The sequence below is a fragment of the Myxocyprinus asiaticus genome, chromosome 20 (assembly GCF_019703515.2).
Source record: "Myxocyprinus asiaticus isolate MX2 ecotype Aquarium Trade chromosome 20, UBuf_Myxa_2, whole genome shotgun sequence".
NCBI lineage: Eukaryota > Metazoa > Chordata > Actinopteri > Cypriniformes > Catostomidae > Myxocyprinus > Myxocyprinus asiaticus.
This window is the reverse complement of record NC_059363.1, coordinates 17674214-17746302: the sequence shown is the minus strand read 5'-3', so window position 1 is coordinate 17746302 and position 72089 is coordinate 17674214. Positions and strand designations below refer to the sequence as shown.

The 72089-nt window shown below is 38.2% G+C and overlaps 1 protein-coding gene across 4 annotated transcripts; it reads right to left on the bottom strand.

Annotated features, from left to right (window-relative positions):
* Positions 1-13115: 13115 nt before the first annotated feature.
* On the bottom strand, positions 13116-58962 carry LOC127411540 (SH3 and cysteine-rich domain-containing protein-like). Of its 4 annotated transcripts, XM_051647200.1 has the most exons (12): positions 58633-58962; positions 54150-54504; positions 46092-46121; positions 38234-38334; positions 32415-32496; positions 32189-32295; positions 26581-26662; positions 24978-25045; positions 21167-21261; positions 17779-17830; positions 14674-14811; positions 13116-14532 (listed from the first exon to the last, which is right to left on the bottom strand). In XM_051647200.1, exons 1-12 carry the CDS (start codon positions 58738-58740, stop codon positions 14404-14406), a joined length of 1347 nt encoding a protein of 448 aa, XP_051503160.1. In that variant the 5' UTR covers positions 58741-58962; the 3' UTR covers positions 13116-14403. The 4 variants fall into 4 exon arrangements, with proteins under 4 accessions (XP_051503160.1, XP_051503162.1, XP_051503163.1 ...); XM_051647202.1 differs by lacking the exon at positions 46092-46121; XM_051647203.1 differs by lacking the exons at positions 32189-32295; positions 32415-32496.
* Between the last annotated feature and the right edge of the window lie 13127 nt (positions 58963-72089).

Genomic DNA, 72089 nt, shown 5'->3' with positions numbered 1-72089 from the left:
AGTCCGCCTATTGAGTACCCATAATATACAGTATGGCAGATACTGTTTACAGATGCTTGTTTCTAATCATGGAGTAATGGACAAAATTGAGGTGCATTTAAGAAATCGCACGCACTATCTTTGCATTTAAAACATAAATTGTCTCATGCTTCCACTAAAACAAAAAACTAATGAATAAAACAAACAAACCCTCTTTAACAGCTCTGATAAAGAGCTGCTATTTTTGATTGACCTGTGGTTTTACTTACAATACTACAGTATTTTGTTAGTTAGGTTTAATCAAGCCTTTTTCGTGCACATTTTGAACTTGATGCAGGAAAGTACAGGACCTCCTTGGAAATATTTGATGATAATCTTATTGCATACAGCCATTATTATTTGAGGGAGGAAGCAAAGAATAAGATGGTTTTAATAAAGTGAACTTAAATTGTTGTAACAGGCAGATTGAAGATGCAGATTTTAATGGCACAAATCTTAAAATACACAAATATTATGCTGTATTTAGCAAAGACCAAAAATAAAAGACAGAATCAGTACCAAATTGAGTAAAAATGTACCTTGTCAAGTCAAGCATTTACCATGGTATAATATTTGTTTATCATTTTCAAACATACACAACACTTTATGGTGATCCTCTAGGAAGAGAGATTAAAATTAGATAATAATTTCAAAACAGTAATAATGGCAATATTGCAATATATTATTCATATATCAGTAGATCTCAGGCTCTGTGTATAAATACAGATACTGTATATCCCAAGTTTACACTAAAATTACACTTTAAAAAAAAAATTATATGATCAAATGTTATCCGATAAACCCCATCTTACCAAAAAGGATCATCAAGAATCCGAAGAGACAGAGCAGATACATTGTTCTACAATTTCCTTGAGAATATGTTTTTAATTTTTTGTTTTTTTTGTTTGGTCAAATTTTATTAAAGTGACAGTGCCCTAACTCTGCATTCTCTGTCTCTATAGTTTGCTGATGTGGATAAAGACAAAGCTGTTAAACCTAAGTGTGAAGCAAAGTCAGCTGAATCGTCCTCTAACCCTGGACCAGCACTTAATTTGTTCTAACACTGTGATATATTCAACTGCTTATCCCTTTGCTGGCCATAATTATTATATAAGCCTGTTTATTATAAATTGTTTTAATGGTGTTGATTTGTTATTGGTTGCACTTCTTTTTGTCCTTGATCAATCTTTAGATCCCTGTGCTACACTGAGTCCATATATGGTAGATATGCAGATGTTTGTTTCTAGTTTCCATTCTTTAGCCCTTCATCTATCTTTATTATCCTGTGAACAATTAGAGAGCTCATCAACTCAATCAGTTTTGCATGGCTTCACTAATTGTGCTTTAGGTCCCATTACTCTCACCACATAGCATTTCTGAAATTTGTTACACACATTTGGTTCTTCAGTGTTCAAAATGTGCATTGGATTTACTTAAACATTTAATGATCTGCATTATTCTGCTTTTTTTTTATTTTTATTTTTTTTTTTATACCCCTTAATCATTATTGTCCAGAGAATAATTAGACCATTTTGCATGTCTTTGCTCATTGTGCTGGGTCAAAACACACTTTTATGAAAGAACAAAACTGTATTGTATGACTACTAACAAGAAATATCAAGAATGAGAAAACTGCATTAGAATAATTGTATTTTTAAAGTGTAGTTCATGTAAAACATAACACAATAATAGGCATTATATGGGACTCCCAAAATCACAGTATGATTCTCAGTACAAAAAAGCATGCATTTATTTGAAAATTTAATAACATGTAATCTCTTTAACTGCATTTTTTGCTCTTGATATTTTTGCGGCCACATAACCCCAGCACTCTGCAGGTGTCTAAAGGGGTATGGCCTGGAAAAAGTTCATGCATTATGGCATTTTTGTATCTGTTTGCCACTGAAAAGCACAAACTTTGGAAGATGAGATAGCTTCTGCATTTTTTGTTGATTGCCTGAAAAGCATGAAAACCATAGACTTTATTGCTGATAAAGAATCAAACATGCTAAGTGTTCGTTCATTTTAGCAAGCTTTTAGTCAATCAAAACAGTATCTTAATAAACAAAATTAAAAAGCAAACAAAAATGGCAGTGTATTGGTAGCAACCAGCAATTTAAATAGACTGCCAATTACTAAAAACAGGTTTAAAATGTATCAGCTGAAATACATTTACATTTTATTTATTATTTATTTAAAAATGTATTGAAAATTATTCATTTAAAAGGCGAGTAAATCAATGTAAACTTATCCATTTAACATCCAGTGTCACAGTTTTAATAATGTTACGAGCATAACTTTATCTTCAAACAAGTGCCCCTTGGACTTCCACCAGGGAAGAGTTTGTGCAGTAGCAAGTCCCGATATTTCATTGCACGCTGAAGGCAGATCTTTCGAAAAGCATCTATGAATTTGTAACAGACACGGTTTATCTTCTGCAAAAGGAAAATGAAAATATGATAGCATTATAAAACATGTGAGAAGTTCAAAACACAGTTCTAAATAACCAACTGACCAGTCTTAACCTACAGTAAAAAGCTGTTCTCATTTCATCATTTTTACTTCTTTTATCAATTTCTTTCTGTTTCTTCTTCTTCTTCTTCTTTTTGTAATCAATAAAATTGCATGCCCTATTGTGACACTAGTTGTCCGATGAATAAACTCACATTGATGTTATGTTTTGCACTATTTTTGTATGTTAATTATGTTGCTTTGCTAGCTGGCTTCGGTTAATAGTAACGTACCCTAGCACAAATCCATCTCATACACAGCCTATTCACCCTGTTGTAGATGTTAAATTATGTTGGGAAAAAAGGATTTTTGATTAGCTTTTTCATAACGAATGTAAAACAAGATTGTCCTGGCTGCAAAATGGCAATTCGTGATCTGAGCTCATAAAGTTGTAATTGTGTAAATGTCATTATGATGCTGCTGACAAATGTTATACCTTCTGGATCTCTTGATAGACTTTATCCTTCGCCCTTCTTATAACCTCTTGGCATACACAGCAGAAGATAATGTTCGGCTGGACATTCTGAATGTAAGGGATGAAAAGGGAGGTAAAGAATAAAGTTTACTGATTAACTGTACTATTGCAGAAATGAGAATTATGGTATTCCATTATATCACAGATGCTAGACTGTGAAAATGAATTCGTACATGGAGTACCATGCCTAATGGTTGTCTCACTGAAGGTCTAGAGTAATGTGCAAGTATAAATTAAATAATTTTGTACATACCAGTAAGTCATCTCCATACCACTCCATCAGACTGTTCAACATTTCAGAATGTGAAAGCATCTCGGACTCCCGCCAAATAGAAATGGCATTGCTTTCACAATTTGCTAGGGCTTTAAAAGAACAAAATTATAAAATCAATATTTAATTGACATGATATAAATTTTGATACAGTACTGTGATCCTCATAATATACCAAATATAAATCTAAGATTTTGGGTTGATAAGCAAATATTGAAATTAACACTTTTTTAAAATGTTGAAATTAACAGTTTTTTAACACTTCATTAAATGTTTTCGGGAATGTTGCTATATTCTTGATTTATCTCACCTGAGCAAAAGATCAGAAGAGAAAAATAAATTATTTGTATCATGGTATCAAATTATTCTAAAACCCTTGTTAATTTAATGTGTAGCATTAGGTGCTGATTGCCTCTTTCATTTGCTCTATTTTCTCTTTCTTAACTTCATCCTCTCCCTCTCTCTCTCTCTCTCTCTCTCTCTCTCTCTCGTTTTGTGCAAGAATCACCCAGAATATGTGTTAGCTGGAGAGTAAAACTGCATGTCCTATAAAGGAGCTGACATGAAGTTTAGAAATACCACAACACAACACAGTGCTAAACGGCCAGTGTGGGACCTTTCACTGCTTTGTCAGAGAGGTCTTGTCAGTGCCTTGCTTCTTAACTTTAAGCAGATCTAATATTCTGCTCACATTCTGCTAATAATATGCTCACATTAACAGTAAATTAACCCAATTTTATTTTAAAACTTCACAAAAGTTTGGGAGGAGTCAAAGGACCAGTGTTGGGTGTAATTTAATACAAAATAAAAAAATAAAAAAATAAATAAATGTAATCTAATTACTAATGTAGAAATAGAATTAAATGAATTGATTAATTCATTCTATTAAATTTATTACAATTAATATAATTACTTTTTAGTACAAAAAGTAGTGTAGCATGTTACATTTCAGATTACAGTTAGTTTATACTGTCTTTCAAAGTTATTGACTTATAATTACTTTACTTGGGTTACACATATTTCTAAAATAATATTATATATGTAGAATTTAAAGCATGAATTACGTTAATATGTTGGTATGTTATAATCTGTTTGCCTTTCTGTGATAGCTGAAGGGTGTGCACCCCCTAACGAGTCAATGAACAAGGAGACATTATTTTGAATGCGTTTAGTGTAAACACAAAAGCTTTTCTATAAACAGTGTTTTAGAAAGTAACCAAAAAGTAATTAGTAATGTGATTACTTTTCCAATTAAGTATTCTGTAAAATTCATAATCTGATTACCATTTTAGAGTAGTAATTTGTAATGTTTCTTTTTTTAGTAACAACCACACTGCACGGGACCATGTTCATAATCATGTCAGTTACAATGCAAGACTATATTAATTCATCCAGCATGAATATTATCCCACTAATGGATTCACAAGCTCATAGGTGAAAACTTTGGGACCATCCTATACATGTGTAACGGGGTTCTTACGATGGGCAAGGAGGAGGGGGGAACCGGCAGAACAGTCAACATAACTTTAATGACATAAAGAAACTGAAACATAACATAAAACACACACACAGACAGACACGCACGCAAGCACACACACAGTGGCCACGTGTGTCTCTCTCTCTCTCAAAGTGGTGCCTCCGGCTCCTCTTTATCCCCCTCCTGGCTGATTAGGAAAATTCACAACATGCTTACCAGAAGTGTCTGTGATGGTTTTGACATTGAAAATTACAATGATAGTGTTAATGAGCTTAAAGCCTTGGGTGAGAGGTAGAATTTTCCAGGGGTGAGCAGCTGATTGAGATGGAAATGATCAACTACTTGTAGTTCATAAACGTTTGGACACTGACACAATGTCTACTGTTTAGGTTTGTTACAGGTCCTTTTGGGGTCATTGTCCAATATGGTAAAAAAAACATTTAATGAGACCTTATTACCATATTTGGACACTGTTGAGATTATATGAATATGAATAAATCAAAACTGTTGGTTGTCCATTCAGGATTTTGAGTAGATATACCCTACTTTGTGTCTACTTTTAGTAATCTGATATCCACTCTATTGTTTTACCACCTGCCTTGTATTGGTTAATATTTGTCAGATCATATTATAAGACTTTGTTTTGGAAATATGTTGTTCTATGTGTATTTTTTTAACAGACTGTCATACTGTTCTTGAAGCTTGAAGCTGGGGGTTTTCTTGATTGTTTTAACTCATAACCCAACTGGCTTGATATTTGCTATCAAAATCACCCGTAGCTTTTCCCAAGAAAATTTAAAACACTCAGAATGATCAACAACTTAGTTAAGTGGTCATTTTATGATCACTCTAAACAAGTGTAACAAATGGCAATGCACATATAAATGACATGGTAATGCTTTACAATAAGGTTCCATTTGTTAATGCACTATGAATGAACATAAACTAAAAATGAACAATTGTTTTTTTATTAACAAACATGAACAAAGATTAATAAATGCTGTAAAACATATACTGTTAATTGTTTGTTTATGATACCTAATGCATTAACTAATGTTAGGGAATGGAACCTTATTGTAAAGTGTTACCAATGACATCACAAATCTAAGCCCCCAAAAGGACACACATCTGAAATCCGATCACTGTATTTTTTTTTACATGTACAATTTTTTGCAAAAGTTTAATTTAACACAGATGGTCTGTTCATTGCCTCCATAGACCAGAGCATTGATGAGTTTGGTTTTATATTTCTGCACAAATGTTTTACAACCAGGTATTTTTATTTTTGTACAGATTGTTTTAAGCTGTTGATCAAGATCAAGTGAAAATGTTTAAGGTTTGCTTAACAGGTGCATATATTTTTTTTTACAAACCTTCAAAAATGCTATTCCAAACGCAACACTTTCCTGATAACAGCCTTGCAAATAGCACAAATTCCAAACTGAGAGAGAGATACAGTGAAGTCAGAGAGGGAGACAGAAAGGAATATTGCTCATGGAGAGAAATCAGAAATCAGTGTTGTGCATTTTGCCTTAGACGAAGCGGATATACTTTACCTGTTTGTCGTCCATTGCTTTGTAGTCATGTTGACTGAACTCTTTCTCCTTCACAGGATTCAGCATGAGATATTCCAGTCTGAACATTTGAAATGCCTGAACATCACCAAGTATGTTAAAATGTACTTAACAATTGACTTAAAGTAATAATTCACCCAAAAATGAAATTTCTCTTATCATTTACTCACACTCATGCCATCCCAGATGCATATTACTTTCTTTCATCTGTTTTTTAGAAGACTATTTCAGCTCTTTTGGTCCTCACAATGCAAGTGAATGGGTGACCTAACTGTAATAATTATATTTTGTTATCTGGTCATTATTGTTGTTGTTGAAGTTATTATTAAAGATAATTAAATCAAGCCAATAATTGCAAGGGAAAAATAAAGGGTAAATATAAATGTTCACTGGATGTGAATAAGCCTCGCAGGACATCGTCATGGTTTTGAGGAGTATAAAGGACACAAAAGGACCATAAGTTCCCTATCTGTCACTCCCTCAACGTTGTGTTGATGTAGTGACACTAGGGGTCACTCTTGGGAGCCCGAGACACCTCTGGTCTTTGATAAAAGGCCAATGAAAATTGGCGAGTGGTATTTGCATGCCACTCCCCCGGACATACGGGTATAAAAGGAGCTGGTATGCAACCACTCATTCAGATTTTCTCTTTGGAGCCGAACGATCATGTTTTCTGAGCTGAATTCCCACGACTGTTCTTTCACCTCTGCTGGATCTAATGGCGCATTTCAGCGGCTTCTCCCTCCTCTGCACTGGTGCACTGCAGAGAATGCCCCTGGGCGCTTCGGCAGAAATAAGAGTATATTTCTCTAAAAGAGTATATTTCTCTAAAAGAGCGGCACACACGGAACGTCTTTTTAAAAACGTCTTTTTAAAGATGTCTTTCCTTGTGTGTTATTCCTGGTTGCGCTCATTATCTCTCGCCTTCTGACGGTCACGATCACTGTCTTTCATGTCTGGGCACTGCTCACACGGAGACAGCGTTCGTGGATGGGTCATGTACTCATTGCGAAGACATGTCCATGGCAACGGTGAGGTCACGGCTTGCCTTCGTAAGAAAGCAAGCCACCCCAGAGGCTCACCGCCTCAGTCCTTTTACCCACGGGTATGAGGCCAGCGCGGCTAGCGCTGGGGGCGATTTGGGGACCCCAATGGGACCGCCTCCGCCAGGTATCCCCCCGCGGACCTCCCATTCCCCAGCACGCTCATCTGCCCCGATCGGGCTTCCGGATGAGTCCGCCGGCTCGTCTCACGGCGAGTTCGACCTCTTATTCGGAGCCCACGAATGTGATGAGCTCTCGAGCGCAGCATCGGAGAGCGGGCTCGTCCAGTCGGACGCGGAAGCCTCAGCTGGGCTCCTCCTGGGAAGTGGGCATTCGCATTCTCAACTATCTCGATGACTGGCTAATCCAAGCTCACTCTTGGGACATGTTGTGCGCACACAGGGACTTGGTGCTCTCACACCTCAGCCGACTAGGGCTTCGGGTCAACGGGAAAAGAGAAAGCTCCTCCCGGTTCAGAGCATCTATTTCCTCGGTTTGGTGTTGGACTCAGTCTCATTGACAGCGTGCCTCACGAATGAGCGCACCCAGTCGGTGCTGGCCTGTTTGAAGGCGTTCAAACAGAAAACAGCGGTTCCACTGAAACTTTTTCAGAGGCTCCTGGGGCATATGGCATCCTCAGCGGTAGCCACCCCGCTCAGGTTGATGAATATGAAACCGCTTCAGCACTGGCTTCAGACTCGAGTCCCGAGATGGGCTTGGTGCCGCGGGACACATCGCGTGGTCATCACGCCGGTCTGTCACCGTCTTTTCAGCCCTTGGACCGACCTCTCATTTCTACGGGCAGGTGTTCACCTAGAACTGGTCTCCAGGTGCATCGTGGTCATGACAGACGCCTCCAAAAAGGGCTGAGGTGCTGTTTGCAACGGGCACGCAGCCGCCGGCTTGTAGACGGGCCCGCCACTGCATTGGCACATCAACTGCCTCGAGTTGTTGGCAATTCTGCTCGCCCTGCGGAGGTTTCGGCCGTTGATCCAGGGCAAGCATGTGTTAGTTTGGACAGACAACGGTAGCACATGTCAACCGCCAAGGCGGTCTGCGCTCCCGTTGTATGTCACAACTCGCCCGCCGTCTCCTCCTCTTCAAGTCGCTGCGAGCCACTCACATCCCGGGCAACCTCAACACTACAGTGGACGTGCTGTCACGGCAGGTTACCCTCAGGGGAGAGTGGAGACTCCACCCTCAGGTGGTCCAGCTGATTTGGAGTCGATTCGGACAGGCACAGGTGGACCTGTTCGCCTCCCAAGAATCCTCCCACTGCCAGCTCTGGTACGCCCTGACCGAGGCCCCCTCGGCATAGACGCGCTGGCACGCAAATATGCGTTTCCACCAGTGAGCCTACTTGCACAGACTCTGTGCAAGGACAGGGAGGACAAGGAGCAGGTTGTCCTGGTAGCACCCTACTGGTCCACCCAGACGTGGTTCTCGGACCTCACGCTCCTCGCGACAGCCCCCCCACCCGGCGAATTCCCCTGAGGAAGGACCTTCTTTCTCAGGGACAGGGCACTATCTGGCACCTGCGACCAGACCTCTGGAATCTCCATGTCTGGTCCCTGGACGGGACGGGAAAGACCTAAGCGGTCTACCTTCCGCGGTGGTAGACATGATCACTCAGGCTAGGGCCCCCTCTATGAGGCACCTGTATGCCTTTAAGTGGCGTCTGTTCGCTAAGTGGTGTTCTTCCTGATGGGAAGACCCCCAGAGATGTGCAGTTGGATCGATGCTTTCCTTCCTGTAGGAAAGGTTGGAATGGGGCGGCTGTCCCCTTCCACCTTGAAGGTGTACGCTGCTACTATAGCAGCACACAACGACACAGTGGACGGTAAGTCCTTAGGTAAGCATGACCTGATCATCAGGTTCCTCATGGGACCTCTCTATAGTTCTTCAGGGTCTACAGAGAGCCCCCTTTGAGCCTTTGCAGTCAGCTGAGCTTAAGGCACTCTCTTTGAAGACTGCCCTCCTGACTGCGCTCAATTCCATCAAGAGGGTAGGAGACCTGCAAGCGTTCTCTGTCAGCGAAACGTGCCTGGAGTTCGGTCCGGGTTACTCTCACGTGATCCTGAGACCCTGACCGGGCTATGTGCCCAAGGTTCCCACCACCCCTTTGAGGGATAAGGTGGTGAACCTGTGAACGCTGCCCCAGGAGGAGGCAGACCCAGCCCTATCATTGCTGTGTCCGGTGCGTGCTTTACGCATCTATTTGGATCGCACGCGGAGCTTTAGGATCTCTGAGCAGCTCTTTGTCTGCTTTGGTCCACAGCAGAAAGGAAGCGCTGTCTCCAAGCAGAGGATCGCCCACTGGCTCATTGACGCCACAGCTATGGCATATCACGCCCAGGACATGCCGCCCCCGGTAGGGCTACGAGCCCATTCTACCAGGGGTGTAGCGGCCTCCTGGGCCCTGGCCAGAGGTGCCTCTCTAACAGACATTTGCAGAGCAGCGGGCTGGGCAACACCCAACACCTTTGCAAGGTTCTACAACCTCCGGGTGGAACCGGTTTCATCCCAGGTAGTGGCACGCAATACAAGCGGATAAGCCCGGGATAGCCGGCCAGGTGTATCGTTTGCACATAGCACCTTACACCTCCTCTGAGCTGAAGACGTGCGCCATTAATTCCCAGTAGTGTTCACAAACTATGTTCCCTGGTTGACTTCCTCCGAGCCCTGTGGCAGTCGAGTTTACGGAGAGACTCGCTGCCGGCCCAGTACACGTGCTAACTAAGAGCCCTGTTCTGGGGTAGGTGCTCCGCATGTGGTGGTTCCCTGTAAGGTAACCCCATGCGATGTATATCTTCTGCTAATTAGTTTCCCTGTTGGCAAACTGCGTCTTCCTTGGGCAGAGCCCCTCTGCCCCAGTCTCCATGTTTGTAGTAACTCCTCTCCCGTTGGGTAGGATCTACCATGAGACTTCTCCACATGGTCGGCAAGATGGAGGGACACCCCCCGACTAGACCTGGCGGCCCAGTCGGATAATCCCCCTTCTTTTTTAGGGAGTGGAAAAAAAGAAGGGGAAAAGAGGCCACGAATGGGTTAGCCTGTCTCTATCTTTTGGGTAGTTGACTTGTCCCCAAAGGGCCGTTTGACACTCATAACATAACTAGGGCTCACCCTTATTGTTCATGTATTATTATTTATATTATTCTCTCTTTCAAATTATTTTTCATTCGTAGTTACACCTTTTGCTTTCCAGTCTTTATTCGAAAAGTGTCAAGTTCATTGTCGGGGCGCAAGTCACGTGAAGTTCTTCACTTAGCCCCTATCCGAGGCCCGCTTGTCATTCCATTGAATTCATGAAATAAAATGCAACCAAACGCACCCTGTTCCTGATTTATTTTCGCTGACATTCAGTTGCATTTTGCTTGGTTTGTGACTGGAGTGACTCCAGTCAGGCTTCCTAAGCAACCAATTGGCCCCATTGCTAGGGTGGGTTGAGTAACATTGGGTTAACCTCCTCGTGGTCGCTATAATGTGGTTCTCACTCTCAGTTGGGCACATGGTGAGTTGTGCGTGGATGCTGCTGAGAATAGCGTGGGCCTCCACACGCGCTACATCTCTGCGATAACACGCTCAACAAGCCACGTGATAAGATGCACAGATTGACAGTCTCAGACGTGGAGGAAACTGAGATTCGTCCCCACCACCCAGATTGAGGCAAGTCACTACGCCACCACGAGGACTTAGAGCACATTGGGAATTCCAAATTGGGGAGAAAAGGGGAGAAAAATCATTAGACCTACCTATCTGAACCTAAAAACGCCCCCCTCACACTCAAAGCTTGAATCCCTAGTGTAATTCATTTATTGATCATCTGAGTAATTGATCATCTGTTTTATTAAACCAGTGTATCAGAAGTGTTGCCCATTAATCCAAGCTGTTCTTAGAGAATCGCGTTGCTTGTAGGCTACATCAAGCCAAAGATCCAAGGCACTCACATGGGCTATAGGCCTAATATTAAATAAGTCCTGCTATTATAATGGGGAAATACTATTAATCAAATTGTGTCTAGAAGGGTCTTACTTACAACAATTATTTTACTTAATTCCCAATAAGTTTTAAACACATTCGCAATCCATAAATAATATTTTATTGCAATGGTCAGGGGCGGAGCTAGGGGGTTGCCAGGGCTGGCACTGGCTACCATGGACCGAAGCCACCCCACTCGCAATTGCCATTTTGATAATTTTTTGTCTTGGGCACAATTTAGTTTTTAAGAGGTGTAACCATCTTTGTACAACCACAACACTCCATCCCGGGTGTCACTGTATCCACTCCCCTCCGTTTTTTGTGTCCATGCGCCTCCGCTTGCTTCCTACACCAATGAGGAAGGACATATGACACTGCAGGTTTAACCAATCAGTAGAAATGGCCGTCACGTCCATCCACTTGTTCAAATCAAATAATATGATTGTAGGCCTACACTTATTTTAAGAGCTTGAATGAAAAATGAAAAGAGAGAAAAAAAAAGTGTTTTCTAAAAATATTTTTCTTTCTAGACAAAAAAGAAGTAAAATGTTGGTTTATTAGTTATTGTTTTGAAGACAAAAACAGAAAAACTAATTATCCGAAGGTACACGGATATAAGTGAATTGCTTTCTTTTCTTTCTTTTTTAGCTGTTTATTTACATCAACCTTCGGGAAGAACCGATTCAATTAAATGATTCGGATTTTCTAGCACTATACATTGAAAGAAAGAGGATGGTTTGATTGAGCATATTTTTATACTCCCTCAGCCAATACAGTGCAACAAATGTAGCGTTTTGTGACGCAACATAGCTAGTCATTGGAAAATGTAGCTTGTTACTGGAAAAGCTACACTACTGTGAAAATAGCTGAACTTCTGTCACGTTACTGAATATTGTAGTAAGTTAGTACCAACAGCCCGACTGCAAGTGTGATATTGATTTTGTACAAGTTAGCTTAAATATATTGAATAACATATTTTTCAGACAAAAACTGGGTAGTTAGTTCCTGCATTTCTTCGGCAGTAAAGATAGTTCCAAAAGCAGCAGAAACGTCAAGCACAAATTGCTCACTGAACTGCTTTCATGGTTTTTAACTAGTGTTTTGTTTAGTAAATTAATCTGTATTTGAATGAGTCTTTTAAGTGAACGAATCATTCTTGTCCACTTCCATTGTTTTGATCATGAATGACTCACTGTTGGTTAATGAATGACTTCAGAATGACTCACCCATAACATGAAATACAAAATCTAAATGAACAAGGAATCAAAATCCCCACCACCATTTGGAAAGCTGTTTACACATATCCATTAACACTGATACTAGGAACTATACACAGTATACATAACAGGACTTGGAGATGATTTTGAAAAGCACCGGAGACTCCAGGGAACTGTATCTAAACATCAGGACAAAAGAGTTGGTAGTGGATTTCCAGCAGAGTAGAAAGGATGCAGAACAAGTTTCACTGGGTGAACAACACCAGCTCAGACATTTCCACTCATCTGATCAAAGTAATTAAGGCCAACTGCAGTACAGATTCACTGGCACCAGAAGCAGGGAAAAAAGAGATGGCAAAACTGGAGTCTGCATTCAAACTGCTCATTTAACTCCACATGCATCCATCAGACATGAGAAGAGGGCATGATGGCAGGTGCATTATGCCATCTTCTCGTCTGCTTATGCACTCATACTGTATGTAAAGATGAACAATGTGTCTATTAAAATGTACTGTAGACTCATTTAACAAACAAAAAGCACAGCACAATCAGATGAATAAATAAACTTTAATTTTGTACAGAAAGTATATACATAATATCATCATATTGTCAATCAGCCAACCTTATTTTGCTCAAATTAAAATATTACCAAAAGACTAGACATGATGAGTTAAATTACGTAGAAATGGCTCAACATGTCATTTTACCAAGAGAGAGATTATGTATCATTTAGAATGGACAATACGTGATGCCTGATACTTCCATGACTAGTCCCAAAAATAAAAAAGAATTAAAATTAAAATCTTTACTGTAATGACTTTCATTATGTTCTTCATTCATATCTGCCTTACCAGTGCAGCAAATATCTATATCTGCTTCATTTAGTTTTTAACATTCAAAATGGTCTTGTTTCATCCCTAAAATAAAACAATAAAATGTTTTGTGTTTACTTAATCATAACAGATAATCAGTAAAGATGATATGTAGCACATATATCATAGATTTGAGAAATAACAGTACATTTAAAACATGAAGAGATCTTTCTTACGGATCCGGCATGTTCTTTTATTCTCCTTAAATCAACATTGTTATAATACCCAAGGATGAGTTTGTTCATAATGTGTTTCCCTGACATTTTTTTTTTTAATTAGAAAGCTTTTGTTCCCTTAAGTACCATGTGAAAAAACTCTTAACTCTTAAAGAATCTTAACACAGCTGAGATGCATTCAGTACTCTGTGAACGAGTTGTTTTCATCACAGTCAGCTCTACTTTCATAAAGCACAGGTGGATCACAGCGTTTTGGAAGTGCAGATTAAACAACACAACTCTCAAATTTTAATAATATCTCTTACTGACAGCATCAAAAAATAATTACAAATTATTTTGCCATTGAAAAACAAAATGGCTAAACTAAACATATAACATGAAAAGCATTAAACGTAATGAATTTTGTGGAAATACTTGTAGCATAAAACATGTTACTTTAAAGGTGAAGTGTGTAATTGTTTTCGATGTTTAAATACTTTTTTCTATCCCTGTTTGAAAGGAGAGATAATTATAAACAATTCACTCAAACGAGGAAAAATATAACGAGACATACATTCAGCAGTTAATGAGACACACATCTGTCTTACTTTTGTCACTGATGAAGACAGCTGAGTTCTGATCCCTCCTGAAACCCCTTTAGTGTCTACTTACCACACACAGATGATCTCTGTACTTTCAGGTGGCCTTGTAGTTCATTCAAATAGTCACAGAAGCAGTGCTTGAGCCATCACCCTGGAAAGTCCTCATATTTGTGTTTATTACCTAACCATCTCATCCACTTTTACGACTCACTTTTCTTCTTTTTGATCTTTTACGTCATATATATTCTCCAGGATGTCACAGGGCACAAATCCTCTCTTTTTCCCACTGGCTACTCTGATGAAGCCACTGTGCTCATCCTCACTGCTGACACAAATCTGCAAATGTGTGATGCAACTCAGGGTTATCAGACTGTTAAGTTTAATTGTGTGAATCAGAGTTGATTCACGTTATAACATTTAGTCACTACAGACATGTACTGTACCTCTAACAACAGAAAAGGGCGTAATTTTACTCACCTGGCCCTCTTTCAGGGTCATCTGCCCTTGCTCCTTACAGCCAATAAAAGTTCGATTACATCTGAACACCCTGTCGCCCACCTTTACCTGATGCGCAAAGGAAGCTGGGAAAAAACCTATTCTATCTTCGATCACACCCTGGAAATGTTAATAAGAAACAAAGGAACAAAAAATAACTCACAAAACAGATATTAAATTATACTAATTATATGGAACAATGGATTTCTCTCTAACCTCTGGATTTCACTTTTGTGCTTTAAAGGAACAGTTCACCCAAAAATGAACATTCACTCATCATTTACCCACCATTATGCAGTTTCAAACTCGTATTACATTCTTTCTTCTGCAGAACACAAACGAAGATTTTTTAAGGACATATGATGTGTGTGTTTGTCCATACAATGCAAGTCAGTGGGGACCAAAACTGTGCTTTGTGCATGCATCAAGTGCTAAGAAGTGTCAAGTTCTCTCATGATCACACCAAGGAGATTGCAGATGTCAAGATTTATAGTGAAAACAGTTATATGTAGTTTTTTCTCTCACACAAAACTGATAGTGTCACTTCAAAAGACATGGATTAAACCACTCAAGTCTCCCTCGCGGAGAGAGCTCTCGCGGCTGAAGCTACAGAGGTTAGTTCACTCTCCGTCTCTGTAGCGGATGTAACCCGATCCTTCCAACGGGTGAATATCCGCAAAGCCGCGGGCCCAGACGGCATTCCGGGCCGCGTCACCAGAGCATGCGCGAACCAGCTGGCTGGTGTTTTTACGGACATTTTCAACCTTTCCCTCTCTTTGTCTGTAGTCCCCACATGCTTTAAAACATCCACCATTGTGCCTGTACCAAAGCAATCAAAAATAACTTGTTTAAATGACTGGCGTCCTGTTGCTCTGACCCCCATCATCAGCAAATGTTTTGAGAGACTAATCAGAGATTACATCTGCTCTGTATTGCCACTCAATCTTGACCCGCTGCAGTTTGCTTACCGCAACAACCGCTCCACTGATGATGCCATTGCATCTACAATACACACTGCTCTCTCCCACCTGGAAAAAAGAACACTTATGTGAGAATGCTGTTTGTAGACTACAGCTCAGCATTCAACACCATAGTGCCCTCCAAGCTAGATGAGAAAGTCCGGGCTCTGGGCTTAAACAGCTCGCTGTGCAGCTGGATCCTGGACTTCCTGTCAAGCAGACGCCAGGTGGTTAGAATAGGCAGCAACATCTCCTCATCACTAACCCTCAACACTGGAGCCCCACAGGGCTGTGTTCTCAGACCACTACTGTATTCCTTGTACACACATGACTGTGTGGCAACACATAGCTCCAATGCCATCATTAAGTTTGCTGATGACACGACGGTGGTAGGTCTGATCACTGACAATGATGAAACAGCCTACAGAGAGGAGGTGCACACCCTGACACACTGGTGTCAGGAGCACAACCTCTCCCTCAACGTCAGTAAGACAAAGGAGCTTGTGGTGGACTTCAGAAGAAAAGACAGAGAACACAGTCCCATCACCATCAATGGAGCAACCGCAAAGCACTGCAAAGGGTGGTGCGAACTGCCAGACACATCATCGGAGGTGAGCTTCCCTCCCTCCAGGAAATATATACAAGGTGGTGTGTGAAAAAAGCTCGGAGGATCATCAGAGACTCCAGCCACCCGAGCCATGGGCTGTTCTCACTGCTACCATCAGGTAGGCGGTATCACAGCATCAGGACCCGCACCAGCCGACTCCATGATAGCTTCTTCCCCCAAGCAATCAGACTTCTGAACTCTTGATCTCCCACGATCAAAATACATCAGCACTGCACTTTATTACCCTTACTCTTATATCTCACACTGGACCATTATAAATTATATTATTATTATTATATTATGTTCTCTCTTAACAAACTATCAACCGACAGCCTGAATGTCAATACAGTACAATACTGTACATTCTATATATATATACTTTTTTATATATTTTTATTTTTAATTTTTATTGAATAATGTGTATCTATATAGTGCGTATTGTATACTGTACAGTGTATGTTATTATTTGTATATTGTTGAGTGTAATTATGTGTATATCAGATGTTTAAATTGTGCTGTGTTTATTTGATGTTTTTGTAAATTGGTATACGTCTCATCACTGTCACGACTGCTATGTTGATCGGAACTGCACCCAAGAATTTCACACACCATTGCACTTGTGTATATGGCTGTGTGACAATAAAGTGATTTGATTTTTGATTTGATCGAGTCATATTGATTACCTTTATTATAGGTTTATGTCCTTTTTTTGGAGCTTCACACTATTCTCCGTGGCATCCACGCACAACTCACCACGCGCCCCACCGAGAGCGAGAGCCACATTACAGCGACCACGAGGAGGTTACCCCAAGTGACTCCTCCCTCCCTAGCAAACGGGGCCAATATGGTTGCTTAGGAGACCTGGCTGGAGTCACTCAGCAGGCCCTGGATTCGAACTCACGACTCCAGGGGTGCTAGTCAGCATCAATACTCGCTGAGATACCCAGGCCCCCCTACATCATACATCCTTAAAAAAAAAAAAAAAAAAAAAAAAAAAATCTCTATTTGTGTTTTGGGTGAATTATCATATTTGGGTGAGCTATTTCTTTAAATGTGTTTTTTATAAGAGTGCACAAAATTCGATTTTTACAACAGTAATGTTCAGTAAATTTTTTCATAAATTTTTCAACATCCTGAATGTGTGGAATGTTAAATGTGGCACATATAATTTACACTGGAAATTGATTGATTTCTATGTCTATTTAAATTTTAAGGTTTCATCATCAATTACTTCCATATAAAATTTTGGAATATTCCAGAACAACCAACCAAATATCAGTACAAAATCATGGTGAACTAAATTCCAAACAACAAAGCACTATACAAATTCCAAACAATATCATGTAGACCTATAATTTATGTATTTGTAATGTACTATTTGTGAGCATTGTTGTTCTGAATTGTCAAGTTATGACAATTATGATGCAGAATTAACCATAAATTCAAAGCAACCAGTCCAGTCTCTTTGGTTCCTGTTTGGGGTCTTTTATCGAACAGTCAATAAATCTGAAATGATTTTACCTTCCACCAATCATCACTGGAATCATCTGCCAGGATTATTCGATCTCCGGGTCTGCAAGAATAAAGGAATACTGTACGAACATGATTAGGACATCACATTTCTTTTCAATAGAAGGAAATTAATTCTAGAATTTGTTTAGGATTGAATGCTTTGATGATTGGCTGTTCTGGAATACTGTGATAGCTTCATTCCATTACATGAGGCCAGAATAAATCTGCACATGCAAAGGAATTCAAAGGCAGCAGCTACACTCAGCTTCCTAGTGAAGTTCAGAGAATCAGAATTGAACTGAAGGAAATTAAAGCACTACTGTGAGAATCATTTTAAAGAGAAACCTGTGTGCAATTAATGAGTAGAAGAATTTAATCTATTACCAGTGTCTGATCTGGGACAATAACAGAGCGGTCAGAATGAGGATACCAGTCCACGCTGAACAAACTGGCAAATTATCTTGTTTATTTGTTCATGTCTGTTTATAGAACTGAAAAAGAGCAAGTGTGTTACAGGATCCAAAGTGTTAAGAGAAGTCCAAACCTAAGCAGACTTAAAGGGTTAGTTCACGAAAAAATTACAACTCTATCATCTTTTACTCACTCACATATCTTTCCAAACCCATATGACTTTATTTCTTCTGTTGAACACAAGGAGAATGTTGAATGATTTTTCACATACAATGAAAGTGAATGGGGACTGAGGCCTAACATCTCCTTTTGTGTTCCATAGAAGTCACACTGGTTTGGAACAACATGAAGGTAAGTAAATGCTGACAGAATTTACATTATTGAGTGATCTATCCCTTTAAGTTAATGCAGGGAAGAGGAACAGTGACATTGGAGGAACAGACAGCATAAAGTAAGCATCTATTTTAAATTGTTTATTTAATTGAAGCAATATAAATGAAGCAGCTCTTAGGCAGTCAAGTAGTCAAGCATAATTGACAAGCTGAAACTCTTTTTTTAAAATCGAAATTCATGTTTATTCAAAGGTGTGTTTGTGCGCGTCATTGTAGGTAAAGACAATGTGTGTTCTGCATACTAAGAAACTCTGAGCTAATCAATAATACCAGGAAGTTTTCCAGCACACAGCCAACAGTATCTTCATGACAACTAATTGCATATCATGTTGAGGGTTGTGCAGGTGGGTGGGGACAGGGAGAAAAGTTTCAGAATCCCAAATGAAAATGTGATACAGGTGTGAACACATATCAGCTATAACACTGAATAATTCAGCACTATTTTGTGTGTATGGTGATTCGGGATTGGAGTGGGGGGGGGATACAGGAGTCTATAGTGGTCACGGAGTAGCATACTAGCATCTGCTGTTGATACAAAACAAATATATATTTATTAATCAATTCTCTGGAATTCTTGATTCTGATTGGTCAAACACAGCATTCAGTGTGCAAATATTTCTGAATAATGACTTTATAACTGCACAACTGTATTATTGAGCGTTCTTCCTACATAGCTGTGCTCATATTCTGTCTCTCTGCAGTCTTTACAAGCTAATACAATTATTTAAAACTCAACTAAATATTTCATGTCCATTTATTTATTTATTGGTTAAGTGGCCATGTAATAAGTGAGATTAGTGTATAGTCAGCCACTCATCGACCACGTTTACATGCACTTAAAGGAATATTCCAGGTTCAATACAGGTTAAGCTCAATCGACAGCATTTGTGGCATAATGTTGATTACCATAAAAATTATTTTGACTCATCCCTCCTTTTCTTAAAAAAAAAAAAAAAAAAAGCAAAAATCGAGGTTACAGTGAGGCACTTACAGTAGAAGTGAATGGGGCCAATTTTTGGAGGGTTGAACGACAGTAATGTGAAGCTTATAATTTTAAAATAGCACTAACCGGTACATTAATCCTTTTGTTAAAACTTTTGTATGATTTGAGCTGTAAAGTTTTTTAAATCATAATTTTTACAGTCGTTTTAGGGTTTGTTGACATTACTTCGTCGTGGCAACAAAGTTGTAAAATTGGCTATAACTTTACACAGAAAAGGTTAGTAAGACATTTTATGACATTAAATTAATGTTTATATGCATATTGTTTATGTCTTGTGGCTATACTTTTGAAACATTGAGTATTTTAACATTAGCCAGGGTTCGAATTACACACTGACTTTCGGGGTTCAGGGGGGTGTTTTTGGGTTCCTTATGGGACACGGGCAAAAACACAGGCATCAATTCATTTATAAATATATATTATTATGCTTTTATTAAATTCATTATAAATTGAATGTCAATACAGTACAATACAACCTACTGTATATTTTATATATACTATATATACACTATTTTTATTGTATAATGTGTATTCTATACTGTGTGTATTGTATACTGTACATTGTATATTATTACTTGTATATTGTGATGTGTGTAATTATGTGTATATAAGATTTGTAAATTGTTATGTGTAAATCTGTTTATTGTAATTGTTATATGTCTCATCACTGTCATGATTGCTATATTGCTCTGAACTGCACCCAAGACTTTCACCCACTATTGCACTTGTGTATATGGTTGTGTGACAATAAAAGTGATTTGATTTGATTTTTGAGAGCGCATGTTAATGAACAGACAGGATAACAAACGTCATCGGATGGAACTCAACAACAAGTCAATACAGCGGAAAGAATTCAACATCTCAGGGAGTAGAGTGGGAAAAGCACATACACTATAAACTATACCCATTTATATACACCAGTGTCAAATTACGACTGTTCCTCACGTTAGCATATATGCGTACATGAGTTATACGTAAGAGGGAAACTCCACTATTGCAGCCCAATTCCGCTGCAGGTTGCAATAAAAAGTTAAGGAAACAAACACAGCAACAACGCTGTAATATCTGGAAATAAAGCAGAGCAACGGAGAATTAAATACTGAAGTCTTCCTCAGATCCCATGTTTGTTATTTACACAAGTGTTGAAGGGAAATTACTTTGCTGTGGAGAAAGATGCTTAGTGACCGATCCACATGTATATGGGAGTAAAGAGTACACCGCTTACACAGTGCATGTAAACGGACACGGCACTCTTTCGTAATAAGCCGATTACTCGCAATAAGCCATTTTCTGGTGTCCATGTAAATGAAGTAATTATCTTTAATGAACATCTGACTGCACATTGTCCCTTACATAATAAATCAAACAGATTTCAAAGAGAGAATTAGTGGTAAATCCAGTTAAACTGTCTTTAAATAAACTTTAATAACAGCAACAATAAAGTCTCATCGATGTTTAAATCTGCAGGTTGTGTATCTGCCATTGGGATCCCAAACAATGACATTTAAAGACTTCATAATTTTAGTGCTCCAGATCTGTTTTTCAAAGATCTGAGTGTGCATATTATATTTGTAGGTCCAGAGGCACTCACCTCATTTCCAGGTCTTGGCTGTCTTGGGGGGAAAATCTGAACAAAGCTACATATGTTTTGAGAAGCAGGGGATCCTTCTTCAACTCTCTGTTTGACTACAGTGCAAACATACAGGAAAGAAACAGGAATTTACAACTCCACCTCAGTTTCACAATCACATCTTAGACGAAACAATAAACCAGACCCCAGACCAGAAATATGGCTGAAAATGGTGTATAGATACAAGCAAAAGCCTTTATGAAAATACAAATGGATTTAAACACACATTTCCAAACACACAAGGTTTATTCAAACAAGTTTATATTGAGAACTTACACCGATCAGCCACAACATTAAAACCACCTGCCTAATGTTGTGTAGGTCCCCCTCATGCTGCCAAAACAGCACCAACCCACATCTCAGAATAGCATTCTGAGATGATATTCTTCTCACCACATTTGTACAGAGTGGTTATCTGAGTTACCGTAGACTTTGGCAGTTCGAACCTGTCTGGAGATTCTCTGTTGACCTCTCTCATCAACAAGGCGTTTCCATTCGCAGAACTGTCGCTCACTGGATGTTTTTTGTTTTTGGCACCATTCTGAGTAAATTCTAGAGACTGTTGTGCGTGAAAATCCCAGGAGATCAGCAGTTACAGAAATACTCAAACCAGTCCGTCTGACACCAACAATCATGCCACGGTCCAAATCACTGAGATTACATTTTTTCCCCATTCTGATGGTTGATATGAACATTATCTGAAGCTCCTGACTAGTACCTGAATGATTTTATGCAATGCACTGCTGCCACACGATTGGCTGATTAGATAATCGGCAGATGTTGGTTTGAGTATTTGTGTAACTGCTGATCTCCTGGGATTTTCACACACAACAGTCTCTAGAATTTACTCAGAATGGTGCCAAAAACAAAAAACATCCAGTGAGTGGCAGTTCTGTGACCAGAAATGCCTTGCTGATGAGAGAGGTCAACACAGAATGGCCAGACCAGTTCAAACTGACAAAGTCTACGGTAACTCAGATAACCGCTCTGTACAATTGTGGTGAGAAGAATATAATCTCAGAATGCTATTCTGAGATGCGGGTTGGCACTGTTTAGGCGGCATGAGGGGGACCTACACAATATTAGGCAGGTGGTTTTAATGTTGTGGCTGTTAATGGTGTACTGTATATGTTGCATTCACAGTCAAACTGTACAACCTACTGTTCTTCATTCAATGTGCTCAGTTCAAGTAAGATGCTCTGCTTTACAGTAATACTACACTTTGTGGTAGAAGGCAATGTGACACCTTTGTAGGTATCTGGTAACTCAGGTCATGTTTCTATGTCGCCAAATGCACATGAAGCTGTTGTGACTGTTGAGATGGAAAATCTTCCAACCCACAATCATCTCCTGATCTACATTCACATGCTATGGGATGGCTGGGCCAAGAGGGATGGCCTTGAGCTTATATATATATATATATATATATATATACACACACACTACAGTTCAAAAGTTTGGGGTCACTTGCCTGAAATGTTTCTTATGATCTTAAAAATCTTTTGATCTGAAGCATATGCTTAAATGTTTGAAATTAGTTTTGTAGACAAAAATATAATTGTGCCACCATATTAATTTATTTAATTACAAAACTAAAATTGTATAAAAAATTAAAAAAAACGTTTTTGAAATGGATGACTTGGACTGAATAATTAAGAAAAGCAGCCAATAAGTGCCCAACATAGATGGGAACTCCTTCAATACTGTTTAAAAAGAATCCCAGGGTGATTCCTCAAGAAGTTGGTTGAGAAAATGCCAAGAGTACATTTCTGCAAAATCTAGGCAAAGTGTGGCCACTTTATGTTATAAAATATAACATAGTTTTGATTTATTTTGGATTTTTTTTTAGTCACAACATAATTCCCATATTTCAATTTCTATTATTCCATAGTTGTGATGACTTTACTATTATTCTAAAGTGTGAAAAAAATAAAAAAATAAAAAATAAAAATAAAGAATGAGTAAGTGACCCTAAACTTTTGAATGGTAGTATATATATATATAAACTTTCGAATGGTAGTATATATATATATATATATATATATATATATATATATATATATATATATATATATATATATATATATATATACTACCATTCAAAAGTTTAGGGTCACTTATTCATTCTTTATTTTTATTTTTTTATTTTATTTTTTTCTTCACATTTTATATATATATATATAACACAAGAGTTATGACTTATAAATAAATTGCATTGAAACAGAAAATATTGTGTTTCTAGGTCACCAATCAAATGTAAGCAAATTTGTTGCATACAGTGCTAGCAACAAAAAAGGAGTACACAATCTCTTGCTTCCATTGAAGCACACAAGATGCTCTTCTTCTTCTTAAAAAAAATAAAAATATCATCCAGAGTGCATGCTGTCATTACAAATAAAGGGGGACATCAAATTCTGAAATTAATGTACACTTTCAATTCACCTTTCCACTTAAATTGTTATGCTGATAATATAATTACAATTACAATTTTGTATTAAATAATATAGGAATGCAAAAAATAAGTATTTTTAGTGGTTTCAGACTTTTGGACCCCACTGTATATACTTTTGAATTTTACTGAATTTTGCTTCGCTACTGCAGTGACATGAAAATAAAATATTATATTCAAGAGGATGTGTTAAAAAAAGATCGCTCCCAGAATCCAAACATTTCTGGACTGCAAAAAGAGGCTGAGGTGGGAACATTCCTAAAATTGTGACCTTTTTCCATCAGCTCCTGGGAAATTGTCTGAGAATCTGTAGAACACAATAATGTACAGTATACTGGCAGACGCACACAGAACTGGCCTCAGAATAGTTCTGATAAAATTAAATCCTGACACAGAATCATGAGTGAGGAAGTTTAGCCAACTGCCTCGTTTGAACGTCAAATAGAACTGACAGAACACAATTAAAATTGTGCTTTGCTTCATTAAAAAATGAATCATTCTCTGCTGCCCTAACCTGAACTATCACCAACACTGCGTCTCAAATATCAGTTTATCAACACAAACCACCAATGTAACAAATACTCACAGACAAGTTTTTTATTTATTTTTTTTCCTAAAAGCTGACAGTGGCCAAATAAACAATATAAATATTATATATAGTTGTGATGTGTGTAAATAAGAAAAGAGGGAAAAGAAATGGAGGGAGGGAGGGAGAGAGAGAGGCATCATACTTGTGCCCTGTAGCTACACTGCAAAGCAATATTTATTTACAGCCATGAGTTCTAGTCTGTAATATGAGGCAGTGTCAGCTATCCTACAAAACTCATCTCTCTCTTTCTCTCTATTCTGTATGAAACATTTCAGAAAGTTAAAGCCTTTTCTTCTGAGTTCCTGAGACATAGAAAATCTAGTCAGCTGTTACCTTTTTAAGGCAGTAAAGCAATAGTTCACCTAAAAATGAAAATTCTAACATAATCTACACATCTTCATGTCATTAAATACCTATATGACACAAATTGAGGTATTTTAAAGGATGACCCATTTGCCATTGCAGAAGTCAAGATTTTCACTATAAAATAACTTAAATTTGGGGTTGTTTCTCACCAAAACCTATCGTATGCCTTCAGAAGACAGAATACGAAGCACAAGTCACATACACTACTTTTAGGTTACTTTTGGGTACTTTTGCTTCAAAGTGAGGCTCTATCCACTACCATTGAAATGAAATCATATTATCCCTTTAATTGCATTTCACAAAGTGTAATAACTACATGACCAAAAAACTAGAACATAATAGAATTAGAGAAACATGCAGATGCTTACCGGCGAGCCTTCTGATTTCCTCTCAGCAAAATGAAAATGTTCTGTTCCATTCTCCAAAGGCATAAAAACTACAAAAAAAAACATACAGAACCAAAATCGGTGAACAGTAATGATTGTTATTCATGTGCAGGTCTGATTTTGTATGATAGCATGGTAGCAGAATAAATCCAGTTTGTTTTTCGATCATTACATGAGATTTAATGAATGACTGTGTTGTTTTGGGTAATTGTTCAGAGTGGTGGACTGATTAGCCTAAAAATGCTGGCACCTATGTGGCACCAGAGAATAAATATCTGTCTCACCCCCGCCCTGTCTCCTCGCACATACATGAAATCACTGGAACTATGGGTCATCCTGTGATGAATTGGATGCAACCCTGATCAAAACAATTCATCTCTCCAAAACCATTATGTCACAGTACATCCAAACAACTGTGACCTCATTTGAATGCACTTAAGAAAACGGTTTATACCAGGGTTTTTGTTTATATCAGCATTCTGAAATGTCATGTAAACAAGAACGCAGATTTCCTTACCGAATAAGAGAAAGCGGATAAACACCCCTGGGTTTCTCCCGGAGAATGTGGCATACAGTATATGGCCATGTAAACGCATAAGCAGCGTTCTGATGGGTGTTTGAAGAGTGCGCATGTGCGTGAACAGACTGGATTACAAACGTCATAGGATGGAGCCCAACAACAAGTCAACACAGCGGAAAGAATTTGACATTTATGGGAGTACAATGGGAAAAGCACATACACTATAAACTATACCAATTTACACACACCAGTGTAAAATATCAACTGCTCCTACACTGGGGGAATCCCGAAGTTATAAATAAGAGGGAAACCCCACTATTACAGCGCAATTCCGCCGTAGGCCAGGGTATAAAGTTAAGGAATCAAATGCAGAAATAACTCTTGAATATCTGGAAATAAAGCAGAGTAATGGAGAATAAAATAACAAAGTCTTCCTTGGATGTCATGTTTGTTAATTACTCAAGCATCGCACAGAAATTACGTTGCTGTGGTGAAGGCTGCTTACTGAACGAGCCACAGGTAAATGGGAGTAAAGAGAATGCTACTTATACTCGCAATAAGCCACTTTCTGGTGTCCTTGAAAACATAGTCAATGTTTTAAGTTAGCAAAGAACTAAAGTTTTGATGAGTGTGAAGTCACTGATCAGACACTAGTCGTTTACATGCAAGAGGAGACTTTTGGGATAGATGATCAGATTCACATTGGCAGCTCTTGTTTGATCAATCATTTTTATCACAGCTGGGATGATTTTAGGCAAATATTTGACAATAGCGATAATTTCTTTGATGAGAAAATTGCAGAATTTAAAGAAAATTGCAAGAAACCTGTGTAATTACTGCACCATTAGCATCATCAAATGGAATAGCAAAAACAAAGCAACTGTTCAAACTGAAGTCAAACTGCATTCAGAACCGTGTCCGATTTACCTGTAACCAATTTATTTCAGAATTGAAAATGTCAGATTCACATATTTGCTTTCCCACTGTCATCCAAAAACACATGTGACATGTGAGGGGAAAAAAACGGGGCCACACTCAATGTAGCCTAATTGTTCATGTCCTTACCATTGTCACTGGGTTTCCTGACGAGTTGAGCTCGTCTGCTTTGGGTGGCCTTCTCTTCTGGTACCTGAGCTACATCACTGGTCTGATGAAACAAGTAAACACACATTAATTCTCTTATACACATATGTATACCCCAGTGGCAGCTGTGGTAGACTATAGCTTTTTGGTGTCAGCTATGGTGTTCCCAAAAGCTGCACAAAGTACTACTCAAACAGTGACATTTCATAACGAAAGTAATAAACTATGCTCAAAGCCCTTTTTGCAGAAAAATAGGCAATATATCTAATTATAAAAGCTAAAATCAATGTGTTACATTAGATTGCAAATAACTGCGCATGTATCTTCGAGCCGCCGAATACCCTGCACTTGGTGCTTTTTCATAACTGTCAATCACCTGCATCATCGTTTCCATAATTGGCCATTTGTAGCAAAGTCCCGCCAAGTTGAGAGATTGATAAATCATCATATAGAAAAGCTGGTTTTCCAGGCAGGACAAAAAAACACTGAGTTAAAGCCTAATGTCCAATAGTCAAGCATATACAGATCCACTGCAAATAGCACTCCTGAAGCTCCCATAGACTTGAAACACGGCATTTGGGCGGGACCCAAAATGATGTGTTTAGAGCACCTCGTCCAATGAACATCAATCTTTGATGCCTTTATTTGAATTGTACTGGTATGTGCCGTTTACTTCTGTTGAAGCGTGGATTCAGTTGGCCTCTATGGGCCATGCGTCCACAGACTTCTATGGATATGTTTATGTAGAACAAAGCAGATTGCGTTACTTGAACGAACAGGGCGATAGTGATGTGTGATACTGTACACTTTTTTGCTAAAACATTGAAATGTACAAAGAGTAATATTTAATTTACATTGACTATTTGTACACATATCAAACTCTTCATTGCTGTATTTCTTATAAAATTGTAGGGGAAGCCATGCTTCCCATGTAGTTTTAAAGCAAATGCTACTGGTAAACACTAAATCATAACATTGTATCCTGAGAATGGTCTTTGTCTGGGATGTATTTTACTGTAGATTGATGTTTATTGGTTGTTATTCAGAGATTCTATTTATCTTCCTTTTGAAAATTATTTCACCTGTTAAGAGATAACTGACTTGTTTAAGAGGACGTCCTCCTGTCAGGTTGTGCACTCTGTCTATTCTCTCTCTTTCTCTCCCTTTTTTGGTCATATTTGCTTCAGAGAGGCATTATCTAAAGCTGACCATCAATTCCATCCATGGTTTGTGTGTCTGTGTTTGTTTCAAGCAGTAAAACATTACGTCTGAGCCCCTCAGATGATTCAGTTCCATTTAACACTACGTGCTTTTAAGTTTTTACATGCACACACTGGAAACGGGCAGGGTTGGGCTGTAACGGAATACATGTAACGGCGTAAATTTTGTATTCAGAATACAAAAATGAAGTAACTGTATTCAGCCCTCATTATGTTTTCAAGCACCTGTATTCAGAATACAGTTACTTCATACAATTTTGGTAGAATAATTTCAGAACACTTCTCACATAATGACCACAAAATAAGGCAGGAAGAAAAACAAATCTTGTCAATCAAGTGAGAAACTTTATTTACTTTTTTGAAGAGTTTTTCTGAACAGCGCATCGCTCTCTCTCTCTTCCCTAGATCAGCAGCAGCGTGTGACTGCAGCATTGCAAGGATTTCATGCCAAATTGGGCTCATTTTAAAACACAATCGCATGTTAAAATCTCAGAATTGCAGGTTGTGTTTTTGGGATACATTAAAAATGGACCGCGGTCATCAAAAGGTTTGATATCAGACACTAAAGAATGAAAATACAACATCTTATTCATGTATAATATTTACCGGATTAAAAATCTAGCAACCGCATGGCACACCGTTGCGCACTTACAATCACAATCAGTGCGCTTTTGGCTGTGCACCAACATTAATCCAGCCGGCAACGTTTTTTTCTGCAAATATAACATTTGTGTGCATTATACATTGTTTCCCGCAATTGTTGCTGTGTAAATATATTTAAAGACGTGGTAAAGACGGATGGCTCTCGATAGCATTTGGTAATTCACGTCCACATCAGAAACTTGCAGAATGAAGAACTGTTGAGAAATAGCAGTTATTAATGACAATAATATGAATAAGTAAAATATGGGAGAAAGTGCTGCAAAGAATGAAAGAGGGAAAAGGACTTGAAGTGGATCAGAGTCCAAACGAAGACAGAAAAACCTTGTGTAAATAACTACTGTAAAATTTGTGAGGCTGGTTCAGTGTGACATACAGTAACATACAGACATATTAATATTTATATCTCACTTTTTAAAAACATCTCATACGAAGTGATTCACAAAAAAACATGATATGATATGATACAATACTACTTTATTTATCCCCGGAGGGAAATTGAGGCATTACAGCAGAAGAGACAGATACCACAAAACAGAACAATAGCAATACAGTAAATGCAACATAATACAATAATAAATATAAAAATGAATAAAAATAAATAAATAATAATAATTATATATATATATATATATATATATATATATATATATATATATATATATATTAAATAAATAAATAAATAATCAAACACCATCATCATACAGCAGTAATAATAATAATAGAATAAAAAAACATTACTTGCAGAAATGTTATGTAAACATGGCAGACAGTGTTAATTTCTGTAAAAAATCACAGTGCTTGTAAATCACATCACATTCACACACACGCCCCCAAACACACAATGTCAGAATACAAACTGGAGGTGTAGCACTTCAGATACGATAATGACATATTACACATAAAACTTCCAATTGTGCCTTGCCTTTATAAATATATATTCTAATAAGTATTCTTGTATTCTGAATTTGTTACTTTTTACTTGATGTATTCGGAATACTTAACTGAATATATTTTATTTAGTATTCAGCCCAGAATACTTTCTTAAAGTAATCCGATCAACCCTGGTAACGGGTAAACTTCTCCGCATTTCTTGAAATCCCAGAATGTCCTGTTTTTATAAATACAGTTGTTTTCAACAGATTGCAGATTTACACAAACATCATATCTATGTTAAAAGGATATTTCACCCATAAATGAAGATTCTGTCATCATTTACGCATTCTCATATAGTTCCAAACCTATTTATGTATATACAGTATATATATATATATATATATATATATATATATATATATATATATATATACACACACACACACTCACTGAGCGCTTTATTAGGAACACTATTGATGTGAACATTAACTGAAACTCCTGACCCATGCTGCAAAATTGTACGCATTTACATTTACACATTTTGGCAGACACTTTTATCCAAAGCGACTTACAGTGTACTTATTACAGAGACAATCCCCCTGGAGCAACCTGCCTTGCTCAAGGACACAATGGTGGTGGCTGTGGGGGTTGAACCAGCAACTGATTACCAGTTATGTGCTTTAGCCCACTACGCCACCACCACTCATGCCACTACGCATTGCACTGCTGCCACACTCATTAGACAATCGCATGAATAAGCAGGTGTACATGTGTTCCTAATAAAGTGCTTGGTGAGTGTATATATACATAAACTGGTCAGCCACAACATTAAAACCACTGACAGGTGAAGTGAATAACATTTATTATCTCATTACAGTGGCACCTGTCAAGGGGTGGGATATATTAGGCAGCAAGTGAACAGTCAGTTCTTAAATTCATGTGTTGTAAGCAAGAAAAATGGGCAAGCGTAAGAATCAGAGCGACTTTGACAAGGACCAAATTGTGATGGCTAGATGACTGGGTCAGAGCATCTCCAAAATGGCAGGTATTGTGGGGTGTTCCCAGTATGCAGTGGTTAGTACCTACCAAAAGTGCCCCAAGGAAGGACAACTGGTGAACCGGTGATATGGTCATGGGCGCCCAAGGCTCACTGATACGCGTGGGGAGTGAAGGTTAGCCCGTCTGGTCCGAACCCACAGAAGAGCTACTATAGCACAAATTGCTGAAAAACTTAATGCTGGCTATGAAAGAAAGGTGTCAGAACACACAATTCATCGCAGCTTGCTGCGTATGGGGCTGCATAGCTGCAGACCTGTCAGAGTGCCCATGCTGACCCCTGTCCACCGCCGAAAGCGCCTACAATGGGCATGTGAGCGTCAGAACTGGACCATGGAGCAATGGAAAAAGGTGGCCTGGTCTGATGAATCACATTTCTTTTAAATCATGTGGACAGCTGGGTGCATGTGCGTTGTTTAACTGGGGAAGAGATGGCAGCAGGATGCACTATGGGAAGTAGGCAAACCGGCATAGGCAGTGTGATGCTCTGGCCAATGTTCTGCTGGGAAACCTTGGGTCCTGGCTTTCATGTGGATGTTGCTTTGACACGTACCACCTACCTAAAGATTAATACAAACCACGTACACCCCTTCATGGCAATGGTATTCCCTGATGGCAGTGGCCTCTTTCAGCAGGATAATGCGCCCTGCCACACTGCAAAAATTGTTCAGGAATGGTTTGAGGAACATGACAAAGAGTTCAAGGTGTTGACTTGGCCTCCAAATTGCCCAGATCTCAATCCGATTGAGCATCTATGGGAGGTGCTGGACCAACAAGTCCGATCCATGGAGGCCCACCTCGCAACTTACAGGACTTCAAAAATCTGCTGCTAACGTCTTGGTGCCAGATACCACAGGGCACCTTCAGAGGTCTTGTGGAGTCCATGCCTTGACGGGTCAGAGCTGTTTTGGCTGCACGAGGGGGACCTACACAATATTAGGCAGGTGGTTTTAATGTTGTGGCTGATCTGTGTATATATTTCCTATGAAAGTGATGGAACAACATCAGGGTGAGTTAATGATAACAGAATTTTCATTTTTGGGTGAACTATACCTTTAACACTCTACTGCCTTTACAAGAAGACCAAAACAAGAAAAACAAAGAAGCACTTTTTATGTAGAGAGAAAATATTGAATATGAATTAATACTTGAGCAGAGAACAACTCGGGGAAAGTTAATTGAATTGTCTTGAGTGTTTCATTGAATTAATCATAATACTCATCACCATTTTTTACCATAAGCAATGCCTCTCAGCCAAAAAGATACACATTAAAATGAGTTATGAATCCTTTTAAAAGCCTACACTGGAGCACTTTGCCTGTAGGTAAAAGATTGATGCATGTTTGCTAAGATTAACATTGCCAGAGCTCTCTTCTGCCTACACTACCAAAGACACACACACACACATACACATGTTGTTGTGGCTATCCTTATGAGGACTCTCCATAGATATAATGATTTTTTACTGTACGAACTATAGAATCTATCCCTTAACCCTAACCCTACCCTAAACCTAACCCTCACAAAAAACTTTCTGCATTTTTACATTTTCAAAAAAACTAGTTTAGTAGGTTTTTTAAGCGATTTGAATTATGGGGACACTAGAAAGGTCCACATTTATAGCATAATACCCTTGTAATTACCAGTTTGTAACCTAAAAAAATGTCCTCGTAAACCACTCAAACCCGCCCACACACACAGAGAGATTTAAATAAAGTCTCATTGGAATAATGTGTTATATTAAAAAGAATCAAAGTTTATAGGAGAGTATTTCTTACTGAGTTTCTCAGTGGTGACTCCGATCCACTAGTCCGCTTATTTATTTGTGCCAAAGAGGTTCCAAACCTCAGGGTCTCATATACTGGGTCAACTTTACTGCCACAGGCTAGGACAGGACAAAAAAATCAAGTTAAAATACTACAAAATACTGGTAAACAGGATGACAATAATGTTGATGATACTATGGCATGTTGTAATGTCGGCAGAATTCTAAATATTGCTCACCAATGGGCATAACCTCCCTGATGCAGCCAAATTGTTCCTGAATTAGCATAGGGGAGCTAGAATATCTTCGAAAGCCTTTGGGCTGCAAGAACACATACACAGGATCAGTACACTAAAATCCACACACATTCACTAAAAATGACCTTGGGTCCAATTGGATAAAAGTAATTGGAAAAAATGGGGAGCAAAGGTTAGCCGTCTGGTCCGATCCCACAGAAAAGCTACTGTAGCACAAATTGCTGAAAAACTTAATGCTGGCTATGAAAGAAAGGTGTCAGAACACACAATGCATCGCAGCTTGCTGCGTATGGGGCTGCTTAGCTGCAGACCGGTCAGAGTGCCCATGCGGACCCCTGTCCACCGCTGAAAGCACCTACAATGGGCATGTGAGCGTCAGAACTGGACCATGGAGCAATGGAAGAAGGTGGCCTGGTCTGATGCATCACGTTTTCTTTTAGATCATGTGGACGGCCGGGTCCAACTGTTTCAGTAGAAGAAGGGCTGACCTCACTACTAATGGACATGGTGTTTAACAGATATTTTATCATGGCTTTTTGAGATAGCATTTAAAGAATATGCATGTGGTCAGTCTGATGGGCATCCATCTCCAATTTCACCAACATTTTTAACTCCAATAGTTCAATTAAATAATAATAAAAAACACCTCCTTTATTAGAATTAGCATTCTGGAGCACACATACACAGCCCTATGAAACAAACTGGGCTCACTATGCCCTTATTTGTATCTGTTTTATTGAGTTAATACATGGTTTCTATGAAGGTAAATCGGTTGCAAAACTCGAAAGCTTGTAGATTTGAATTTGAGAACTTGTACAATAAATATTTGTATTCGTAATTTGAAATTTACACTCACAGCAACGATGTGAATACTTGTAAAATAAAAATCTGAAGTTGAATGTTGCAATCTGCACTCACAGACAATAATAAAAAACCTGTTTTGAATTCAAAGTTGTAGACAAATAGTCATAAATGTGTAAAATGACATTTACATAAATACAACGACAGACATAAACTTGTATTACATATTTACTTTTGTACTTTAACATTCGTAGTACAACCACAAATCAGCAGTCACAACCTCTCAAATCTGGCACTGCAACTTCAAATCTTCCCGTCTTGACTTTTGCAACTACTTTTGCGATAAACCTTTAGCAAAACTCACTTGTGAATCAAGATGTGAGAGAGCAGACTACCGATGTTGGGCGGGGGCGGGCCAACAAAGTTGTGACCAATCACAAGAGCTGGAAAAACTGATGCTGGACCAATCAAAACAGATTATCTTTAAACGCGATGACGTCACACAACTGCGCCATCACCGTTTTTTTGTAGTAAAACAAGTCCAATGGCTGGTTGATGCAGTGGCAGGGTAAGTTAAGTAACTTGACTATAAAATGATTTCTAGTGAGTTTATCATGTAACAAATCAAATTAGATGATTTTATCAAGTTGGTCAATGCAGAATTCGGCACCAACAGACCATGCACGTTATGTCTAAGGATGGCAATGAGAAATTCTCTGAAGAAATGTTTCTGCAGGATGTTTGTATTTGGTAAAACTACATGGGATGCGTCAATCCAGACAGCTGTCATGTGCCACGAGTTCCATATTTCCATTAAAATGTTAAACAATACGAGTGAAGAAAGAATCTCAATTATCACCAGAGAACTTCTTTTCCAGATAAAATGAGATTAATTATTGATGACAACAGAGACAGCTGACAAATCCTTAAATTGTCAGATTGCAGCGTTCTGCTATATTTCAGTCATTTTCTGACATTTATTTATCTTCTGTATTATTAAATTTTTTATTAAAATGTTTAAACTGCACAAAGTCACATCTAATTTAAATCACATATTGACATCTAAATGAGGGAAATAAGCAAATACTTAAAACACCAGAAAATTCACATTTCTATATCTCTAGTTCAGATGCAGCTGGAGAATAGATTAAGCCATCAAGTAAGTACTATGATCCGTTTTGATTGGTACGGCATCAGTTTTTCCAGCTCTTGTCATTGGTCACAACTTTATTAGCCCTGCCCCCGCCCAACACCGGAAGTCTGCCCTCTCGCATTTGGGTTTACAAGTGCACAAGTGAGTTTTGCTAAAGGTTTATCGCAAAAGTAGTTGCAAAAGTCAAGACGGGAAGATTTGAAGTTGCAGTGCCAGATTTAAGAGGTTGTAACTGCTGATTTGTGGTTGTACTACGAATGTTAAAGTACAAAAGTAAATATGTAATACAAGTTTATGTCTGTCGTTGTATTTATGTGAATGTCATTTTACACATTTATGACTATTTGTCTACAAGTCTGAATTACAAAATAAACAGGTTTTTTATTGTCTGTGAGTGCAGATTGCAACATTCAACTTCAGATTTGTATTTTACAAGTATTCACATCATTGCTGTGAGTTTAAATTTTAATTTACGAATACAAATATTTATTGTACAAGTTCTCAAATTCACATCTACAAGCTCTCGAGTTTTGCAACTGATATACCTTCATAAGTGTCTACCCAATCAGTATCACAAATGTGCTTTGAAGAATTCTTCGTCAGGCACGACTGGGGTCTAATTTTAGCACCACTCAAACCAGAGAGAAACTCTCCAGTGCTGCTACATCACAGTTTTGTGAGAGCTCACTGGGGAAGCATGTAAAGGGACATGTTCAGAACTGAAGTGGATGCTAATCAATGCATTTAGCAAAAGTGCACAATGTCTGGGAGAGACCTGAAACACTGAAGTGACTCAACTGAAAAAGTTTGATCTGATTCATTTGTTTGATCACCTCAAAGAACAACAATAGCTTCACCGTGCAATGTTCACTTGCACATAATGGGATTTTTAATGGTTGACTAATAATCAGGACTCAGTTCATGTCAAGCTGGTAGTAAAAGCACTATTTTGAAAAGCACTCGTAGCTCAAAGGCTCTCACTGATCAGACAGGCCAAGAGAAATAAACAGTGTTTAAAAATAGCAATCTGTTCACTTAAGAGCAAAAGTGGAATTAGAGCCGAAGCCTGTGGGGAGTTCTCTTTTTTTTTTAATCCTGACCCCCCACAGCTACATTTTCCATTTGTGAGAGCCCACTACATCATCTGGAGTTTCATTGCCCCAGCCCACCAAAAAATCTGAAAACACAGGACAGGCACAAAACATTGTAACACCTCATTTGCTGATGATCTCTTCCTAGAGCACAAGAATCAAAAGCACTGGTTTCTAAGAATAAAGAATGTTGGTCAAAGGGCAATTCTAAACAAAGTTATTTTTATTTTATTTTTCATTGTTTTTTGTGGTGTATCAGGGAGAACTGTAACTGGATTAAAGGAATATTCTGGGTTCAATACAAGTTAAGCTCAATCGACAGCATTTGTGGCATAATGTTGTCTACCACAAAATTAATTTCAGTTTGTTCCTGTGGCAGGCCCTCTGCCTTTCTACGGAAGGAGAAAGTGGGGACCAGGTGAACACTCCAACAAACTTTAATTGTAACACATTACAGTGTACATCAACATAAACACAACCGTGCTTTTCAGCACACCAACTTAAACACATTCCACATACAACGGCCATGCTTTTCAGCAGACACCTTGACACAGACACACACACACACACACAGCTCCATGTGTCTCTCTCTCTCCCATCCGCCACTGTCTCCTCTCCTTATGTACTCCTGCTGCTCCTCACTGGAATGCGAGACCGGTGTGGTGCACAGGTGGAACTCGTTCACTATTTATCTCCCCAGCCTCGCTCTGCCCAGATGCCGCTCGGCCACGCCCTGCTCGCCACAGTCCCTTCTTTTCTTTAAAAAAGCAAACATCTAGGGGGCCTGGGTAGCTCAGTGAGTATTGACGCTGACTACCACCCCTGGAGTCGTGAGTTCGAATCCAGGGTGTGCTGAGTGACTCCAGCCAGGTCTCCTAAGCAACCAAATTGGCCCGGTTGCTAGGGAGGGTAAGGTCACATGGGGTAACCTCCTCGTGGTTGCGATTAAGTGGTTCTCGCTCTCAATGGGGCGCGTGGTATGTTGTACATGGATCGCGGAGAATAGCATGAGCCTCCATATGCTGAGTCTCTGCAGTGTCATGTACAATAGCCACGTGATAAGATGCGTGGATTGACGGTCTCAGAAGCAGAGGCAACTGAGACTTGTCCTCCGCCACCGGGATTGAGGTGAGTTACCGTGCCACAACGAGGACCTAGAAAGTAGTGGGAATTGGGCATTCCAAAATTTGGGAGAAGAGCAAAAATCTCGGCATGTACAATGGAAGTGAATGGAGCTCATTTTTGGAGGGTTTAAAGGCAGAAATGTGAAGCTTATAATTTTATGAAAGCATTTACATGATCTCTTCTGCTAAAACAAATATATTATTTGACTTTAAATCATCATTTTTATTTAGGGTTATTAATTTTAGGGTTTGTCGGCGTTATGTTGTCATGGCAACGAAATTCTAAACTGGATTTACTTTACACATAAAAGGTTAGTAAGCGATTTTATCACACTAAAATCATGATAACGCACATATTGTTTACGTCTTATGATTATAGACCATTTCAAGGATGTAAACAATAACAAAGGAATTAGAACACTACGTGTGAATATTCCAGAAGAGTTGTGAATTGTAGGTCCCCTGAGTAAAGCTCTGAGGTGTTTACATGATAAATGCATCTTGATATTCCTTATCACCTGTCCTTTCCTTCCTCTCTCTCTTTCCCTTGTGCTCAACCGAGAATCATTTGCATTCATACTCACACCCCAATTCACAGAAAGAAAAGACAGACTGATGAATCACACCATCAAATCACCAAAAATAACACCCTGAAGAGTAACATACAGTATCCCAACATTCACACCACAAATCTCCATGTATTATCATCAAACAACACCAGTAAAGTGGTATTATGAATTTAGTATGGATGAGCAAAACTTCATATTTTTAAATTTGACTTCGGCAGGTTGCATGAATGATTTATCGACTCCTCTGTATTCAGGAAGCCCTGATTCACCTGAATTAACAACAAACGGGTTCTGGTGTTCAAAGACATCTGGATGTAGCGCAACGATATGAAACAGAATGCATCTCATGTCTTGAGAAGTGTTTTTAAAAGTTGAATTATTTTAAACATTTAACATGGTGACCAGACACGTTAAAACAACAGTGCGAGTCGACCAAACACCATCTACATGTGTCTGACTTTAGCGATGGTCCTTTAAAGGGGATGAATTTAAAGATGCAACCTCTCAGATAGGGTTTTACCATGCAGACAACATAATTAAAGGGGCTACTGTAAATGTGACTACATAACTAAATGTGAAACATGACTTGGGGCATCAATGCATCACTCAACGCTAGCGTCAAGCAACGCTTTGAACTCCACATGAAAAGCATTGCAGATAGCATCACAGGAGGGCAATTGTACAAGTTTTAACATTTTAAACGTGCCCGGGGGTAATGCTGATGCTTGACTCCAAAGGGTTCAGTGTATTGGGCAACGCTGACGTGAGTCATGTGGAAACACCTTAACAGCTAAAGAGTAGCAAGCTGTCAGCATGCTACATAAAATACACTCAAATATATCTAAAACTAGTCAACCTCACTAAATGACTAGTCGGTTGGTGGACTAGTCAACCATCGTGACCCATACCTAGAATTTGGTAGATCTGTAAGTGTAGAAGAGGCTTCAGCATTAGTGAAGATGCAAAAGTGATTAGGACCTCAAAAATATCACTGAAAACAAACATATTGAAAAAAAAACCCAAAAAAAACAAACAATACACAGGAAGTGTAAAAATATCTCACCAGTTTCCCCATGCATCTCTGCTGTCCAACTCCATCAAGGCACTTGTGGTGGATCCCCATCTTGCAGGCTTTGCACCGGAGGCCCAGCTTAGCATTGGTGCCTGCCAGTTTAGGTGATACACAGTTAATATCAAGTTTAAAGGTGTTCTGAAAGCAGACTTACAGAACATAAAGGGTACTTGCACACAACAACATTATACTACTGCTAAAAAGACAGAGATTTCAATAAATAGAGGTCAGAGTAAGAAATTCCCACAAGTGCAGTTTTGCTGGGAAAATCAGAAGTTTGTTAGTATCTCTATCATTTAGTAATTAGAAATAAGCAGTGTAATCTGTTCCATTTGCGTAATACAGAAAACTCAACATGTAATTCCAAATAACTGTGCTGGAAATTCACACTGAAATTTTAATTGAGGGTTTAAATATTACGGCAGTGCAATTCTGCAAGTGTTCAGGTTGCTGGTCATGTAATTACAAAAGTTGAGAAAAATTTGGGCCTATCTGTCCAAAGAGATAAATATTTTTTTTGGCCTTCAAAAAACATCCCCTATCAGTGGATCAGCCAATTATTCCTTCACAGTCCCAGAAACACATGCAAAATCCAACCTTATTAGTAGTATTAGTACTACTGGAAATGTGGAAATGTAGATGTTAAGGGGATAGTTCACCCAAAAATGAAAATTCTGTCATTATTTTACTCACCCTCATGCCATCCCAAATGTGTATGACTTTTTCATCAGCAGAACACAAATGAAGATTTTTAGAAGAATATCACAGCTCTGTAGGTCCCCATGTTATTAAAACTCACATGACTTCTTTTCTTATATGGAACAAAAAGGGAGACGTTAGGCAGAATGTTAGCCAGTCACCAAAAAATGAAAATTCAGCCTAATACCTTGTTTTGTGAAAGAAAGTCATACGGGTTTGGAACAACAAGGGGCAAATAAATTATGACAGAATTTACATTTTGGGTGAACTATCTTTTTATGCTAAGCTGAACAGAAACAGCTGAAGACAAACAAGAGCAAATCATAAAGTTAGAGAATTAATAAAGAGGCTGCCTAATAAATCAGCACTCTTATTCTCTAACAGAAATTCTTAATCCTGTTCTATTTGCTCAGTTTCATCACTTGATAACACCACACCAGGACCGAGATGTATTTATTGATTTAGCTGCTTTATGGAATGACATGGAAGAAGAAAGAACTAAACTGGTTGGAAACATGCTAATAGATGTCACACCAGCTTAAGATTTCTGATAACTGGTTATAGAAATTCTTATCCTGAAACACAGAACAATTTAATCTAAAATTCACCCAACACACATATTACAATCAGTATATGACACATCTCGTCTAAACAGAGAACTAGCTCTTTATTTTTTTTATTAAATAGATTAATCAAAAAGCTAGCTTCAGATAAAATTGTTCTCATTTATTTAATGCTCTTCAGTAACGATTAAATAAGTGCAAGCAAGGCTATACAGTAGATGTTCCCCTTTTTGATATCCACAGGTTTTTTTTATTTTTTTTTTACATTTGACACAAGATTAGTGTTCATTTAAAGGCAGGCAATATTGATCTCCTCCTCAAGAGTGATGAAGTGTAGGCACTAAACTTTGATCAAAGATTCTTTAATCAAGAAGCATATAAAATGTGAATAAAGCAATCAGTGAATGGAACAAGGCAGAGGAAGTTAAAGGGATAGTTTACCCCAAAATTCTCTCATAATTTACTCACCCTAATGCCATCTCAGATGTGTATGACTTTCTTTCTTCATTAGAACACAAACAAAGATTTTTAGAAGAATATCTCAGCTCTGTAGGTCCATACAATGCAAGTGGATGGTGATCAGCACTTTAAAGCTCCAAAGAGCACAGACAATCGAAGTAAAAGTAATCCATACGACACCGTGTGGTTAAATAAATATCTTCTAAAGTGATGTGATCGCTTTGGGTGAAAAATCGATCAATATTCAAGTTCTTTTCACTATAATTGTTTACTTCCGGTCGCTCTCTAATGCGCGTCCATGAGGGGATTCAGTTCACGCAGCCTCTCACATGATGTAAGCGTGCTGGGATGTTGTCACGAGAACTGTAGGATACAACCGGAAGTGCAGCTCGATTTATTTACAACAGAACGTTGTTCACAAACTTCATTGGTTTTGCTTTCATTTGAACATACCAGCGCACTTACATCATGAGAAAGGCAGAGTGAACTGGATCCCCTCATGAATGCGCATTGGAGAGCGACTGGAAGAACACAGTTATAGTGAAAAGGACTTAGACCCCGAAGGACTACAGAGAGGTCCCACAAGGGGACGAGGCACAGTCTGGAGGGATTCAACCTCCTAGCACCTCTCAGGAACCTGATGATCAAGTCGTGCTTCCCCGAGTACTTACCATCTACTGCATCGTGATGAGACGAAATAGCGGCTACACACACCTTCAGGGTGGAGGGGGACAGCCGACCCTCCAGCCTCTCCTGCAGGAAGGAAAGCACCGATCCGACTGCACTTCTCTGGGGGTCTTCGCATCGGGAAGAACACCACTTAGCGAACAGACGCCACTTCAAGGCATACAGGCACCTCATAGAGGGCACCCTAGCCTGAGTGATCGTGTCTACCACCGCGGGTGGTAGGCCACTTAGGTCTTCCACATCCCGTCCAAGGGCCAGATGTGGAGATTCCAGAGGTTTGGTCGTGGGTGCCAGATGGTTCCCCGTCCCTGAGAAAGAAGGTCCTTCCTCAGGGGAATTCGCCAGGGGAGGCTGTCGCGAGGAGCATGAGATCTGAGAACCACGTCTGGTCAAACACTGTAAAGTTTTTATAACTGCATGATATTCTGGCCAAATAGACCACGGTAGTAACTAATTTATAGATTGCCATTATTACCAACCAGTGGTCAACATCATTTCAAGACTCACATGTCCTTGGTAAGAAAAGGACTAAAGGATTTATTTATAAAAATGATTGCCATTATAAAGAAAAATACACGTGTGCTAGCAAGTGAAAAGCTCTGCACCAACTACAGTATAATTATTGTATTTCACTACACACATACACACAAACGTGTGTGTGATTACACAACTATACATTTTCCTTGCTCTCTCTCATTAAAGCATTTTGTTATTTTTTTAACAAAAAAAGTTACATAGTGAAGCTTTTACAACATATACTACATATGGATTACTTTTACTACAATTGTCTGTGCTTTTTGGAGAATAACAGTGTTGATAACCATCCATTTGCATTGAATGGAACTAAAGAGTGGAGAACTTATTCTGAAAATCTTTGTGTTCTGCTGAAAAAGAAAGTCATGCATAAGCATGTGATGGTATTCGGTTATACGGTATATCACGGTAAATAACATGCACGATATTGTTAGCGTGGACACTTCAAAATACCATAAATAATTCTAGATAAACTTTTATCCAAATTGCTTAGATTTTTCTGATCGCACAGTAGTTTTTATTCCATCAACGAATTGATATTTACAACACTGCGAGTATGCGGCACAAACGACACATGCGCACTCTGATGTAAACAAACTGGACTAGAAGCATGGGAGTGATGGTTTCCCTTTGTGCAAAAAATGCGGCAGAAAAGTGGCAGCGAAACACGAGAACACCTCTAACATGATTGCTCATGATTGTGACAATCATTCTGTTCAATTCAGCAAGATAAAGGTAAGTTGTGACAGTTCTGCTCGTTTTTCCAAAATGTTTTTGTAAATTAAGAGACATTACTTTAAAGCCCCGTACACACATGCAGCGACTTCCAGCGACAAAGCGACACGATCCCATTCATTTTCAATGAAAGCTGGCCACACGAGCAACAGCAACCTCTAGTGACTAGATGTGGCCGTGGCAAGCGAAATGACAAAGTTGAGAAAAGTTTAACTTTATGCAAATGAGGAGCAACTTTCAGGAGTGACAGCCAAAAGTAGTGAAGATGGTGTTCACTGGAGGAAAAATGAACATTTCTGGGAGCGATTTCAATGTTCTATATGATGTGTCTGTTATCACATACATGGATATAATAAAAAATGATGCGTGGACAGGAAAATGTCAGCAGTCTGAGTGAGTTTGATTCGTACATTGATAGTTCATTCATCTTGCTAATGATCTGATTCAATGAGCACTGCTGCAGTTCATATAAATAAAAACACTCTTGTGTGTTCATTTTTAGGGACAAGACAACTGGTTATTTGTCAAATAAGAATGACGTTTTAGAAATTACTGGCAAACTGAGTTGGTCTGAGTTGTAGATTTTGTACATTGATAGATCGCTAATCTAGTTAATAATTAAATGCATTGAGCACTGCTGTAGTTTATGTAACAACACTCTCCACAGCAGAATGTAATTTTTTAGTGACAAGAAAATGTATTCCTTGTCAAATTAGAATTATATCTTGGATTTACCAGCAATATATCTTATCTGTGATCTAGGGTGACAAGACGTCCCCGTTTTCCGGGGACAGTCCTGGTTTTTGGTGACCTGTCCCCGACTGGAGCTGTCCCAGGAAAAGTCCCCATTTTTCCCGAGTGTTCAAGACAGCGTTCAAAGTGAAATATTACACAAGAAATCCATAGCAGCAAAGCAAACCATGTGTTGTTTATTTTGACCAACAGAGGGAGCTGCTCGCTATAGCAGCTTTAATTCATTCGTCTTCCTTTATTGATTACTTGATCGGGCCAGTTTTGAAATGAAGAATTGGAAGACAATTATCATCATTGTTATAGGCTTCAAGGCACATACTACAGTAGCTATTTATGTTATAAAGTTATATTGTTATGTATTTTATAACAGGTTCTGAATTTGCCTTGAGATTTTATTGCAGACTATAACATGCAGGTGAAAAGTAGTCAAATTAATCGCCGCAGATGAACCAATAAAATCAATAATATTATCTTTAATGTATATCATTTTTTGTGAATATCAGCGCTATCGGCCCACCACCTCCTCTCCCTCCCTACACTACAGGAAGCACCTTCTCACATATTTGCTCATTTGTTGTATTAACATATACCCCAAATACATTTAAAATAAGAATATGACATAAACAACATGAAAAAATACAAATGTATAATAAAAATATTTGCAAAGAAATGTACAGTAAATCAGTACATACAGCATAGATTTGCACCTTGCAGGGAAACGAGTGAAAAGGAGCACCATAATACATAAGACTTGATCAAAATAAAAGGTAGTAATTAAGAAAAGCAGGTCCATATAAAATAAGCAAACAGTTAGGTAAAATAATATTATAATAATTATTATTATCATTATTATACAATATTGAATATCTTTGTGTCATATGATAAAATATGTTTTAGATGCTAAATGTTTACATTCTTCACTGTATTCCATAAAATGATTAAGATGTTCAAAGGGCAGGACCCCTGTGCTGTGGAATCAGGTGCAATAGTTCCTCATTGTTTATACATGTTTATGGATTGCATTGTTTAGAGGAGGCCTGAAATGAAATCCTAAAAATCTTAAATTCTGTTTTGATGAAGAAAAAAATTCAGATACATCTTGGATGGCCTGAGGGTGAATAAATTATCAGCAAATGTTCATTTTTGGGTGAACTATTCCTTTAATACCATTAATTCTTAGTTTACTAGACCTTTTTATTCAAATTATTATTTATTTATTTTATTTTATTATCAAATTTTATTTTAAATGAACTCAAAATTTTAAGGCAACCAAGTTACTTGCTTTTGTAAGTTAAACCAAAATCCTTTCTTACAGTGCATAATTCAGCACATTACCACATTCACCATGGTCAAAATACCTTTTTTAATAAGTAACTTGACATTTCAATGACCTACTGAACTCTGAACTTGAAATGTCCCCATTTTTCATTTCAGAAATCTGGTCACCTTACTGTGATCACAATTTTTAAAGATATGGCTGGACGTGCAATCCACCAATATAGTTAGAGCAACAGCAGTAGGAACGCCCAGGAGCGACTTCATGGTACAGAGTCTAGAGACATCAAGCGATAAAGTCGCTGCAAGTGTGTACGGGGCTTCAGACACAATTAGCTAAGTGACAACTAAGATGACAAAGAAAATGAACTGTTGTTGTCATTTGCAGATGTGTAGCTTGCTTTCAAGTGGCCGAAGAGTAGTTCGCTAAAACTCCGGTAGCTACACAGTTACGTTTGTGTCTCGTAGTAACAACTAATATACAGTTGGAATCAGATAATATCAAGTCCTATTATCAATAATGGCAATGTGGATCAATAATGATTTCAATATTAATCTCAAGTTAGAAATCAATGCAAACATACATTGCCACACAGTGTGTGTGAACTTGTGGTTATTAAATTTGTAGCTAGCGCCTAGCAACAGGCTTGCTATCCAGAAAAATACAAAAAAAAAAAAAACATGCACAATTGTTGTAGCCTAGTAGCTGGCTTGATAAAATTAGTTTAGCCTTTAACATTAACCTCAACAAAACAAGGTCTGTACTGATCAGTGGCCCCATGGCATAATGACCATTTAAATATTAAGAAATCAACTATTTGGCTATGTATCTATGGTGTTGATGAATTTCTTTAACGTTCAGGGTTCTTTTCAAAGTTCTTCGTTATCTGTTCATTTAAAGGCCAGTTTGGTATTGAAAAAGTAATTAAACTTGTTTAAACTTTGTTTATCTTTCAACCCATTTTGCAATGTCATTCAATACCATGATAATACAGTATCCCGTGATAAAAGCTTCAACAATTATCGTGATGTGAAAATTTGATACCGTCACATGCCTAGTCATGCACATCTTGGATGAAATGAGGGCGAGTAAATGATGAGAGAATTTTCATTTTTGGGTGAACTACCCCTTTAAGTTACAACATCCACTCTCTCCTTTCATTAAGGACAATATTTTTTGGAATAAATAATATCAAAACACTCTTTAATCCTTAACTGCCTTTGACTTCTCCTACTCTGACTCCTCCCACTTTGACTTCTCCCTTGTCTCTACAATGCACTAATAAAGAAACAAGAGAGGGTGAATATTTAAACAGAAAACATATTTGCAGGTTTCCAAGTCCACACAGGTAGTTGTGTGAATTTTCATTAACCATAATTGTCTAGACAAAATAAACAGCACTTGCCTGCCACAATTTATTTAACACTCAGTGATGCATGAATCTTTGGGTGATCTTTAGGTAAATGAGAATTAATTGGGCTTAATTGCTTTCAGAAATAAAATGACTGCTTCTGTGAGCCATAAACATAAACATATTTTGTTGTGGTGACAGAATAAATACTAATTACAGTAATTACAGTCATATTTTCATCTGCTTCCCAAGAGGAAGCAACAGAATTGAAGATAATTTATTAGACACTAAAATTACTTATGGGTAAAAACTACCTGTTGGTAAAAACTGCCATCCTTTCTCAATATAGTTTTATCCAGTGTTAATCCTGCTGTATCTCAGTGCATAAAACAGAAATGTAAATTACCAAAAGTAACTCACAGCCAACTTACATTAATAAGAAATGTAACTATCCCCTCTATAATAATGGCATGCATAGCAAAGCTCTGAACAACAAGATCAGACACAGAATAGTTTAATCTATATTCTTATGACAGTAATGAGAAAAAACAGGCAAGAACACTCTTAGAAAAATGTTTTCCTCACGGAATAAAGGGATAAATATTGACCGTTCTAGGGACAAATTCAAGCAATGGTCTCCAAAGCATATGGGGAGCTACTTCATAAACATTTTTCTGAGAGTGTTGGACAAGTCATAATGAGCGCAGCGGCCAGGGTGGAGAGGGGTGAGTGGGGTTTTCTATTTGGCTTCTGTTTCTAGTGGATTCAAATCATTATACAGAACAGACTTACCAAACACCTTGCCCGCTCCCCCTTGGCAAGCTAAAAATTACAGAAAAAAAATCCCCCTAGCATTACAATTATTGCATGTAATATTAATGCATGCATCAAAATAAAATGGTTATCATACTGATCGAAACACCTACATTATTTACAGCTCATTTTCATCCACAATGATTTATGTTTTATAATGTACATTTTTTAATACTGCACCCAAAAACAAACTGTAAAGCAACATTACGAAAGTAGCATTATGTATTATGCTTGGCTGAGCTACTGAACACACAGACACAACAAAGACACCAAACAACACAAGAATTTTTGCGATTTGACCCTTGTAGTTCTTCTTGATTAAAAATAAGCATGTATCTCTGAGCGATGCAGTGTTGTAATAGTGCTGTAATACAGTCTAATAATCTTCTATTACTAAAGAATATAATTAAGGAGTGTAGAATAGAACATGTTTTCAGATTTTGAAAAATAAAAACATTGTTTTTTGTTTTGTTTTTTATATTTGACGACTAATAGGATGAAAACATCAATACCCACTGTTGTGGAGCTGATGTGTCACAAGGCTCATTTGTCTGTCTGCTACAACAAGCTGCTTCCAGCAAACCATTGATTAATCAAGCATCACGTGCTCTGTCCAGACTCTCTCATGCATTCCCTTACCGTCCACTTCAGCCATTGAAAAAAACATCTTTAATGTGTTTAATGATTTAGTGGTAATAATGTTTTTGGCACTTTCCGTGATTACTACTTAATTTTCAATTGCCTGTTCCACCAAAGAGGTCTTGACCTTATACAGTTAAAGTCAGAAGTTTACATACACTTAGGCTGAAGTCATTAAAACTCATTTTTTAACCACTCCACAGATTTCATATTAGCAAACTATAGTTCTGGCAAGTCGTCTAGGACATCTACTTTGTGCATCACACGAGTAATTTTTCCAACAATTGTTTACAGACAGATTGTTTCACTTTTAATTGACTATCACAATTCCAGTGGGTCAGAAGTTTACAAACACTAAGTTAACTGTGCCTTTAAGCAGCTCGGAAAATTCCAGAAAATGATGTCAAGCCTTTAGGCAATTAGCCAATTAGCTTCTGATAGGCTAATTGGCTAATTGGCGTCAATTGGAGGTGTACCTGTGGATGTATTTTAAGGCCTACCTTCAAACTCAATGCCGCTTTGCTTGACATCATGCGAAAATCAAAAGAAATCAGCCAAGACCTCAGAAACAAAAATTATGTACCTCCACAAGTCTGGTTCATACTTGGGAGTAATTTCAAAATGCCTGAAGGTACCACTTTCATCAAACAATAGTAAGCAAGTATAAACACCATGGGACCATGCAGCCATCATACCACTCAGGAAGGAGACGCATTCTGTCTCCTAGAGATAAACGTAGTTTGGTGCGAAAAGTGCAAATCAATCCCAGAACAACAGCAAAGGACCTGGAGGAAACAGATAGACAAGTATCTAAATCCACAGTAAAACGAGTCCTATATCGACATAACCTGAAAGGCTGCTCAGCAAGGAAGAAGCCAATGCTCCAAACTACCATAAAAAAGCAGACTACAGTTTGCAAATGCACATGGGGACAAAGATCTTACTTTTTGGAGAAATTTCCCCTAGTCTGATGAAACAAAAATTGAACTTTTCAGCCATAATGACCATCGTTATGTTTGGAGGAAAAAGGGTGAGGCTTGCAAGCCGAAGAACACCATCCCAACCGTGAAGCATGTGGGTGGCAGCATCATGTTGTGGGGGTGCTTTGCTGCACGAGGGACTGGTGCACTTCACAAAACAGATGGCATCATGAGGAATGAAACTTATGTGGATATATTGAAGCAACATCTCAAGACATCAGCCATGAAGTTAAAGCTCAGTCGCAAATGGGTCTTCCAAATGGACAATGACCCCAAGCATACCTCCAAAGTTGTGGCAAAAAGGACAACAAAGTCAAGGTATTGGAGTGGCCATCACAAAGCCCTGATCTCAGTCCGATAGAAAATTTGTGGGCAGAACTGAAAAAGTGTGTGCGAGCAAGGAGGCCTACAAACCTGACTCAGTTACACCAGTTCTGTCTTGAGGAGCGGGACAAAATTCCAGCAACTTATTGTGAGAAGCTTGTGGAAGGCTACCCAAAACGTTTGACCCAAGTTAAACAATTTAAAGGCAATGCTACCAAATACTAACAATGTGTATGTAAACTTCTGACCCACTGGGAATGTGATGAAAGAAATAAAAGCAGAAATAAATCATTTTCTCTACTATTATCCTGACATTTCACACTCTTAAAATAAAGTAGTGATCCTAACGGACCTAAGACAGGCAATGTTTTCTACGATTAAATGTCAGGACTTGTGAAAAAATGAATTTAAATGTATTTGGCTAAGGTGTATGTAAACTTCTGACTTCAACACTATATACAAATTGAATTCATACATCAATGTAATCACTTTTACATAATCTGTTTACTTGATATTCTTATTTTAATTTCACTATAATATTTTTCTTTTACTATTTTCCAATTCTGAATTACCAAAACCTAAATGTATAGCTGTGTCCCACTTTTGTGCACTACTGTACCATTACAAATCCCATTACAAAAAAGTAATTTCTTTAGACAAATTAACAATTAAAAAGTAACATTTGGACCCTTTCTACTACAGCATGGTAGGGAGACAAGTAAATAATCCCATTTCATTTTCTTTCTTTTTTTTTTTTCACAACCTGTAATGAAGACTGGATTTGTCAAGCTCAACCTGATTAAAAAAAAAAAAATATGGGTTGGAATAGGCCCATCAGTTTATAAAATAACTACAAAGCAACATTTAGTCCCAAACTAGCAGGTACCTACTGAGTGATTACTTAATTTGGACCAAATTTGACACCCTGTTAATTGCAATCCTGTCACTCTGGTATAGTTTTATTTTATTTACATTTTGTCAGACATTTTACATTGCATTTTGTATTTTTAATGTTTATGTCAACATAATGTTTATCGGAAAAAAAAATCTAAATCAAATAAACAAAATCAAACAAATCAGGGTTTTGGTAAAAGGGTTGCACAAATTGTGAAATGGAAAATAAAACATCTCATATAATATTTAGTATGAGAATGGCGGAGAATGGCGTGAGCCTCCACACGCGCTAGTTCTCCACGGTAATGCACTCAACAAGCCAGGATTGACGTGCAGATTGACTGTCTCAGACACGGAGGCAACTGAGATTCGTCCTCCGCCACCCGGATTGAGTCAAGTCACTACGCCACCATGAGGACTTAGAGCGCATTTGGAAGTGGGCATGCCAAAATTGGGGAGAAAAGGGGAGAAAGAGAAAAAAAAATAATAAAAATAATAATATGCCCTACAGGAACCCAGCAAAATGATTCCATCATTCTACTTCATTTCTAAGGGTCCATGAGATGTTGTGTGGATTTAATTTCAATGTTGTTAATGCCATCAGTTGCCCAATGCATGGGATGTGCATCCACCCACACAGGCAGCCAACCATATTTCCAAAATGCTAAGACTCCTTTTATACTTTGAAATACAGCATGGTTTCTGTGTCTTTAGAAATAGGTGCCTCAGCCTGAGCAAAAACATGAGAACATTAGCATGTGTTGCTTTGCATCCAGATTCTGCTTTGTAAATTGCTGACTGACACTTTGCAATGGGCTCAGTATCAAGAATGACTAATACAGGATACACTCTCCACTTTTTAAATGAAATCAACAATCAGTTCATAGCCAATAAACATCTTCACTCCAGACAGTCTCATGGCTGGCAGTTGTCACCAGGGTCTGCCCATTAAAACATTTCTTATCATTTATACCCTCATATCTGATTAAACCAATCTTATTAGTCCAAAAATAATTGCATTTTTAATCATGGTCTGTTATGAATGCTGTCATTCTGTATGATACAACAGACTACCACAGGAGTATAGAAATTAAAGAGATATACTGTATACTCAATGATCTTCTTGAAGTTAAAGTGTGCAATATTTTCAATGTTAAAATACTTTCTCCCATCCCAGGCTAATTTGCAGAGACAACTAAAAGTAAGGAGCCATTCACATTGCATGCATTTTTGTGTCAGTCTGCATTTTTTCACCATTGTTTTTCTATATAAACCTGTGTTAGATGGACGACTTTGACCATTCCGCCTCATCCAGCTGTTTTTTTAGCATCTTGCACAGGAGCAGCATGTTTTTTAAACACTGTGTCAGGTAAAAAAGAAGGGCAATTTTAAAAAGAGCATCCTTAGACACTTGCGTTCTGTTATATGTGTTGCATCTACCTTTTTTAGCAAAAGAAAAAGCTCTGTTTGAATGGCCCCTGAGTCATTCATACACTGAAAAAAGTGGTAAACTGCAAAAAATTACTTTCGTTGGTGTAACCTAATTTGTCAAGTAAATTCTGTCATATTAACCTCCTGAGACCCCCGCGTGACTGTTGTGTGCATTTCCCATTTCCCTTTTTGATTTGTAACTAGTAGCACCTAATAAAAAAATTACAAATTTCTAGAGCAAATAGTTTTCCTAAAAATTCATGTCCACATATGTGGACAGCGGAACTAAATTGTGAAATTTTAAGTAATACCATGCTATAGAAAGTCTGATTTTTTTCATCAAATAGTTTGTGTGTCCAGGAGTGTTGGTTATTCATGTTTTTGAGACGTTACAGACATTACAGCTGATTTTCTATAAAGTTGAATAAATAATTCTGATTATAAGTAATAGCCAGCATCATCCAATCACTGCCAACCATGTTAAAATAAAATGTTGCATTATAACATTCTGAATCTATGTGCTGATTATCATTGTCCATGTCTGCCAAACATGTTGAGTGGTCCAAACACCATCTGCAGCCTGAAACTTTTGGTCGGATTTTAGGAGTGAATGCACTTAGCTGCATAGAAAGCTATAGGATGCACCCTTGCTCCATTGCTCCCTATCTAGTGAATGACTTAACCTCCAGTGTGCTGTTGTCTGCACTGGTCTCAGAATAGTTAGAAATGCACCTTATTTTCATCCTAACTCCATATAAAGCCTCGGAAAGCAACGTTTTTCAGCTTTTGCATGAATATATGTGTTCTATATGTGAAAATGCTAAGTAAATATACAGGAATGCATTTAATAATGCTAATGAATAGAACCGTATTGTACGGTGATAACAAAATAAAACAATAACAAAATGTAAATTAAAATGAAGTGAAATGACCAAAGATGTGTTAATGTTTTAAAATATTCAAAATAACTAACATGTGTTTTCAACTCTTGAGGGAATGCGGTCCTAAATTCCACATACTGTATGTGGACTTCATCTTTATCAGCGTGCTGATGTGCAAAAAATTAATGAATTTTTTAAAGCAGCACTAGAGACGCTACTCTTTACAACCAAATAGGTTTCAATCAAAAAATGTAAAAAGGTTTCTTACCAGAGGCACTTTTGTTGGCGCTGTGCCCATAGTAGCGGTTCCTGGAAATCAACGTCGTGCTGTTATGCCACGTGACACGGAGTGCCAGAATTTTAACCTTTAAATGACAGTGTAGAGTCTTGTGAACAGTATTCAGTTGGTTTTAATTCACTTAAATTATGCGTTGCGCATAGCGAAGCCAAAATACAACATCCACACATGTGGACGCGGGGTCACACAAGGTTAAATAAAATGATTGAATTGAATAAAACCAGTTAATTTTGATGTTACAACACAAGGACTCTAAAGATATTCGAGGACTCTTAAGACATTTAAGACATTACAGACATTACAGCATAATTTTCTGAAAAGCTACTTTGAAACAATGTGTGTTGTGAAAAGCGCTATACAAATAAAAATGACTTCACGACTTGACAAAGCAAATTTTTTAGGTTACCTTGCAACACAATTTTTCCAGTGCAATGGTCAATAAAACAGATAGTTCCACTCCAAATTGGTTAAGTCAATGTTACTTTTTCGGGTTTGTCGGGATTCTTAAACAAACAGAGCAATATTTTGGCAGAGCCACAGTATTTACACGTTTACACAAATTAACCTTCACTGGAAAAAGTGGTACCCGCAATTGTTACCTTTAAGAGGTAAAGTTCTCTCTGATCTAACTCTTAAAATTAGTTTTTGTTGGTGTAACCTAATGTATTCAGGTTGATTCAGTGATATTGATTAATATTTCTTACTTGAATATAACCAGTTAATTTCAATGTTATCACGTTTTTAAGTTAATAGGGGGTGTTCACGTAAAATTCTACGAAAACATTCATTATTTTGGCAATTCTGTTCGGTGACACTCGTGACAGAAATTACACACCTCAGGTTTAACTCTGAATTGGAAACTAACCACAAAGCAGCAGGTCAGATCTCCCTCTCTGTCTCAGATAACACATTCAACTTGGTCAATATGTATGCAAACATGGAAAACAGAGGTACATGATCTTGAAAGCCCAGTTGATATCTGATATCTGAACCAAATGTAGAGATTTGGGTCAAATGCACGTGTGCTCATATTTAATCCACCTGTAGAGATTTGGGTCAGACCCAAGTGTACTGATATCCGATCCACATCCAAGGATTTCACAGTTTGTTATTTAGTAATGACTCATTAGTCACAGCAGTCAACTGAAACCGCAAACATACACCGCAAACATACACAGAAGGACTACACCCTCCTCGCATTTATTTCTGACAGCTGGTGAAATTTCATAAAATTCACCTTCCTGCATAGCAGAAATTAAAATGCTGTGGGATAATGACCCAATAGATCATTCCTAATCTATCTGCTGCTCCAGCTCAGGTTTCTTACTCTGTTTTCTCTACATTTATTACAAAGCCATGAAATGCATCATACGGCCTCTTGATGTCCTTTGCATGAGGATGTGCCAGGGCCAGATCTGGCGCCCTGCCCTCATTAGTGTCCTTTTCTGAGTGAGTGGGTTTGTGTGGTAAAGAGGTGATGAGGCCTGACAGATCCATATGCCAGCCACAGACTGACAAGACACATGGTCTCTCTCTCTCTCTCTCTCTCTCTCTCTCTCCACACACACACACACACACACACACACACACACACACACACACACACAAAACACCATTACAACACAATCATTTTCAAATCAAAGAATTTTTCACTTTTCTAAGTGATTTTTGCTATTCGTTTAACCAACTGGCCCCAAGATCATTATTAGTGGATGCAGGGTAATTTCTGAGCATAAGGGGGCCCTAAGCGGCTGCTTATACAGCTTATTGCTAGAAACTGCCCTGAGTGGATGTATGAAATCAGTTACACTCAAGTTCCCACAGGCGTTCACGTAGGTGTCCTTGGTACTCGGTTTGAAATATTGCTATTTACTGCAATGACCAAATACATTTTGGGGCCACTTTGGTGCTATTAAACACTGCTCAGTTTATTTGAGCATCCTGACCAGCCTGACAATGTCTGAAATAATATGAGTTTGGGGCAGGACTATCTATTTACCTAAACAATTGCAGACAGGAGCAGTGTTCATGAAGTATGTTTGCAAACAGTCATTTTTTGTAATTCCGTTTGGTAATGCTTGTGGCCCAGAAATAACATAAAAATCTATCCACTAGCTGGCAACCTCACAAATCATCCCTGGTGGACTGGTCTGGACAGATGCCCCTTCATGGGGGCACGAATACAGGGCATAAAACTTGAAACTGGCTACAAAACTCCCTCAGTATGATATCTGATCTGATTCTGCCCGACTGACCATTCCAACAATAAATAATACACTTTGAAGTGAATTAGAACATAGCTGGGAGATCTAACTCATTATGTGGCATACTTTATCATTGTTCACTGCACTCTAAATGGTCAAACCATTGTGTGTTGTTTTGGTCCACAGTAGCAAAACATCATCGTATGGTGACTGAAGAACAGATGGAGAATAAAATATTCCAGACTATGCTTTTAGGCGTCTCATCTATAACCATTATTCTAGGGATCAAAATACTTTCTGCTGTCTAAACAAACACAGCTTTGTGCGTTTTAAGTAATGAGAGTGTTGAGGTGTTGTGAGTTCCTGGATAAAATATGTCTTCTTACCTACAATCATGTGGTTGCAGACATCGCAGAATTGGGGCTTCTTGAAGATGTGCTCTAGGAAGGTGTGTGCGTTAGGGTCTGTCTGGCGGGGCGCACGGGATGGAGAACAGATTGTGATGGGCAGGTTGCCCGGGATCACAGGGGGCAGCGGAGGGGGAGGTGGAGGAAGGGACATCACTGGAGGGGTGGAGACGGACACATCGAGAGTGCTCAGGTGACCCGTGCTGCTGCTGACATCAGAGAGCAGGTCACTTTGAAATTTCACATCCTCGATAGGCCGCAGGAAAAAATGGTCAGCACTTTTGCTGCGAAGACTTTTGGTCTTGAAGGACAGTGAACGCTTTAACCTCTGCAACTGAAACAAACAAATAAAACAATGGAGTAGAAATACAAAAACAGGTTTATGTATCTATAAGCATCTGATTCAGACATATGCTTAGCCTTATATGCGTTGTAAAAAAAAAAAAAAAAAAAAACCTGATCTCATAGAATTACAGTACGTTACTAATACTACATTTTAGAAAAATGACTTTTGTTTAGATCATTGTAGGAATTGCAGAAGTTTCCTGGTGAAACGAATAGGCGCTACAACGTTTATTCCCTATCACGAGTAAAACCGCAGATTATCAGTTCATAAACATTTAGTTTTCACCCTGTTCCTCACACTATAGTGTCCATATTATACAAGTGAATGGTGATCAGACCTTTGTAGTTCCAAAAATCACATAAAGGAAACATAAATTAATTAATAAGACTCCAGTGGTTAAATCCATATCTTCTGAAGCAATAGTGTGGGTGAGAAACAGATCAAAACTGAAGTCCTTTATATACTAGATCTCCACATTCACATCTGAAAGTCACATGTGGTGCTTGTTTAATTTCACTTTCACATCCGAAAAGTTAAAGTTAGTGAAAGTTAAAGTGGAGATTTAGAGTAAAAAAGGACTTATATATTATTCAGTTTCTAACCCACACCAATAATATTACTTCTGGAGATATGGATTTAAACACTGGAGTCATATGGATTACTTTTATGTTTCCTTTATGTGATTTTTGGAGCTACAAATGTCTGATCACCATTCACTTGTACTGTATGGACCTACAGAGCCGAGATATTTTTCTACAAATCTTCGTTTGTGTTCTGCTGAAGAAATAAAGTCCTACACATCTGGGATGAAATAAGGGTGAGTAAATGATAAGAGAATTTTCATTTTTGGGTGAACTATCCCTTTAACCTTCAAAACCTCATCTTTTTGGAAGAAAATGTACTGTCATGTCTCTTGGTACGTAACCTCTTTGCACACTGCACATTATCCATTATATCAGTCATACACTGACAGCCCTCTAAATTAGCTGACAACACCCACCAGGACCATCTCTGCCTGCTAAACATGTCCTCTGTATCACACCAACCTGCACTACTTCCGCCAGTTCTGTGCACTGGAACACAATACAAATTTAGTAGAATTGAAAGGTGCCCAGTAGTAACAGGTTAGACAGGATTTACTTTTTATAATGCCTCAAATATACACAAAAAAGAACAAGTCTTCGGTCAAGAATTAATAAACGCAGCGATATATGTGTGACAAATGACTGAATGTTTGCATGTGTGTGTGACTGTATGGGCAGCACCATGTGACAATGTTTGGACAATTCTTTCACATTGTGTTTCCACCAATGAAGATAGAGAATCAGTGGACTGTGTTTAGTGAGTTGCAGTTTGACTGCACGTCTGTGTATGATGATGACCTATTGATCTCTAATGCCCAACAGAGAGTGATTGATCGATTAGTCCCTCCCTTTCTGCTTCTTTCCATCAGTGCTCATAGTTCACTGTCAACTTATGAAGTCACTTCCAAGCAGCTTACCCTGTGAATTACATCAAATAAATCACAAAAGTGCCAAAAGTAATGTTGGTTAAAAATAGGCTAATTTTGGTTTCAGGTACTTCCTAGCATTTACAAGGCACTTGCTCAGTGGCAGAACCTCCGGTAAACAACAGGCAATCAAGAAATCCATTCAGTCATTTTACAATTTGCCTGGCAGTTACAATAAAATTAATGGAACGGGAACAAAAAAGGCTGATGCCTGAGACTATACTGCTAAAACAAATTGTACATGGTCTTTGAGAGAAGCTAGATTTAAGTTTCTTGCACACTGGAAATGAATGAACAAGTGATATAACTGTTGACTGAATAAAAGAGCAATATGTGACTGGTGCACTGAATAAACACAAACATATTACTGGAATATGTTGCCAAGGTTTTGAATTAAAAATGCATTGAAAGTACTTTTAAAAACAATGCCCAGTTCTGCAAGAAAACCACAAATCCTCTACATCTATTAGGAATCAATTCTGTTGCTGTCAGCACTAAATGTGTGCCCTGCTATACCCTGAAGGACGACTCTGAGAGATGGAGCTGATTAAGGTGGTAGTCAGGTATTTTGGCACAGGATTGTTTGCTCTGTTGAGAAAGTAAAGGACACATTTTATTGGGCCTGCTTTACATGGGACACATTTTTATCTAATCAGACACAAATGAACACAAGACACCCAATAGAGAATATTATTTACTTGGAGTTTTAGTTACAAAACCCCTGGACCAGTTCTGCTTGTCAAGTGTAAATTAATATGTTTACTGGGACAGAAAGAACCGGATACTAAATCAGTAGTTGAACACTGAGATGCTTGATAGATTTGCAAATAAAAGCCCTGATTCTGATTAAATCCTCTTTATTACTCATCACTGCTGAAATGGGTTCAACTGGGATGCAAACTGAATTACCTTATTTCTCACTATGCCTTTTACGTCTTGGAAATCTTTGAAATGCGAACAGCATTGGAGATTTATTTATTTTTAATCTGTTTTTCATTTGCATTAGAGTCTCCAATTAGCAACTAATGAGTCATATTCTGTTTTAGCTCACTATTACATCCTTATTTTGTGGTGTCTTCCCTTTCTAATGAGTGACTAGGCTACATAGATTTCTTCTACTACAGTTAGTTCTTCTTCTCCTAAGTTAAAAAAGGCCTGATATGAAAACTAGCCTTTGGTACAAATCACAATTCTGTAATATGTCAAATATAATATGGTTCTTATTCACTGTGATTCTTTTTTTGAATAAGATAAAAATAAATATTTTTACTGGTGACCTGATTAAAACATTTCCACATGACCACAGTAAATAACACTGAAAAGTAAGTGATGGCACTGTTCAGAGTAACAGCTCACAGTTAAACACCAATCCGTCAAATAATGATAATCTGATGTGTAATGACATTAACTTTATATTGCCATGGATACTGTTCAATATGTGATGTGCTAGATCTCAGCTCTTACACTCAGCCACATGAACAGCATTTATGGAGAGAATGGGAATGACATGAACTAAATGTCAATAATGAATTAGTTTCTGAATAACTACCTAAATAAAACAATATTGTCTTACAGAACTGAATCTTTAATAAATAAACCCTGATTCACAGACAATAAATATGCAAAATTCCCAACTGGGATTGCAGCTCTAATAGCATAGTGACCCATACAACATTTCCGGGCTGAATGTAGAACTCAGGGCCACAGATGACCCAGAAAAACAGATGAGCTCAAACAAATGATGGTGACGAAACACCACCTACTACAGCCTCACACATCAGATCTTAAATGAAACACACCAAATCAGACATCAGGGATGTACTGAAAGTAGGGGGGAAAAAGAAATACAGCAGCTTCACAAACCCTCTTCTGCAAAGTTAACTTTGCACACATTCAACATGGCAAGTCTTCTCATACGAACACTTAGCATACAAATAAACATTTATGGTAACACTCCACAATAAGGTTGTAGATAACATGTATTAACAATGAACAAAATTTTTATGGCACTTTTTATCATATATATTTATTTTTAAATTACAAGTTGTATATTTTAACAATAGTAAATGCATTATGAACTAACATAAACTGACAATGAACAATTCTATTTTTATTAATTAACCAAGATTACTAAATGCTCTAATAAATATAGGTATATTGTCCATTGTTAGTTCATGATACCTAATGCATAAACTGATGTTATCCTATAAAACCTTATTGTACAGTGTTGGTACATTTACTATTGCTTTTTGATAAATTAGGCTTTAGAAATAACAATATGAATAAACTCATTAATTATATTCATACAATGCCATATTATTTTCAGGATTAGGATGATTTTGTTTTTGGAAAACAAAGCAACAGATGAGCGCGAGTACTTGCTAAGGTCTGAGACAGCGCGCGCTCAATCAAATCTTTTTATCAAATCTATATTCAATATAATATTCTCGAACATTTTGCAAGTACAGATGGAAAACTGACGTGAAACGTGAACAGTACGGTACAGTAAAAGTGTGAAAAGACGTGTAAATTACGCACTACACAAAAATCTCTGTCGGTATGCTGTGTCTGTGCGTTTACTCTTATATGAGGTGTATGTGTCAAACCTTTGACTCCTGCTGGCTGATGGATGTGGGTGACTGAGGCTCACGCTGCTCCCTTTCGTTATCCTTGCTCGTAGTGTCTTCCTGAATCATGTTCGCTGGGGGAATCATGTTGGTAACAGTTTAAACACCACCAGATGAACTGTCGGGTACGTCTGTGTAACAGCCGCACTTACATGTTGAGTTAAGTTGGAAGTTAAACTACCGAATGTGCCCAGAATGAATGGTCAAAACGTACAATGTCGCACTAAAGAGATCACCCCTCGTCTATCGACTTTCCATCAGTTTGTACGTTGAAAACTGGAGATGCCGTCCGCTCGAGATGCACTCACTTCTTAAGGGTCGGCTCAGTCCAGTTGAGTGACTGGATCTGACTGCAAGTCTGAGAAACAGCCAATCAGCACCCGCTAGGGGAGGAGTTCACAACTGATTTATTCCCATCCTTATTTTAAATAGGTCCAATTCTGATTTTAGTGAGCAGACTGGCTGTTCTCAACTCCATTCTTAAAGGAATAGTTCACCCAAAAATGAAAATTCTCCCATCATTTACTCACCCTCATGTCATCCCAGATGTGTATGACTTTCTTTCTTCATCAGAACACAAATTAAGATTTTTAGAAGAATATCTCAGCACTCTAGGTCCATCCAATGCAAGTGAATGATGACCAAAACGTTGAAGCTCCAAAAAGCACAAAGGCAGCATAAAAGTAATCCACAAATCTCCAGTGGTTTCATCTGTATCTTCTGAAGTGATCCAATCAGTTTTGGTTGAGAACACACCAAATATAACTCTTTTATCACTATAAATCTTGACATCTTTAGTCTCCTTGGCAATCATGATGTCAAAATCAATAACACTTCCTAGTGCCATCCAGCACTCTGCGCATGTGTCAAGCACTAGGAAGTGTAATTGAGCTTGACATCATGATTGCCAAGGAGACTTGGGATGTCAAGATGTACAGTGAAAAACAATTTATAGTTTGGTCTGTTCTCACCGAAAACCGATTGGATCGCTTCTGAAGATATGGATGAAACCACTGAAGTCTCATGGATTATTTTATGCTGCCTTTATGTGCTTTTTGGAGCTTCACATTTTTGATCACCATTCACTTACATTGTATGGACCAACAGAGCTGAGATATATTTCTAAAAATCATAATTTGTGTTCTGCTGAAGAAAGTCAGTCATACACATCTGGGATGGCATGAGGGTGAGAAAATGATGAGAGAATTTTTAGTTTTGGGTGAACTATCCCTTTAACTTTAGATTCATCCAGAAATGTGTAAATGAGGCTAAAAATAAGGGGGTTAAAGATTAGTGTTACTGTTCCTCTATTCCATTATTGAATTGGATCTGTTAAACAAAAAGACTGGATAAACACATTTAATATTTTAAGTGAAAATATTGTACACTGTAAAAATAAAATACTAGAGGGCTCCTCAGATGCCACACCAGTGAAACCCTCTGGAGATTCTCCAGACACCCTTTAAATGTTAAATTACAGCCTTATTCCAAAATGGATTAAATTCATTATTTTCCTCAATTCTACAAAAAATACCCCATAATGACAACGTGAAAGTAGTTTGTTTGAAATCTCTGCAAATTAAAAAAAAAAAAAAAAAAAAAAAAATGAAAAAACCCACATGTACATAAGTATTCACAGCCTTTGCTCAATACTTTGAAGCACCTGTTCCAGCACCAATTACAGCCTCAAGTCTTTTCTAGTATGATGCTACAAGCTTGGCACACCTATTTCTTTGAGGCAGTTTCTCCCATTCTTCTTTGCAGGACCTCTCAAGCTCCATCAGGTTGGATGGGGAGCGTCAGTGCACAGCCATTTTCAGATCTCTCCAGAGATGTTCAATCGGGTTCAAGTCTGGGCTCTGGCTGGGCCACTCAAGGACATTCACAGACTTGTCCCGGAGCCACTCCTTTGTTATCTTGGCTGTGTGCTTAGGGTCGTTGCCCTGTTGGAAGATGAACCGTCGCCCCAGCCTGAGGTCCAGAGCGCTCAGGAGCAGGTTTTCATCAAGGATGTCTCTGTACATTGCTGCATTCATCTTTCCCTCAATCCTGACTAGTCTCCCAGTTCCTGCCGCTGAAAAACATTCCCACAGCCTGATGCTTCCACCACCATGCTTCACTGTAGGGATGGTATTGGCCAGGTGATGAGCGGTGCCTGGTTTCCTCCAGACATGACGCTTGCCATTCAGGCCAAAGAGTTCAATCTTTGTTTCTCATTGTCTGAGAGTCCTTCAGGTGCCTTTTGGCAAACTCCATGCGGGCTGTCATGTGTCTTTTACTGAGGAGTGGCTTCCGTCTGGCCACTCTACCATACAGGCCTGATTGGTGGAGTGCTGCAGAGATGGTTGTTCTTCTGGAAGTTTCTCCTCTCTCCACAGAGAAATGCTGGAGCTCTGTCAGAGTGACCATCGGGTTCTTGGTCACCTCCCTGACTAAGGCCCTTCTCCCCCCATCGCTCAGATTGGCTGGGCGGCCAGCTCTAGGAAGAGTCCTGGTGGTTCCAAACTTCTTCCATTTACGGATGATGGAGGCCACTGTGCTCATTGGGACCTTCAATGCTGCAGAAATTTTTCTGTACCCTTCACCATATCTGTGCCTCGATACAATCCTGTCTCGGAGGTCTACAGACAATTCCTTGGACTTCATGGCTTGGTTTGTGCTCTGACATGCACTGTTAACTGTGGGACCTTATATAGACAGGTGTGTGCCTTTCCAAATCATGTCCAATCAACTGAATTTACCACAGGTGGACTCCAATAAAGTTGCAGAAACATCTCAAGGATGATCAGTGGAAACAGGATGCACCTGAGCTCAATTTTGAGTGTCACGGCAAAGGCTGTGAGTACGTGATTTTTTTTCGTTTTTTATTTGTAATAAATTTGCAAAGATTTCAAACAAACTTCTTTCACGTTGTCATTATGGGGTATTGTTTGTAGAATTTTGAGGAAAATAATGAATTTAATCCATTTTGGAATAAGGCTGTAACATAACAAAATGTGGAAAAAGTGAAGCGCTGTGAATACTTTCCGGATGCACTGTATTCTATTAATGTACTCAAGGAACTTCAATATATATTTCAAGTGCCTTGAAGCCTTTATCTTATTTTGGCTTCACTAAAGTCCTTACAGTTGTTCAGAGTTCTTAAACTATGAGTACGTTTCTTAGAAAACTGAAAAGGTTTCCACCAGTGTGGCAACTAAATGGTGTCTCAGGTATCATATCATTTGTACAGTGTATGCAATGAGGTAATAAAATAACTTTACAGTCTGATAATGCTTTCAAGGCTCAGCTGCAAATGTTTTGGAGCATCTACAAGCTTTGCATATTGTAAATATCTCTAAAAACACAACTATTTTATTTTGTCAAGGCTGTTGATCTAATTAATTCCCATCATAATTTAATTAGTCTCACCATATGTGGGAGATTCTTCTCCATCAGTATCCTATGAGATGTTGGATCTGGGATCACAAACATTCTGTTGTTTTCACTCATTATAGAAATGTCATGTCAAATCGAGATAACCCCATTATTTACACAAATTTGGTTAAAAAAAATAATCAAGAATGACCAATTTAATGTGTTACAGTGACATCAGATGTAGAAAAACATATCCATCACAGTTGGTCTGATGGCAACAGATGGCATCTCATTTATATGAGAGAAAGAATACGGGAGCAGTGAGAAGAGAAGTGGAGGAGAGGAGAGGGAGGAAGGGCTGTAATTTTCACCCCCAGCTGCAGAAGACTGAAGCCCACTGGGTAAGAGAGCAGGATCTTAATTAAAGAGGGCACATGGGTTTAACTCCTCTACCTAGTTCAAAATCTAGCACAGTGGCACCAGTATATAATCAGTCTCACCATCTCCTATTGATTTCAACCTTAAACTAGTTTTAATTTGACCACCATTTAATTGTAAATATATTAATAGATATATTAATAGGCTATGTGTGCTATGTGCTATACATACCTGATACATTGCAATTTTCAGATTTGTAAATCTCTACCAAGCAGAAGAACTTAAAAGGGAGTTCACTTTTAGAGTTAACCCAAAAATGAAAATTCGGTCATCATTTACTCACCCAAATTACTTTCTCATGTGGAACACAAAAGGAGTTATCTAGAAGAATATGCAAGCTGCTATCACCATGGTCACAATTCACTTTTAAAGCACGGAAAAGAATGGCAATGCAAGTGAACAATGACCAGGAAGAGAGCAGCGGAAAAGCTCATTTTTTTATGTTTCATGGTAGAAAGACTGATCGCATTCTGAATTCGGTGACAGAAGGTCGAAAGTTCTTCAGCTGAAATCTGTTTGTGTGTACCGAAATACAATCTACTGCCCCCAGTGGCCGAATATGGAAGTGTTGTTGAACTTATAGGCTTGTGTGAGCTCCAGTTTCTGGGTGAAATGTCCACAGAGTGGCACCAAAATCAAGTTTTTGTTGATGTTGTTGTTGTAAATGATGTAATATTGCTGTGTTTCTCAACTGGTGGGTCGCAGGACTATTCAGACTGGGTTGCGGACAGCAGGGAAAGAACAATGCCATGGTTCTCCCATTGAAGATATTTTGGCGGCCGCCCAAGTGATAGCCTATTTAGGACTGCTGAGGCAGATTTAATGATAATCTAGCAATCAGCTAAAGGGTTCTCATCTGCACTTTTGCACAAGTGTAACGAGCTCGCGATCATGATCTGCTCTTCTCTCTGGCACGCGCGTGCAACAGCTGGGCTTCCCTCGATATTGCGGAGCACAGACCTCAAAACTGATATGACCAATTTCAATTCGAGTGAGACTTTTCTAGTTTAAAGCGTTACGGAGGAAGTCAAGTCAAACCTCTCAAACAGCAGGCAGTCCTGACATGCCAAACAGCACTGAGGAGGAAAAGAGCAACACTGTGCTATGAGCTAATTTATTTATTTATTTATTTATTTTCATTATACGTCATCACCTTTACAAAATTGTTTCACGGTTTTACATGAGTAAAAGTAACTGTTATATTTTAACAAAATGTTATAGTTTCATATGAAATAATCTAAAGGTAGAATCTATTAGAACTCATTTTATATCAACAGTGGCAATTGTAGTTAAAGTTTCAAGATGTGTTTCAGCTAGTATTTATTTTTTCATAAATAATATCATTTGTTATTATTATTACTATTATTTAAGACTAGCTACACTGACCTAATCATGGTAATGAGGAGCCTTTCCTCTTGTGTAATATGTATGTTCTGTTTGAATTATGTTTGAAATTAGAAACAAACGGGATAATAATGGGCTCATACAAGTAAATATGCTCTTCAATTTTTAAAAGGGGGGAGAGAAAATGTTCTGTCGCTTTTGTTGTTGACGTCAACAACAAAAATAATGTCACTTGATGCATGTCCTTGTACTTGAAAACCATGAACAAAACTATGCAACATAAAAGGAAATGCGACCCAGGATCCATTAAATACAGGTTACGTTTTTACTATGGTGGGTCACCACTTGATTTCCAATGTAAAATCTTGGTCCTGAAACAAAACCAGTTGTAATATAGTCAAACCACTGTAATATAGTCAACAGGAAATGCATATTTTAATAACCATACACCCTAACTCTAACAATACCCTAAACATAACTGTGAGTGGAGAAAAAAATCTTAGAAAGGAAATGCAACCTCTGAATTGCATTCATCATCGATTAGGTAAACGCAATCCCGTATCTCTGAGTATCAGTAGTGCCAAAGGAACAGGTAAACACTTTTAAATTGATGCAAAAAAAACAAAAAAAAACTGGTGGGAGTAGGGTTGCCAACTGTCCCGTATTAGTCAGGACGTAGGCGTATTTTCGCAGAAATCATACTGTCTATTGTCTGTTAACCCGTATTTTAGCTGAAAAATGTTCAAGGGTGACACCCCCAGATGGACGGCGAAATGTCTGGTATTGAAGGCTTTGTTTCCCTATGAAACAGAAAATGCTTCAATAGACTGATCCTGGAATTCCTCCCCAGTCTAAAATAAGTGCTTCATCTGTTGGTTACCAGATGATGTTTGAAATAACTGCTCAAACCTTTTCCCTGCTGCTCAGTCCATGCTAACGAAGTGATCAGACGCCCATTTGGCATTGTAAATAAGTTGACTTAGATTCACTTAGATATGATTTTTGATCTACAGTATGGACTTCCCTCTGATTGAGCAATTACCTCAAAATAGTATTTAGAATAGTAATGCTGTTTATCTAAACCTAAATATAGTTAACATTTTATATGGATACTACAATATCTGATCTCTGCTAAGTTTAGCATTTGTGAATAATGGACTGAGGTAATTGCGTTGGCTTCTTGTTTGTCAGATGACTCAACATAAACTGAGATAGAGGCAGACAGAGAGAGAGAGAGAGAGAGAGAGAGAGAGAGACAGAGGAAGAGAGAGATCCAGTACCACACTGAATATTTAATGGCATCCCACGTAAGGTGTGATGAGGGCATCATAAATTAGGATATGATTAGTACAGCATCACAACAGTCTGATCATCAGTACAGTATCTTCATGTTCCAATCCATTTCTTATCTGACAATGATTATGATCTTGTCACTCTTTTGAATATCATCCTCGCTGTGTGACACACAAAATTATGGTCACTTTGATTCCTTACAAGGATGTTCAGTCCAATGACTTGTTGAACTGCCACACCCTCCATCCACTGCTGAAACAAAACCAAAGGGAAATCTTAAAATCTCTCAATGTGAGAACATAACGAAACTGCTTTCAGTATTTTCCATCTGTTCCATTCAAAGCTCCACATTAATCATAAAGTCACAAAACATAAAAGCTGCTCAAGATTTGTTCAAGCATGGTACACACACACACACACACACACACACACACACACACACACACACCTCTGCTAGTAATGATATTTTACTCTAATAGTTTTCACCAGGACTGAAAGATGAAACAGGTCACAATGCTTCTGTGCTAAACACTTTAGGATAAAACTAGATTAAACTGGAGAGCAGAGAACAAGATCATAGAATTTAAAAGTCATAAGGTCACAGTCACACACACATATCCAGACACCAACACAGCACAAAGACAAAATTTCTGAGTACTTTGAAAAAAGAGACATCTTGTTTGTTCAGCTCTTCCTGAAATCTATCAAAATAAAGTAACAGAGCAAAAGAGTATCAATCAGATAACACATCAAAGCAGATCATAAAACTGTCAGCTCTCCAAGAGTGAAAAAAAAAAGTCTGAAAGTACAAGCAGAAAAATGCAAAATTGTAAAAACAGCAACTGCTCACTGTGCTCAGTCACAAACAGCTCTACTAAAAGCATCCAATACACAACGGCCTGAATGCAATGTAATTTCACCAAACAATAAAAACCTAAACGCCCAATGAAACAACCTCAACAACACACAGTTAAAGAAGCTGAGCATAAAAAACAATAACCCCAACACACCATATCCTCTATAGCAGGTAAAGATGTACCTTGCGTGTAGATATGAGATCAAATGAGAGAAAGAAAGTTTTAGCTGCAGTGCTCTGTAGCGCTGTCCAGAAGTCAACAGTTCAAAAAAGTAGTGGGCTGGGTGAGTGGGGTCCAGAGTGATTTTCCAGACCTTTTCTTCACTCTGGAAGTGTACAGTGTACATGAAGGGGAAAAAGGTGTTGTCACTTTAATGGGACCTGAGTTCCTTTGCATATATTTAATAACTGTCTAAAATACCCGGCCAAAAATTGCTGTTTTTAGTACAGTTTAACTAAATAATTACTTTGCTTGTGTTGAGAGCATTTTGTTTGGCATGTAGTTAAATAGCTCAGCTAAACTCAGCATGAACCCAAAACAACACACCTACACAGTGTAAAGGAACCTCTCCCACCACTGCAGACAGAACAGCAGGAAAACTGTGGAATCTGCTAAATGGATTTCCTGAGAAGTTCTCCAGAGCATTAGTACTAATTAAACCGCCCCCTAATGAGGGATTTAAGCCTGCATCCCAGCAGGAAAGAGAGCGAAAGAACGAGAGAAAAGGAGCTTGGAGTCATAATACTGTAAGATTCTCCAGGTAGAGTTCAGTGCTTTCAAAAATCAGCTCAGTTTCCTGTTCCAGACTTTTTGGGGCTGGTTAATATCATTTGTAGATGGCGGTCTAGAGGTTGTTCTAATCTAGGCCACAAAGTTGGTAAAACATCAGCATTGGTAATCAGAGAAAAGCATTAATGTACAAGATGATTGTCTCAAATCACAGTGTAGATTTATGAACTATTCGAATCACAATTCAAGTATGCTGGACATGTGCAGTTGTTGCAAATTGTTCAAAGTATACGTTGAGTCCTTAAAGCTCAAATAAGTCATAGTTGTTTTGTTTTTTATTTATTTTTTTATATATACTTTCTCTTTTACCAGCTTAATCCTTTTAGTTCACCCAAAAAGTAAAAATTCTGTCATTATTTACTCACTCTAATGTTACTGCAAACCCGTATGATTTTCAATTTCTGTGGAATGTAAACGGTGAATTTTCAAAAGTCTTCACAGGGTTTATTTGGCAGATAATGCAAGTGATTCCAGTCTGTCAAGTTAAAAAAAAAACACCCTTAAACCACAATAAAAAGTAGTTGATTTGAATCTATATTCCAAGTCTTCTGAAGCCATATGATCACTGTGTGAAATTTAATGCCCAAAGTAAACTTTGGTCAGATATGAATGCTAGGTGTTTGTGTACATGGAGCATGACGCAAATTTTGTCATCAGCAGAGTGCTCGAGCACTGCATGCATGTGGCTTGTTTTTTTTTCTTACCGCATGAATGCGCTGTATGCACCTGGAATTATTTGCACTAATTAGTGGGTCCACAGGGTGGCAACACTCAGTTGAGCCATTGCAGTCACGAAGAAGCAATAGAAGAAGATGTAATCGCCGGTAAACAACAGGAGATTAAGGTAGAAACAACTGCAATATTGGATGTGCACGTAAAGATACCTGGATTTGAATAACTCGAGTCTGAAGGAATCTAAAGACATCTTTATGGGTCTAAACTCCAAATGAGAAATAGTCAAGTATCTCATAGCAGTCGTAGCGCGCATGCCCCAACCGCCTGTGTATGAGCCTACAGTAAAATAAAGTATACTTTGAAAGGCTGAGCGTTCGACTGTACGCAGATGCTAAGCGTTTGCACCAAAACCAAAGTATACTTTGGGCTTAAGCCGTTATTCTGTCTCAAATAATATCAAACCAAATCAAATCATCAATAAATGCTGTAAAATCAAATTTGGTGGCTATACACTAGTGGCAGATAAATTACAAAAATTATTTCATGATCTGGTGAACCCAGAATCTCAGATTCAGTTCTTCAGATTGCAACGCAGATTGCTTGTTTATTCGTCCCTGCTCAAACGCACCCTAAGCCAGTTTGTCATTTGTATCAAAGCACGTTTGATGAAACACTTCATTTCCTGCTCGGTGCTTTGACTTAGGGAGTGAAGAATTATATTTTCTCCTTATTGGGAATGTGAGCAGTGCTCTGACGCACAATGAACCCCTAAGACCGCTCCACTTGTATAGGCAATCTCTAATGAGATTGCAGCTAAAAACAGCACACTGTGTGTCCATCAGAGGGACATAATTTCTGTCAAACACACACGTTCTTGGCAGAGGTTTATTTAAAACTTGCATCCATGTACTCATGAAACAGTGTAAAACCTCTTGTCCAGTTTGGGTTGCACAAGCTGTTGGTTTTACCCACACTTCATGCTGAACTTTAGAAGAAAACTGCACTCAGATATTTAAAGGAAGAGCTCACCCAATAAATGACAATTCTGGCATTTTTTTTATCACCCTCATGTCAACCAAAGCAGTTTGATGTTATTTACATATCACCATATTTGATTTTGGCTATTTATATGACAATGCTTTTTGAAGGAATGGTTCACCTAAATTCACCCCATACCAACTGCCATGGTACTGGAATACAGAACATCCGCAATTGGAACATCCTTTAAAATATCTCCTTCATATGGTAAGTCATTTGGGTTTTGAATGACATGAGGGTGAGTAAATAATAACATAATTTGTATTACTTCTGTATTCATTTAAGATCCTTCGGGAGCAATTTAGTGTATTCTGTTTGGATTATTTATTTATTATAACATTTGTTTATAAGGTATGGTTTATACATCTAAACTGAACAAGCCCCTAAGAAACTAACAGAAGTTTTTTCATGTTGTTAGTGCAGATAAGAAAGGGCCCCCAGATGACTCATTAACAGAACAGTGCGGCTGTAAACATTTGGCATTCAGAATTAGACTGTAACTCTTGGTTATTGCATTTTGCTCTCTGTGAAATATTGCAGAGCTCTCAGTGTTTACACATAAATAAATGGCAAGCTACAGAGGCTGGATAATGGTGATCAGGTTTCAATATGATCACAAAGTAAATTAGCCAGTTATTTACAAAGGTTTTACACTCAAAATCGGCCCCATTGTGCCGAAATATGCTTTCAGTGGCCCAGCCACTTAGCAGGGCCCAAGAGAGATAGATCAACACCTTTGATAGTGCTACGACGTCCGGAGATCACAATGCCCACGACAAATACCGGCGCTCCAACATATAACAGCATGCACATCTCTCTCTCGTGCAAATATTTTACATTTTAAAATGTGTACTTTTATATTTGATTGTCATTCTTTGAATTTGTATAAATTACTTTATTGTGTGGATGAAGCACACATAATGAGAGTTTGTATGACAATTAACTGTCATGTTCGTGAAAGACCTGAAACAGACAATTAATCGTCATAGCCGTTAAAACAGGCAATTAATCATCATAATTACAATTTCTTTTTACAATAAATCATCAGCCAAATTTCATAATAATGACAGCCCTAATTTTCATTATTAGACTCCAACCTTGTTGAATTTTTTGTTAACAATGTGTATGAAATGTCAAACAGTGACAATAGCTTTTATCATTATTAAAAGTGCAATTTCAAGACATCATATAAATTGATAGAATGTAAAATTTGTAAATTTTTAAAGAGCTAAAATGTGATTAAAATGATTAGGCGAAATATAAAATAAAATGTACAATATTGCATATTGTATTGCGAAGTCATAAATATGAAGAGGCCCCCCTTTCTCGGTTTGCTTATTATCTTTTTCAGTTGCATTACGCTTACATGTCATCAAAAGTCTGGCGAGTAAAAACTCGCACCCACACCTGTCATATCACTTCTGAAGATATAGAATTAACCACTGGAGTCTTAAGGACAGGGTTGGGGAGTAATGGAATACATGTAACGGGATTACGTATTTAAAATACAAAATATAAGTAACTGTATTCCACTAAAGTTACAATTTAAATAATTGGTAATTAGAATACAGTTACATTCAAAAAGTATTTTGATTACTGAAGAGATTATTTGCATTTTATTGTCATTTGTTTCATTTAATATTTAGTCCTTTCAGATGGAAAACATTTATACATATAAATGATGCGATCCAATGTGCATTTGAACAGCAGTGAAATACTTTCTTATGATGTGTTACATTCATACGAGCAGACAGAGAAGTAAGTTTGAAGTAAGTTTGGAGCAGAAGAAATAGAAATAAACCCTGTGTAAATTGTCAACTTTATGCTATAAGCTAAAGTGCTATTTCTAGCCATTTTACATGCACATGTTACCAGACACAATCATATTTTTTTATCAAGAAAATTTACACTGGCAGGGGGCATGGGTAGCTCAGTGGTACAATACGCTGACCACCACCCCTGGAGTTTGCTAGTTCGCTAGTTCGAATCCCAGGGCCTGCTGAGTGACTCCAGCCATGTCTCCTAAGCCTACCAAATTGGCCCGGTTGCTAGGGAGGGTAGAGTCACATGGGGTAACCTCCTCGTGGTTGCTATAATGTGGTTCGTTCTCAGTGGGGCACGTGGTGAGTTGAGCGCGGATGCCGCGGTGGATGGCGTGAAGCCTCCACATGCGCTATGTCTCCGTGGCAACGCGCTCAACAAGCCACTTGATAAGATGCACGGGTTGATGGTCTCAGAAGCAGAGGCCACTGAGATTCGTCCTCCACCACCAGGATTGAGGCGAATTACTACGCGACCACGAGGACTTAAAAAGCGCACTGGGAATTGGGCATTCCAAATTGGGTGAAAAAGGGGAAAAATCCAAAAACAAAAAAACAAAAAAATCACATTGGATCATAATTTCTTTGATATTAGGGCAAAAATCATATTTTTGATAATAATTATTGCATTGTTGTCCTGTAAACAATATCTAAAAAATCCTTGAAACAAGATCAGTTTGATTTCTCTTGTTTTAGAAACAACACTGCATAAGATATTTAGGTTTTTCAGAGAAAGTATTTTTAACATGTGTATTTTGTCTTACTGTACTGGCAGAGTTTTTATAGTCAAAACAAGTGAAAAAATCTACCAGTGCTGAAGAAGTAATCCAAAGTGTTTAGAATACGTTACTGACCTTGAGTAATCTAACGGAATACATTACAAATGACATTTTACAGCATGCATTCTGTAATCTGTTATGGAATACATTTCAAAAGTAACCCTCCCAACCCTGCTTATGGATTACTTTAATGTTGCCTTTTGGGCCTTCAGAGTTCTGGTCACCATTCACTTGCATTGTGAGGACCAACAGAGCTGAGATATTCTTCTAAAAATCTTCCTTGTTGTATCATAATGGCTCACCAGCTCTTCCTCTATCAATCCCACCCTGCTGCCTAGCTCCCATAAAGAATGAATTACTGTAGATAGCCCTGCTAATGCTTCGCACCAGTGGACACATACAGGTATGTATGTGGCAATTTAGCAGAAACAAATTGCATGATGCCCAAATGGTGGGATTTTTGGAACTACTTAGCCAGATAATGAAAAGTGGATATCTTGGCCTTCTTGATTTTCTATAGAGCACACATTGTGGAATGATGATGATAGTATCTCAGGCGGTCTGAAAGAGGTCAGAAGGGTGTAACACTTTCAGTAGGCTTTTAAGTGATGCAGTCCACAAGCAAATCAACCTGAAGCGTCATGCCAAGCTTTGAGCTTCTAGAGGTGTTCGTTGTTTTCAGAACTCAATTCATAAAAAAAACATGAATAACAATAACAGTATTTTCTGTTTGCAAAGCCAAAAGAATCACCTTCTTTTTCACCCTCTCCTTCTGTCTATTTCTCTCTCTCTCTTCCTCACATGCACTGAAGGAGACAGATGGCTGAATTGAATGATGGAAAGATTAAATTATGCAACTGACTAGAAAAGGTGTGAGAGTCAAATTTAGACGTATGTGTTTTTTAAAGGTAGAAAAACAGGATCAGAACACTTACAGACCTGCGAATCTAGGACATACAGTATGTTTTTTAAAAACTTTCTGAGGCTGTAGATGAATCTTAATAACAAACACCTCCACATATAACACTTACAGTATCTGCATACAA

Coding starts and splice junctions, on each gene's coding strand:
- LOC127411540 (XM_051647200.1), bottom strand. CDS start 58,740: ATGATTCCCCCAGCGAACATGATTCAGGAAGACACTACGAGCAAGGAT. Junction 32,497..38,233: donor AGAGATGCATGGGGAAACTG/GTGAGATATTTT, acceptor GTGTTCTTGCAG/CCCAAAGGCTTTCGAAGATA. Junction 25,046..26,580: donor CAGGAAACCCAGTGACAATG/GTAAGGACATGA, acceptor TTTTTTTTGTAG/TTTTTATGCCTTTGGAGAAT.